This window comes from Elgaria multicarinata, chromosome 21 (genome assembly GCF_023053635.1).
Source record: "Elgaria multicarinata webbii isolate HBS135686 ecotype San Diego chromosome 21, rElgMul1.1.pri, whole genome shotgun sequence".
Classification (NCBI taxonomy): domain Eukaryota; kingdom Metazoa; phylum Chordata; class Lepidosauria; order Squamata; family Anguidae; genus Elgaria; species Elgaria multicarinata.
The window spans coordinates 2,176,293-2,241,637 of record NC_086191.1 but is presented as its reverse complement, the minus strand read 5'-3'; the positions used below and the strand labels follow the sequence as shown (position 1 = coordinate 2,241,637).

The 65,345-nt window shown below is 48.6% G+C and overlaps 1 protein-coding gene across 1 annotated transcript; it reads right to left on the bottom strand.

The window, feature by feature from the left end:
• Nucleotides 1–6,871: 6,871 nt before the first annotated feature.
• Nucleotides 6,872–64,585, bottom strand: NECTIN4 (nectin cell adhesion molecule 4). Its single transcript, XM_063146233.1, has 10 exons — nt 64,535–64,585; nt 63,216–63,338; nt 31,789–32,182; nt 22,880–23,170; nt 22,557–22,677; nt 14,117–14,268; nt 12,656–12,803; nt 11,369–11,447; nt 9,436–9,597; nt 6,872–7,505 (listed from the first exon to the last, which is right to left on the bottom strand). The coding sequence occupies exons 1-10, from the start codon at nt 64,583–64,585 to the stop codon at nt 7,230–7,232; spliced, it is 1,797 nt and encodes a 598-aa protein (XP_063002303.1). The 3' UTR covers nt 6,872–7,229.
• Between the last annotated feature and the right edge of the window lie 760 nt (nt 64,586–65,345).

Sequence of the window (65,345 nt, the reverse complement as noted above, 5' to 3'; positions counted from 1 at the left end):
TACATGGGATGTGCTGCACCACTCATGTAGGAAGAGGAGAAATCAGCAGGTATGGAAGAACCACAGAACACGGCTTTTGCAGAATCTTTTTGTGGGGGAGACTTCTAAGGATGAGGTACACACACCCCTCCAAAAATAGCCCAGTGAGGAATGAAGATGCTCAGTAGCCACCAAAAGCTACCCGTTTGGAAGATAGAAGAGCATACGGAATGGTGTCCTGGAGAAGGGCGTGGGTGTTGTTGTTTTAAGGGCTGTGCAGCACTTTGGGTCCGGCTCTAAATCCCGAGGTGAGGCAGGCCGATTTCACCCGCTTCGGTCTGAATCTGGATCAGACCAAAGTGGTCCAGATCAGGTCAGCACTGAGTCTAGCTGAAGTGGTCTGGATCAGGTCAGATTGGGTCTAAAGCGCTTCAGACTGCTCCGGGACGATGCTAAGCCACTGCCCCCACCTGCCCATGGGACTTACCTGACTTGTCTGGAAATGGCCCTTTACAGCCGCCGTAGTTTTCAACATTCGATCTGGGAAAAGACAGAGCCACCATCTTCCTTAAAAATGGTGGCAATCACAGAGGCCATATGGTGCCGGGTGCAAGCAAAAGAGTCAGGAAAGGCCCACAGGCGGGTGGGGTCAGCATCTCGCCAGGTTTGGGGGCAAGCGAGGAGAGTGAGTCTGATGGATTCCTGGTTGGCCTCACGCCCAGGAAACTGCAACATCTGACCCACTCCGGATGTCTGGATCTTGGTGTCACACATAAATCGGGCCGAGGCAGATCAGGACCAATTTAGAAGCTTTGAATCAGCCTCGGAGGCACAGCCCTAGTTTAAAAAACCACAACTAAATTTGTAGTGTAAACCTGGGATGCTTGCAGACAGCAGGTTCCTAGTGCTTCCAACCAGAAGACTTTGTGCAGCTTTTTCTCCCTAACAGATTTTCTTCAATAAGAAAGAAAACGGTAGAAAAGGTGGGGAAATACGGGTGGGTTGGGGGTGGAAGATGATGACGTCTGGATCCCCAGAACAATTCCGTGAATGAGACAAGAAGATGGCATGATTAAAAAAAAGAAGAGAAAGAAAGAAAGAAAACTCATCTGGAAGTATCCTTGGTTGTCACCCATATTTTACGTGGTCCCTACCATCCTTTGGAGAAAAGTGGAAGACTGGATGGATGGTTGGATACATAAGATTAGTCATAGAGAGTTTCAAAGAAATAGACAGACATATACAAAGGTACATATTAGGATCTCCCCTATTCTTTCTTTGTTCTTAAGCTTTTGATAAAGTTCACTCACATCTTCCTGGTTATTTGTGCAAGAAAGCCCCAGTTTAGGGGTGCAGACGGGGAGTTCCTCACCAAAATTAGCTTCTGACCTTTGTCCTGGCTCAAATTAAGACCTTCCTGTAGGAAAGAATTATGAGGAAGTGACATGTTATAAGGACATGGTCACCCAGACAGAGACCAGATGGGATACAAATCTACATCAACTGGAATAACCAACCTTTTCCAAATAAGTGCACTTAGTTATGTGAATGAGCAGTGACCCTTTGGTCCACCAGAGAAAACATCTGTTCATCCAGGTAGATCTGCAAGTAGATCATAAGCAAATGGAATTCCTTCGTTGTGGCATGGAGACAGGAAAGGAATTGTAATACCGTTCTGTCCTACAGAACTTTGGATGAGTCTCTGACCCCCATAAGTGATGCCAATGAACCATGGCTGGGCCTCTATTGCTAGTTTTGTGGTCTCGCATAATTATTTATTTATTTATTTATTTATTTATTTATTTATTTATTTATTTATTTATTTCATTTCTATACCGCCCAATAGCCGGAGCTCTCTGGGTGGTTCACAAAAATTAATAATCCTCAGCTTGCAGGATTGCCAAATCTCAGAGTCTGAATTTCCTGACATTTGGGGGGCTTAGCTTTAGGGGATGGAGAAAAACATCAGATCGAAGGGACAGAAGGTAGTGAGCTCTCCCATACGAGAGGCCTTCAAGAGGCTGCTGGACAGAGATGTTTGAAGGTGGATTCCTGCATTAAGCGGGGGGTTGGACTCGGTGGCCTTAGAGGCCCCTTCCAACTCTGCAATTCTAAGATTCTATGAATCAAGAGGACAGGCAGGCAATTTATCTTCTTAGGTTAAGGATCTTTGCTATTAGTTCCATCACATGTCTGTGAGGCTCTATTCTGACTCCTCACACTCCTCCCCTGACCCTATAAGTGCCATCTTCTGCCCCTATCTCAGGAGATCCCACCTACTCTGCCAGCTCCCAAACCTCACCGCTGTGCTGTGGGGCCCTGGGCCTCAGGAGATCCGTGGCTACTGTGCCAATTTCGAGTTCCCTTTTCAAGTAAGAGCTGCCTTTCAGGATATAAAAAATAGCTGCAACAAGTCACGAACAAGCAACACCGTACTGACACACAACATTTAAAAACTTATATAGCTAACGTTTGCAGGCCTCGGACCTTTGTGTGGGAACACCACAGGGACGGATTTGGTGGAGGTGTCGAAATTAAAAGCGGCCTAGAAATAATTTGAGATAGAAAGAGAGATGGGAGATGGTTAGGGCTTCCAGCCCTTCTAGTGGGGTTTGGGATTTGTGCCCATCCCGAAACAGCACAAGCAGAAGGCGAGGAGCCAGTGCCGCGACATGCCCAGTGGCTGGCTGGTGGGAAAGCTGAGGGTCCTGTGAATATAATACGGAACTGTGGGCCACAATTCCCTGACCGCAAAAAAGGGGAGCCATCAGAAAAATGGCAAGTCTTTCTAACCATCCTTTTAGTAGAAGGAAAGACACAATCTTGTCTTGCTTCAACACTAGCCTTTTTCTCTGGAATTGTCATCCTTGGTTCGCTCATTTTCTACGGGGAAATCACAGAACGTCAATTTTTTGTACCCTAGTGTTTCCTGCATTGTCCTCACGTGGTTTTCTCAGACCCAGTTTGTGCTAATTTGTTGGTACTGTGATCAATGAACACTCCAGACTGCCTACTGTGGACAGGCAAAGCACAATTGGGGCTTTTAAGTGCTGTTAAGGGCAATTGCTCCTTTAATCAAAACTCTCCTGTTTGGAGATACAGTCTGTTTTATTGCTTCCTGTTCAGCGTGGCTTTGGTCAGATTTATTACATTAATAGCCTGTCTTTCCTCCAAAGAGCTCAGGGTGGCACAAACGGTTCCCCTCCTCCGTTTTAACAGCTATATGAAGTAGGGTGACAGACACTGCCTGGCCCAGGGTCCCCCTGTCATCATCAGTACTGGACGGAGATTTGAACCCAGATCTTTCTGGTCCTGGTCTGACACTCCTACCCCCAAGCTTTTTGAGCTGGTGGGCACATTTGTAATTGGGGGTGTCACAGGCACTCTTACAAAATGGCTGTCACGGGGGCTTGTGCATTCACAAAATGGCTGCCACGGTGGGTGTGGCCAACCACAAAACACCTGTTTTCTAGACGGCAAACTGGTGAAGTTAAAAGAACAGTAACTTGTCCAAGAACATTACAAGGTAAAAAGTAGGGGCTGAGCTCAGCAGAATACTCAACCCCACGAAGAAAAATCAGGCAAAAACACACGACACAACAACTAAAAACCTCTAGGTCAAACACACACACACACACACATGAAACCTAGGCAAAACACACACTACACTAAAACAAATGAGGTGACCCACTTACCCCAAAACACCCCCTTACACACATACCTAGCTTATTTCCCCCCCCTCTTTTTCTGGGGGGTTCAAAACCAAGCGCCGGACTGCAGCCCCCCTCTATTATTTCTATTTTCTAAGAATGCCTCTAGGATTCATGTGGGTCAAGATGGCGCTGGAGCCATCTTGCAATATGCCAGCCTCTCAATTACACATTTTTAAAAAAATTAAATTAAAAAAATAAATAATAGAAGGGTCAGGGAGCCTGGCAAGCACTAAAGGAGGTGTCCATGTTAGGGGCACCAGGACTGCACCATTGTTCCCTGGGGTGGGGCAGGGGATTCATTGCCCCCAAGTCCTATTTGTGCGTTTCCTGGAAGCACTCTGGGGAAACAAGACGGTTGACTAGGTGGGCTGAACCAGCAGGGCTCTTGTGATATTCTTCCGCTATTATTAATTCGTTCTTTTATAGTGAAACAATCCCCTGACCATGCAGAACAGGAAGCAATGACACGGACAGAATCTGTAAGACGGAAGCTTTTAATTAACACTGCTGGGGACCCTTTAATAAACAGGGCCGTGTTTGAGAATGATGTTGGCCATGAGAAACTGCCTCTATTTTAATCCAACTTCCAGATAATCATGGGAACGCAACACTATGGGCTCTAGCCTGGGAGCAGTGGAGGCTGGTGACTCCAATGTCAGTGGGGTGGTGAATCCACTCTGAGTTTCAGTCAGAACTAAGAACTCTAAAGGAGCTATGCAAGGTGTAGAGGTTGGAGAGTTCCTTTAGAGTTGTGATGGGTTCTGACTGAAACCCAAAGTGGATTCACCACCCTTCTGACATCAGAGTCACCAGCCTCCACTGCATGCAAGGAACCCTAGTTGACTACCACCAGGGTGACCCTATGAAAAGGAGGACCAGGCTACTGTATCTTTAACAGTTGCACAGAAAAGGGAATTTCAGCAGGTGTCATTTGTATGCATGCAGCACCTGGTGAAATTCCCTCTTCATCACAACAGTTAAAGCTGCAGGAGCTATTCTGCAGCTATACTGTGACCATATTTAAAGGAGGGCAGGGCATCTGCAGCTTTAACTGTTGTGATGAAGAGGGAATTTCACCAGGTTCTCCATATATACAAATGACACCTGCTGAAATTCCCTTTTCAATACAATCGTTAAAGATACAGGAGCCCTGTCCTCCTTTTCATAGAGTCACCCTAACTACCACTTTATTCTCTGCACATGAACATCTTTGCTAGGGCAAGTCGGTCCTAATGAACCACTGGAATCAACTCATGCCTGAGGAACCAACCGCGTAACGGAGGCACCCTCGGCTTGGGTTTGCTACTGCAAAAACTCTCATAGACCTATCGCCTGAGTCACCTTGAAATCCTGTTTACTAACATAAAATGGCAAATCCTTTTTGCTAACAAAAAATGATTCCGAGGCAGTTTCTGCCAGTTCCATGTGCACAGAGTCAGAGATACATGAGATATTTGGGGTGGGTGGGTGTATTTTTGCATGGAGTGGTGACTGGCCCACTGCAAACTATGTTCGTCCCTGGTTTTAGGAGCGCCAGCTGACACATCCTCACCACTTACATTTTCCACGACTGTTCAAAGCACTTCACATACATTACTTCGTAATCCATATAACAACCCAGTAAGGCAGGTCAGTATTATTATCCTCACACTGCAGACGGAGAAGACTGAGGCTGAGAGAGGTGGAGGGGAGGTTGTCTTCTTAATACCATCTCGGGCAGATTCCCTCATCTGTCGTCCCGTCACTTAGTCATGCTGCTCTCCAGGGATGACTCCAGGGACCACTGGCTTTGTGTGAATGGGCCCAGCTCAGATCTGGCAGCCTTCATATCGCTTCACAGGCCAGCAAACACACAGCGCTTTCCCCCCAAGAAGCGATTCACACCTTTGGCTCGAGTCATTGCGTGATAAGAGATGCAACGGCCGTCTCACCACCACCACCCACCCGCCCTCGCAACGTCAGCTTCCGTGCAAAAAGAAGCCGGCTGACATATTCAGTAGCAACCCTTTGCAAGTAGGGCACTCCAGAGATGGACAACCTGAGAGACGAGAGGTACATTGCACAAAAATCCGAGCATTCTACGCACGTTACATGGCGGATATATAAAGGGCAGGGAGGCCGCGACGATTCCCTCTTCCCAGTCTTTCTACTCAAGATACAGGGCTAAATCATGAAATCTGCCCCCATCGCCCCGCGTTCCCCGTCCTTGCTGTATCACCGGGACGCAGATTCCTCCTGTGTGGTCTCCTCGCTTGAGAAATAGCCAGATTTCCTCGCGTGCAGCTGGTAGCAATGGCAGAAAGGTGGCTTTTAAGCCTGTACGGTCTGTGTGTGTGTGTGTGGAATTGTTGATGTGAACTTCAACTCCAGTGGGTCCGCGGAGGTGCAATCCACCCTTCGCAGTCCTGGCAGTGGGACTGAAATGGCTTCCCTCTGGGCTGGGCTGGGGGGGAGTTGGATTTGTCAACTTGGGCCCCTTTCGCAGACCAAACCGTCGGGCCTGTGTCGCGTCATTTCCTTTGGGGGGTGGGGGGTGGCGGCAAAACGTGTGTGCCATCGCAATCTCTTGCACACAGGGATCAGGACAACCATGAGGAAGGGCGACCCAGAGTGAGAGCCCAGCATCCTGCTCACAGGCGACTCCTACACACCAGACCCCTAGCGGCGTGGGGGCCCGGCCTGCCTCCCGCATCCAATCCGTGGCTCCGAGACCTATCATCCCTGGGGGCCTGTGGTTGCTCCATTGCTTCCAGGTCCCAAGAACACCCTCAATCGGGTCTCTCTCACACACCAGAACTTTCCTTTCCCTGTAAAGTTAATGATAATAATGAGGGGGGGGTGGACTTACAGGTCTTTGTCTTTGCCTGTTAGCTTCTGTAAGGCTTTTTGGCGTTTCTGTCCTTAACCACCGAGGGCTACAAACTTTAATTAATTAATTAATAATACTAATAATTTAAAAAGAAGAAGGAGGAGAAGAAGGAGAAGCAGCAGCAGCAAGAGTTCCATGGTTGTGTCCCTGAGCCAAGACAAACGGCCTTGCGACTCACGGGAGTCCCGCGCCAACGGCATCTTCAGAATCACGTGTCCTGAAGGCTCCGTCCACGGCCTCAAAAGATGTAAAAACGTAGAGACAAAAACCACACCCACGAAACACCGGCCAGGCCTTGCGATCGTCCCACCAAAGTCAGATCAAGGGCTTCCCCGTTCCAGGACAGGTTGTGGCGTTTCCCCAGGGATCCATCCCACTGAAGGACAAGCTGACTTCCTCCTCCGGTGGGCAGAGCAGGAGGAGACGCTCGTTCTCCTGCCCTTGGGCAAAGTTCGGAGGCTTTTCCGAGGAAGGAGGAAGGGGTGCTCGGGCCTCCCCGGGGAGATCCAAAGGCAACTGCGTTGCAGCCAGGCGGGCAAGTGGCTCAGAAGGACGCGGCCTCCGTCTCAAGGCCTGCTTGCTCCCTCCCCAAGAGGAAGCGCCAGCAGGCAACGGAGCAGAGGGTTCAGTGCTTTTTTGGGTCCTGGCCTTCCGTGGCGGGGGAAGCGTCACACCAGGTGTCCCCGGCCATTGATGTAAATGCCGTTGGTGGTGGGCTTGGCCCGGAGCGTGCCGTTCTCTTGGACGAAGTGGGTCATGGCCTGCTTGATGTTGTTCTCGCCGTCCCGCTGCTCCTCCTCCTCTTCCTTCTCCTTCTCCTCTTTCTCCTTCTCTGTCCGGTTCTCCTGGACCAGAGTCGGGGGTGGAGGCAGCAGCTCCGTCTGGGTCTCGATTTCCCGGACTGTCGACAAGGTGGAGTAGCTCCGTCCCTCCGCCTCCTCGCCCTGAGCAGGGAGAGAGAGAGAGAGACAAGGGGTGAGCCAGGCAGCATCTGGCAGAAATCTGGTGGTGCTCCGAGAGGGCCCCCCCTAAAAGGACCCCTGCAAGGGGCGCAGCAGGACAGGGGGTGGGGAGAGTCACGAGCCAAGGCCAAACAGGACAAAACTTAGGGGGATCAACACTACTGCTTTTAAAGCACTTTGAAAACGTTTTGAAAACTGTTTATGCAGTGTGTCCTGGGCCCAAACAGTTGTCAAAACTCTTATAAAGCGCTTTAAAGCAGTAGTGTAGATCCCCCCTAATTCATTTTTAGGGATGGATGGGAATTCTGTTTGGGGGTGGGTGAAATCTCAGCGGATTTCACAGGTTCAGCCCGGGCGGGTTTCATTCTGTTTCCTCCCTCTGGGGTCAACTTGATTGGTAGCAAAGCAATCCAATGCACGGATTCCATCGTGTTTTTTTCATGGTCGCTATTTGTGCAATTTGGATCTTTCTCCGAGCCTTTGAATTTGTGCAAATGGGATCGTAATTTTTTAAAGCAAGTTTTTAAAATGGCAGCCTTGCATACTTGTCCCTGATCGCAAGTCCACCTACTGCCTGTGGTTTTGCTCAGCAAAGAGCTTGTCCATTTCACCCTCCACTTGGGACTTCCTGAATGAAGGTTGGGGGAAGCAAGGAAGTGGAGAATGAAATGGACAAGTTCTTCTAGGGAATACTGCTCTGCTGGGCTAAATCAAGTCATGTTTGGAGCGGATGAAACTGACAAGGATATTTACAAGAGGGGAATAGGCCTTTGATGGACTACATAGCAGGCAGGTGATCTTGCCTGAACATGGCATAAGGTCAAATAGTGGGGGGGGGGGGGAGTAAAAACATTATGACCCAATTTGCGCGAATTTAAAGACTTGGGGGGGGGGGGAGAGATCCAAATTGTGCAAAACACCAGAGGCGCAAATCACAGGACCAGAAAAATGTGCAAATCATTTCCCAAATCAGGAAAAAATATTTAAAAGGTTGTCCCACAGAGGAGGGCCAGGATCTCTTCTCAATCCTCCCAGAGTGCAGGACACGGAATAACGGGCTCAAGTTAAAGGAAGCCAGATTCCAGCTGGACATCAGGAAAAATTTCCTGTTAGAGCAGCACGACAATGGAATCAGTTACCTAGGGAGGTTGTGGGCTCTCCCACACTAGAGGCCTTCAAGAGGCAGCTGGACAGTCATCTGTCAGGGATGCTTTAGGGTGGATTCCTGCATTGAGCAGGCAGTTGGGCTCAATGGCCTTGTAGGCCCCTTTCAACTCTGCGTTTCTAGGATTCTATGATTTATCAAAATGGAAACTCTGTGAACTCCTACCAGGCCTAAATGGAATGAAATCTTGAGCATCACACATCCCTAACTGAGATAGCCCAGGATATTCCAGCTGATACCTCTTAACGGGAGCCAGGTGGCCAGGAAAGAGCAGAAACTCACTAGGAATGTGAACCCCATCGGAGAGCCAGGGAGGAGGTAGAGACGGCCCACCTTCCCCCTCACAGCTAAGGGTGATTTAGGGTGTGTGTGTTTGTGTAAGTGGCATGCAATGTTCTCCAGCCTGGTGCCTGGGAGTTGTATCCAGGAGAGTCCTGGAGCTTCAGTCCAGCATACCTGGAGGGCACCAGGTTGGTGAGGGGGATTGTACAGGAACAAAAGAGGGGCATTTGAAATTGAGACAGACTGGGAGAGACACAGAGAAAACCATTTTACCTTTTCTTCGCTAAAGAATGTCTCCTTTTTTTTTTTTTTAACATTTGTGCGCGTGTGGACCGGTAAACGCTCATTCTCTTCTGCTTTTTCTTCTCTGCTAACTGCCTTTTTAGCATTAGGCAGAAATGCCAAGGAATACCCATCAGCCCGGAGGTCCCCCTGCTACCTCACCCCACTGAGCCGAGAACTCACCAGGATGGAGCAGAGGCTGGTTTCGCGCAGGCTGTCTGCCCGGAAACTGCCCTGCCGGCTCTCCCGGCACAAGCTGTCCGCTCGCAGGCTTTCCCGGCACAGGCTGTCGCCGCGGAAGCTGCCCTGCCGGCTCTCGGACCTCAGGGGAAGGTTTTCTTCAGTCTGAACAACAAAACAAGGAACGGGGAGAAGCGGAAGGGAAATCGGAACAAGGAGTTAAAACAGGCCGTTCTGCGTCAAGCTGCCTCCCGCCCCGCCCGGACACGGAGCCCCCCCCCCGGGCTCTCAGCCAAGCCTACCTCGCAGGGTTGGCGTGAGGATGAAATGAGGAGGAGAACCATGAGCACCCCCTTCAGCGCCTTGGCGGTAGATGAGGCAGGATACGAAGGTAATGAAATGCAGGACAATGGAACAGGCGGATTGCTAAGGCCTGGGGTCAAGAGCCTGTTTTGCAGGCTCCATTTCCGTAAAGCGCCGAGTGTCCGCTGGTGCAAAGTGAAGGTTATTTCTAAGCCTAATTGCTGGGAGGGGGCATTTTAGAGGGGTCACAGGCTGAGGAGGAAAGAGTGAATCCTCCCCTTCCCCTTGTGTTGCAATCCCCCCCCCCCCCCCCGATCAACTCCCAACATAACAATGGGCCTATTCAGGCAACACGCGAAGCCTCTTGCAGCAAATGGTGAGTGAGCATGTTTAAACCGTGGTTATGTAGCCACCGTGGTTAGGAATGGTTCAAGCGACACGCTGAGCCACAATGTTTAGCTCAACACGCTCAGCCACCCTGGCTTAGCGCGTCATCCGAACAGGGTCAGTGAGGTTTAGGAAAAACACATCAATTGGGAGGTTTGTTTTAAGTTTAATTGCCACGCAGGGGGCAGTTTGCAATTCGAGAAGAAAGGGTTCACCAGGGTGACCCTATGGAAAAGAGGACCGGGCTCCTGTAACTTTAACCGTTGTGTACAAAAGGGGATTTCAGCAGGTGTCGTTTGGATGCCCGCAGCACCTGGTGAAACTCCCTCTTCATCACAACAGTTAAAGCTGCAAGAGCCCTGCCTAGAGTGACCAGTCACAAAAGAGGGGATTTGGATGGGGAATTCGTTAGCTGACTTTGCCTTTAAATAAATCTTAGACTTTGCCTTTAAATAAATCTTAGTAACTATTTCTAAATTTGCATACACAGACATAAATGAGCATATATATCGGTGTGATGCAGCAGGCTTGTGCCCTGTGCATCTGGGCCTCAAACCCTCTGAGCGCCTGGCAGTGCCAATGTTCTGGTTACTCTGCACTGGGAATGGCTCTCCAGGAGAGGGTTTTCCCCACTGTCTGCAGCCTGATCCCTTTTTTAAATGGGAAACGCTGCCAAACTGAACTTGTGCCCTGCCTGCCAGCTGGGGATGATGGGAGTTGCAGTCCAACACATCTGGAGGGCACCAGGCTGCCGTAAGAGCAAAGCCCGATGCCTCTCATTTCCCAAATTCACAGCTGCTGGTTTGTATGTGTCCCCCCCACTTCCTCCCTCTAGGGGGCGCTCAAGGAATTCCCTGGCTCAGCTTGGCAGTAACTGCAGAGGAGGAGGAGGAGGAGGAGGAGAGGCAGATAAAGGGAAGAAGAAGGAGACCCTGGCAGTGCAATGGGGCCTCCATGTTCAGTGCCAGTCTACCTCCTAGTTAATATCTGATGCTGGAGGCAACACTAGGAAGGGGCCGCAGCCTTGAGGCCTTGTTTGTCCGTTGCTCAGGGCCCCTGGCTGCTGACCACTCCCGGCGGTGACAGAGTACTGGACTCTAGATGGCTGAATCCAGCAAGGCCGTTTTTATTTTCTCAACCTGATGGATAAGAGAGGGGGAGTCCTTTCCCCCTCCCCCGTCAGAAAACCCATTCCTCACCCTCTTGCTCTGCCCAGCCAGCCCCAAGTGCTCCCCTCAACCCTCACCTGGTTCCGGGTGTCCGTACTGTGGCTCGAATGCAGGCGCCGGATCGAGTTCTCCCGCGTCAGGGTCAGCTCCTCTTCGCTGCCAGGCACAAGGAGAAGGAGAAGGGCGGTGAGGACCTGCCCCAGGCCTAGCAGGAAGAGCCCGCTGGGCACCAGGGTGCAGGTGGCCAGGTCTCAGGTTTGGGCCGGTGGCGCTTGGCTTTGGGCTCTTTCGTAGTGCCTCCAAGGGGAAGCGGCCCAAAGACACGGGTGCGAATCCTTGGATCGCAGTCCGGTCCCCTGAGATTCCCCAGGTGGCCATGCCCCCTTTGCTGGCCCCTCCCCCTCAGTGGATTGGTTGCTTCGTGGCTTTTTTTGCATTTCTCCCACATCCTAAAATGTCAAAAGCTTTCTCCCAAGGCTTAGTTTCTGGCCATGAGAGCTTCACATTTAAAATAGGCAGGGTGTGTGTGTGTGTGTGTGTGTTGGCCATGCCCCCTTTTGCCTTTGGCCCCGCCCACTGGAACACGACCTCCCTTGAGCTTTTCTGAAATGGAATTCCGCTCTCAGGCCAAAAGAGATTTTGCACCCTTGGTCAAAAATAGGGTGACCCTACAGAAAAGAGGACTAGGCTCCTGTATCTGCATTGAAAAGGGAATTTCAGCAGGGCTCATTGGTAGGCATGCCAAACCTGGTGAAATTCCCTCTTCATCACAACCGTTAAAGCTGCAGGAGCCCTGCCCTCTTTTGTATCAGGTCATTCTAGGCAGGCTCCTGCAGCTTTAACGGTTGTGATGAAAAGGGAATTTCACCTGGTGCTGCATACATACCAATGACACCTACTGAAATTCCCTCTTCTATACAGCTTTTAAAAATACAGGAGCCATGTCCTCTTTTCCATAGGGTCACCCTATCTAAAATCTTAGGGCGAGAGGTGGGACAAAGGAAGAGGAAGCCATTTCTCGGCTTTATTGTTCCCTCTGCCCTCATCAGGCCTGTCTCATGAGGAGACGCACACAGCCAGATTCCTCCCCTTGAGTCACCACATGCCACCCTTTCCCACACCGCCGTGGCACCATAAGGCCACATCCATCCCACCACGCCTCGCCCTATGGCTCTCAGGGGTCTGAGCCTCACAAGATCAATGCAAGCGGGGGAGGATGACAAGAGGGGGGATCTGGGCGGTTCAGGCTCCGTCTTTGCACCCAAGGTGACCACAAGGATCACGTCAGGAAAGACGGCATGACAAGAAGACCGGAATAATCCTGCATCCACGTGAAGCCACGCAGCCCACCCACCACAGCTTACTATTTCTCCGTGATGCGCTTGGTTTTCCGCTTGTGGTAGCAGGTCATGAGGACGACGACCACGACGAGGAGGCCCAGCAGCACAACGGAAATGAGGCCTGCCCCGATCATGGAGACGGAGACCACGTCCACCTGCTTGGTGGGGTTCCCTGTGGGAGAGGCAGAGGGAAAGGAGGTGGGTGCCATGATGACAGGCCGCTTCATAGAATCATAGGATAGTAGAGTTGGAAGGGGTTCATAAGGCCATCGAGTCCAACCCCCTGCTCAATGCAGGAATCCACCCTAAAGTATCCCTGACAGAGGGTTGTCCAGCTGCCTCTTGAAGGCCTCTAGTGTGGGAGAGACCACCACCTCCCTAGGTAACTGGTTCCATTGTCGTACTGCTCTAACAGTCAGGAAGTTTTTCCTGATGTCCAGCCGGAATCTGGCTTCCTGTCATTTGAGCACTCAAATCGCTTCCCCTCCACCCTGCCCTCACGGTGTCAAAGCACCAGTTCCACTTAAGCACCGGTCTGAATTTATCCATTATTCCATTCAATTTATACCCCATTTTTCTACCGGGAAATGGCGCTCAAGGTGGCTAACAACTGTAAAAGCCGAAATGTAAAATGAAAACAGGATTAAAAGGAAGATAAAGCAAATGAAAAACACAACAATAAAAGGATAAAAACGGCACCGAACCCAACAGAACAGCTTAACTGCCGCAGGCCTGTGAGGATCAAAAATAGATTTGCCTGCCGGGAGGAGGACAGCAGAGGGGGAGTCCACCCAGCCTCCCTTGGCAGGGAGGAGTTTGGGGGCCAGGGAGCAGCCACCAAGAAGGCCCTCTCGCGTCTCCAGAGCAGATCATTATGTCATGATAGGAGAGTTGCAGATGGGGCGCCGCTCCTATGAAGATACGCTAAAGCATTTGGGGTCCTTTTCGGTCAGGGGAAAAAGACAAGAAAGGAGGCCATCTCCTAACCGATGCCAAGGCAGGAGAAGGCTGTACGTGAGCTTTCCAAAATGAACCTTTATGTGCCAGCAACAATGCAAAAAGGGGCTTCCTTGATTTTAACCATGCAGGATTGTCAAATAACGTGCGGTGCACAAGGCATGAAAGAAAAACAATGGATCAGGCACAGATTTGATTGATTGATTGATTGATTGATTGATTGATTGATTACATTTCTATACCGCCCAATAGCCGGAGCTCTCATAGATATGTCTCTATGCATCTTAAACAGTGTTCCACTCTCCACCCAGCCTGCTCCCCCCCCACCCCCACATGGGTTGGACTGGGAATTGTCGTCCAATACGTGGGGAGGGCACCGGGGTGGGGAATGGAGCCGTCTCCACTCAGAGCTTAGTAGGAGAATACAAACCTGAATCTGCTTCCATTTGGTTCACCCAAACAACAACATGGACAAGAGGTCTCACATACACACACACACACACACACACACACACACCGGAATTGTACCTTTTATGTTGACGGTGGCCTTGACCTCCTTGCTCGCAAAGCTGTTGGCCACGTGGCAAATGTAGACGCCGCTGTCCTCCAAGCCGAGGGGTTTCTGGAAGAGCAAGGTGTCTCCCCTGACCTTCACGCCGCTGGGGAGAGGATCGTCGAGCCTGGGCAGAAAGTAGACAAGGTGAGAAAGGAAAAGGAAGGCACGTGGGGGGCTCACGGGCTCTTCGGACACACCGGCACTGTCGCCAACGCCTGACTTAAATTATCACAGAATCATAGAATAGTAGAGTTGGAAGGGGCCTCTAAGGTCATCCAGTCCAACCCCCTGCTCAATGCAGGAATCCCCCATAAAGCATCCCTGACAGATGGCTGTCCAGCTGCCTCTAGTGCGGGAGAGCCCACCACCTCCCTAGGTAACCAGTTCCATTGTCGTACTGCTCTAACAGTCAGGAAGTTTTTCCTGATGTTTTGTCGTGCTGCTCTAACAGGAATTTTTTCCTGATGTCTAGCTGGAATGATACAGCTCTGGATCCATCACAGAGGGGCCTGGTGCTGTAATTTCCCGCAGAGGCACATGGACGCAACCCTACGCCGTCACTTGACCACAGCAGCACCAAGGGAGGGATTGCCTTCACTGAGCCTGTCCTGAACCCACTGACTATCCTTTCCACTGGATGACTTCAAGTTCTAGCATCATGGGCGAGGGAGAGAAATGTCTCTTGCCTCGACCCATTTCCTCCAGACACAGCCACTTGGACATTTTTTGAGTGGTGGGGGGAAACTTCACCTGCTATATTTCTGTCTGTGTAGGGTGACCATTTGGAAAGGAGGACAGGGCCCCTGTATCTTTAACAGTTGCACAAAAAAGGGAATTTCAGCAGGTATCGTTGGTATACTGCAGGAGCCCTGCCCTCTTTTGGATCTGGTCACTCTAATATAGCTCCTGCAGCTTTAACTGCTGTGATGAAAAGGGAATTTCACCAGGTGCTATGTGCTTACAAAGGACACCTGCTGAAATTCCCTTTTCTCTACAACTGTTAAAGATATAGGAGCCCAGTCCTCCTTTCCATAGGGTCACCCTATGTACCATTAGCCACCTCCCCCTTCCCTCCCCTCTATATCTGTGTCAAGCTGCTATTAAATGCACAGGAACAGCAGCAGGTCAAAAAGTGGGCAACCCGAACAGCAAACTGCCCGGCCAATGCTGCAGGAATCAAGAGTTGGGCTTGTAATTTCTCAGGCTTTGATCCAGCGACCAAAGGAGCAAAATTACCACAGGTTATAGGGGGTGGAAAAGATTTTGGGGGAAAGGGGGGTGTTTGCAGGAAACAGGACAGGCTGGAGGCAGCTGGAGAGTGAAGATGAACCCCTCACACAGTGCCAGCCAGACATTTTGGACTTCCCACTTCTTCCACTTCTAGGGATGTCTTGATACAATTTTGGTAGGGCGGGTTTCACTTGCTGACACCTAGGGGTGTCCATCGCTGGGAAATCGAGTTCTTTTTTGGATCAACAGAGTTCTGCGGCGTGGACGACTTGCTTTGCGCGCTGTTTCCCAAACATTTTGCACATTTTGGGGGGGCGGAGGGAAGGTTCTGCAGTTTGTGCACATTTCTGATGAATTTGTGCAAATTCTGCTAATTCGGCCCTAACTTGTGCAAATTTTGATCCCTGCTGAGCTTGGTTCACAGTGGGAATTGAAATGAAGGTGGGGTGGGGGGTGGGGAAAGCCCAGGAAAACCCGTCGAACCCCACCCACAAACAGAGTTCTCCAACCCACAACCCAGGACATCTGAAAGTTACAACTCTGAAGGGCAATGGATGCATCTTAGCGGGCACAAAAGTACATGATGCGCGTGCCTGAATGTGACAGTGCTTCTGTAGCGTTGGGAGAGGCTCGTTGTAAACAGCGGATGCGGGTGGCAGGAAATTACGTTTTTCTAGCTGATCTTGAACCCAGCCTTTCCTAAACTGGGGTCCTCCAGATGTGTTGGACTACAACTCCCACACATCTGGAGGACCCCAGCTGGGGAAAGGCTGCGGAGGAGGACGGTCTGTCATAGAGTGAGAGAAGAGAGTCTTCAGGGAGGTGTAACACATTGCGATCCTATGGGGCTTACTCCTGGGGAAGTGTGCGCCTGGGGTCGCAGCTCCAACTGAGGCAGGGCAGTAGTCCTTTGCATGGGAATTGGAGTGCTACAAGCGTGTCCCTATATGTCCATCGCTTTGGCCAGAGGGAGGGGCGTCACCCAGAAGCAGCTAAGCAGCTGAAAGCTTGGAGCTTGCTGGACAAGGTGAGAGATTGTGCTCCTCTCTCTCTCTCTCTCTCTCTCTCTCTCTCTCTCTCTCCCCCTCTCTCTCCTGCCCTTTCGGCTGCCTCCCAAGGACATGCCCAGGCTCGTGATGGAGTTGTAAGGAAGATGGGGAGAGGGGGAGAGAAGAGGAGGGCGGGGTCAGCCATGACATCATGAACAAAAAGGTGCTGAAATCAAAGGGATCCCTTCCCCTTTCCCACGGTGTGTTGCATAGCTGAACCGGTGCCGGGGCGTGTTCAGATACCGCCCCAAACTCTGCACCAATTCAGCCAGCGTCTGAGCTGCTTAGCAAGGGCAACAGAACCCCACCCCTCCTCTCTCTCTCTCTCTCACACACACACACACCATACACACAGGCACAATTTTATGGAGAAACACTTGTCCACTTGTTAAACCCCCCCCCCCAAAAAAAACCCCAGGGGGAAACTGTGCCGCACACACCTCCTGATACATAAATGGGAGAACCTCCTATCCATCAATGTACGTGCATCAACATTTCCAGATCATAAAACTTCTTATTTATGTAGCTGTTTTTCTTAGCTGCTCAAGAGACCTGCATTAGGCGGATATTTTGATTCCCATATTACAGCTGGAGAAACTGAGGCCCCTAACACCACCTTGTGCGCCCTCTTCAGAGGGAAGGATTGAGCTGGGAGTAGCCCAACTCAGGATGGATACTGTTAACAACTATAAACAAGCGTATTTCATATCTCTGCTGCATATATAATTTCCCTCTGCAAAAAAAAAGTACAAATGCTTGTATAAGCACACACACACACACATATCTTTGGCAGAGATTACAGGTACAACTTGCAAAACAATCAAGACATTAGAATTTGCAAGCATGCAACTCTGCATATAAGCGCACGATCACACACACACGCACACACACACGTATCATGAAAGAGCATGTTGCATGATGAAACTTACGCGCATAGCGCCGACACTGCCCCTGACACACTGCTTTAATGGGTCCACACATGTTTCAAGCCCTCCCCCCGCTCCCCGGTCACCCCAGGTAATGGTTACGAGTTTAAGGAGTGCAGTGCCACAGCCCACAAAAAGGGCAGAAAAAGCACAGGGTCAGGGGCAAAGAAGACATCGGCTTTCATTTTAAGGAAGAAGCCCATATTTGAAGCCCTCAAGGCTTCAAAGATGTGCTTGATGGAGTAAAGCCACCTGAAATCTCAAAAGGCAGAAAAAGGCTGGTGAACAGCCGGTAGACTTGCTATAGGGTGGAGCTTCGGTGCCCTAGGAACATAGGAACCTGCCTTAGACTGAGGGCGTGGTGTCTACAGTAAGGGAAAAACCTGCCGCCTTATCAGGGTTCCCCCCTCTTGAGTCTTTCCACATTCACTATAGGCACCTTTAGACGGCAACCAACAGCGACCACGTGGCTTGTCATTGAAAACTTCCCCTCTGGACAATGCTCCATAAAGTTGAATGAAACAGGGCCATCTAGTGGCTGAATTAATGCCATGATTATTTTAAATACTGCATTATTTCCATTTTTTTTTAAAAAAAGGAACACTGATTGGCAGCAGCAGTTGCTCGCCAGCCTTTCAGGCAGGATTCTTTCCCAGCCCCCTATCTGGAGACCCCGGGGCACAGTGCCCTACATATCAACGTAGGAAAACGCCTTATCCTAGATCCATTTAGCCTAGCATTGCCAACACTGACAGGCAGCCGTGGCTCTGCGGGGTTTCAGGCTTCCCAGGCCTACTTAGAGACACCGGGGATCGAAACTGAGGCCTTCTGCATGCAAAGCAGGGACCGTACCACTGCGCTATAGCTCCTCCCCTGCCGAGAGAACTCCATGCTCCTCCCCACCGGCAGAATGAATTATGCAAAACAATGCTGCACATTTCCTCATTATATCCAGGTGTTGCAGAATGCCGACCTTTTCAACACAGGCTTGTGCTATGTGAGCCAGGCCTGACCCTTCATTATTCTCTGGTGAATTGTAAGGGCCTGCTAGCAATTGGGGTTGTGCTCTCCATCCCTGCAAAACTGGCCTGGGGCAGAAGGAATTGACTCAAGGAGATGTTGGGGGGAGGGTGCTCTAGGATCCAGAACTGTCACTGGAGGCACAGGTGAACTCAGTGGCGAAGAGCACCTTTTATCAGCTTAGGCTGATATACCAGCTGCGCCCTTATCTGGACAGAGATAGCCTAGCTACAGTGATCCATGCTCTGATAACCTCTCGTTTGGATGACTGCAATGCGCTATACGTGGGGCTGCCTTTGAAAACGGTCCGGAAACTTCAACTGGTACAAAACAGGGCAGCACGGTTACTAACAGGGACTGGCCGGCGAGATCACATTACGCCAGTCCTTTTACAATTTCATTGGCTGCCAGTCCAGGTCCGATTCAATGTGCTGGTATTGACATTTAAAGCCCTAAACGGCTTGGGGCCAGGTTATCTGAAGGAACGCCTCCTCCCATATGTACCTGCCCGGACCCTAAGGTCATCCTCAGGGGTCCTTCTCCGTGAGCCCTTGCCAAGAGAAGTAAGGCAGGTGGCTACCAGGAGGAGGGCCTTCTCTGCTGTGGCACCCCAGCTGTGGAATGAGCTCCCTAAGGAGGTTCGCTTGGCACCTACGTTATATGCTTTTACACGCCAGGTGAAGACCTTTTTATTCTCCCAGCATTTTAACAGTCTATAAATAAATTTAAACATGGTGTTTTAAATCTGTAATTTTGCATTGCTGCTGTTTTTATCTAGTTGAGCTTTTATATTGTATTTTATATTATAGTTTTATACTGTTGTTTTATACTTTGAATGTTTTTAATTTTTGTGAACCGCCCAGAGAGCTCCGGCTATTAGGCGGTATAGAAATGTAATAAATAAATAAATAAATAATCCCCCCCCCCTTGAAAAGCTCTGTCAGCTCAGATGGTGTGCCTCTTAGCACACACAGAGAGCCTTTTCCCTAAGTGAAATAAGGGTTTGTTTCTCCCCCCCAAAAAAGGACCTAAGGACAAAGTGTCCCTGAGCACATGCAAAATGCCTTTCCCCTGCGGTTAGCAAATACCTTTCGAAAAACACACCAATGAATCAGATGCCTGGAGCAAGTGCCGTTCCTCAGGCAAAAAGCAGCTTTTAAAGACATTGGTGATCCAGGGCAGAGTTGCCTTAAGCATGTGCAAAGTACTTTCCCCCCCCCTCCAGGAGGAAGCAGCTTGAAATGCATCAGGGCTGAGTGCCACTCTCAGCATGCAGAGAGCCTCCCCCTAAAGGGTATAATCTTTTGGTTGGGGGGGAAATAAAGTCCTACAAAAAGCGGAAGCAACACCTGCATTGCCTCCTCGTCTCCTTCCAGGGAGGTGAAATTCTGAGCACACCAATAACCACCCGGCAGGTCGGCAAACGGGCCGCTGCGCACGGAGCTCCCTGCTCTTTGCACCTCGTCCTCCGATCTCGAAGAGGGCAGACAGACCTGGAGAGAACCTCATTCCTGCCTGCCACCCCCCCCCATCAATCATCCCCCCCCCCCCCGCCAGCCCTGCTGACTTGGCTGTTTTCCCCTGCTCACCACAAAAGGCCACAAGGTGCAGGTTTGGCCCGAGGCTGCTTCCCCGAAACCCACGGCAAGTCCCAACTGGTCCCTCCAAGCACAAAATGGCTTCAGAGACAGGCAGGAATTGCTGGGTGATGAATAAGTGTTTACGGAGGATCAGCCTTCTCTTTGAATGGGACCCGTGGGAGCTTTTGGAGGCAGCCAACCCAGATCAGGTGCACCGCGGGCTGGGAAGAGCGCGGGAGGTCTGGTGGGTGAGCGGCTGCCGCCCTGCATCCTTCTGTGAGGCAGGAAGCCCCCCAAGACTTGCGCTGCCTGGGTGCCCGGGGCTACGGGAGAGGGCAAGAGGGCCGTGGGCAGGAAACGTTGCTGGCTGCTTGCGGGATGCCGGGCGACGCGTCGCAGCGGGAGAGTGTCGGGCAGGCAGCCAAAGCCCACGCCGGGAAACGCCGAGCCGTCAAGAGATTCCTGTGGTGCAATCGGGGATTGGCATCCCATGAAACCGTGGTGCAGCAGAGGGGTCGCCCCTGGGGCAGGCGGAGGAAGAATGGGGGCCGGCTGCACTGTCAGCCAGCCCGGTTTGCCCCAAAGGCGCCGGCAGGAGGGCCGGATGAATTGCCCCTCTCCCCAGACAGAATCCCAACCGGGGCAACACTGTTCAAGGTTTTGCCTCCCTTCGCCCCATGGGGAGGAACAACCGGCCACACTCGGCTGGTTTTGCCATCTTCCCCCAGAAGACGAATCCCCGCTTAGAATCATAGAATCATAGAATAGCAGAGTTGGAAGGGGGCCTACAAGGCCATCGAGTCCAACCCCCTGCTCAATGCAGGAATCCACCCTAAAGCATCCCTGACAGAGGGTTGTCCTGCTGCCTCTTGAAGGCCTCTAGGGTGGGAGAGCCCACAACCTCCCTAGGTAACTTAGGAAGCAGCCTTAGGCCAGTTCAGACATCTCTCCAACTCATCGGGCACAGACATGGGTCTTTTCCATCACCTGGCCCTCCTTTGATGGGGAGATGCCAGGGATTGGACCCAGGGCCTTCTACTGGCAAAGCAGGAGCGCCACCTCTTAGCTAGGGTGACCCTATGGAAAGGAGGACCAGGCTCCTGTATCTTGAACAGTTGTATTGAAAAGGGAATTTCAGCAGGTGTCCTTGGTATACATGCAGCACCTGGTGAAATTCCCTCTTCATCACAACCGTTAAAGCTCCAGGAGCCCTTCCCTCTTTTATACCTGGTCACTCTACTATAGCTCCTGCAGCTTCAACTGTTGTGATGAAGAGGGAATTTCACCAGGTGCTGCATGCTTACAAAGGATACCTGCTGAAGTTCCCATTTCAGTACAACTGTTCAAGATACAGGAGCCCGGTCCTCCTTTCCATAGGGTCACCCTATGTACCATTTGCCACCTCCCCCTTCCCCTTGCTCTTCATCCTTGTTCTCCTAGGCCAGTGGTTTTTCAAGGGCAGGGCAGGGCCTGGCAGAGTTTCGGCTGGCGGATCTACATTGCAGTTCCCCAAACAGAGCCAAACCGTGGCTCAGGAAAGTGGACCTGGAATTGCAGAGCAAGAGTGCCTCTGAGCATATGTTCAGCTCAGGAATTTGTGCAGTGAACTGGAGCATGCAAACACATCCTTTCATACATAAACCTACACACACACACACACACACACACCAGCTTTCTTGATTAGCATCCGAATTAAGGAGGGAAAAGAGGCCTTTACATTTTGCAATTGTTAAAATACCAGGAGTTAGAAACTCTTGCTGATCTGCTACTGCAAATCACCCGGAGATCCACCAATAGATCTATCGATAGATTTGCCTTCCGCGCACTCCTGTTCTAGGGAACACAGTGCGGTTCTTCATCCCGAAATGGTGGAGAAACTCCCTGGAAGCCGTACGCCCCATGTGCCCCAATTTCTCCTGCTTAGCATCCGTGGTCCCTAGTTTCTGATCCCGCCCTGTCCCTGGTAAATCAGTGCCCCCGTTCTGTCTCGATTGGTGTGTTTGCAGAATGCCTTGTTAAAATGTTACGGCTGGGGGTTGCAAACTTTGTCCTTCTTCGGGATTCACTTACACACACACACACACACACACACACACACACACACACACACACACACACACGGTCCCTCCAGGATCTCTGGAAGCTAAATCTCAGAGTGGGGAACGGATACATCTTTTGTCTAGTGTGTTAGCTTTATTCCTAAAGCTTCAGAGGAAACATTCAAAGCAATGTTTTTGTGAACCGCCCAGAGAGTTTCGGCTATTGGGCGGTATAAAAATGTAATAAATAAAATAAATATCGTTTTGCCTGGAATGAAAAAGGAGGATATACATTCTATTGACTTTTTTGTTTTATTTTTTACTGTTCCACCCAGGGCTTCAGACATTGGTTTTACACGCACACACGCACGCACACACACACTTCGTCCCAAGGCTGAGCGATGGGATTCGAACCCGGGACTCCCTGGTCCCAGGCAGACCCTTGAACCATGACTCCAGGCTTCTCCTGGTGCTCCAGGCCCCTCCGCCTTTAGAAAGCGATGTCCCGCTTGGGTCTGCCCCACCAAGGCCTCCAGAGCACGCGAGAAAGAAATGCCAAAGGGCTCACCGAGTCCAGTTGTACGTTGGCGGCGGGTTCCCATCTCCAAGGCACTTGAGGGACGCCCCTTCCTTTCCTTCGGCCCAGTCGTCCTCTGCCTCGTGACCCAGGACTGAGGCATCTGATAGATCTGGGTGAGAGAGGGCATGTAAAGTCAGCCATTTTGTGTATCGCACAGCCCACGTAAACAGGGCCTTTGGTTCTTCTTGAACCTCCCCTGCGGAGGACACGTGGGCCACGGAATGGTAGCAAGCAGGCCGAGACAGGAACCCCACCCCCACCCCCGAAATAAAGTCCCAAGGGCCAAGCCGACACAGAGGGAGGGTACCTACATGCCACGTTGAGCGTGTGCGTGATCCTCTTTTTGTGCTGGAGCCCCGGGTGGGAGACGACGCAGGTCAGGGCCTTGCCGTGCATGCTCCGCCCGGGCACCACGTAGAATTCGCTGGTGACGGATGCCGAGCGGGGGTGCGAGGACTCCTGGCTCTTGGCTTCGCCACGCACCTCCGTCTCCCAGGTCACCGTGGGGATGGGGTTCCCCTCCGCGGTGCACGAGGCGGCCAGAGTTCGGCCCTGACCTTCCTCCAGTGGGGGGCCCAGGTTCAAGGTCGGCAATGGGGGCACTGCAGGAGAAGGAAATAACCCCAAACATGACTTAGCAGAGGGGAACGACACGTTTGGCAGAACTGTTGCTGGCCCCAGAGGTCCTGGCCAAGGACTGGCTCGTGATCAGGAGGAAGGGCGTGTTGTCCACCCACTGAAGGCCAGGTCAATGACAAATCCACCAACAGCTGCCCGCGTTCTTTGGATGCTTTATGACTATCCGTGATCATACTAAGTCAGGGTGTGCATCGGATTTGGACAGATTTGGGAGATGACCGAATCAAAGTGGGGCTCCTCCAAAGCAGTTCAGATCTGAATGCGAAGGTTTGGATTTAGAAGGACACAGACATCGCTACATTTCAACCCAAGCTCTCTATACAAAGAAAATGCCACGGTGAGGAGAGTTGAGGAGGGAAAGGGTGGGCTTTGGTGAGTGACAGCTCTGGCTTCTAATCACAGGGGGTCATTTTGTCTGGGCTCTCCCATCCCAGTGCTATGGGGCAGGGATGCTGAAGCAATATATCACAGGACTGCTCCGGTGTTCAGAGCTCTTTGCAAGTTTTCTCCCCTTGGAGCAAGTGATTTAAGAGGTTTGGTGGAGTCTGTGAGGCCCGGGAGGATGTAGCGTAGGGTGTTTGTTTGGAGGAAGCAGCAGCCAGGCACCTCTCCATCGTGCCTGGGTCCAGCTCCAGCTGAGAGCCCCCTCCCTGCTGCTGCCAACTGTCTCTGCAGAGGCAATCAGTGAGGGAGGAAGCAGCCGCCAGGCACCTCTCCATCGTGCCTGGGTCTAGCTCCAGCTGAGAGCCCCTTCCCTCCTGCTACCAACTGTCACTGCTGAACTTTGTAACTAAGATTGTAGTGCCTGAATTTGCTTTCCTTTCCCCCTCCTCCTACCTCCCAATCCCCTTTCCTTTTGTGCCATGTCTTTTAGACTGTAAGCCTGTGGGCAGGGACTGTCAAGAAATACTTTTGTAAGCCGCCGTGAGAGCCTTTTTTGGCTGAAAGGCGGCATAAAAATTGCTTAGATAAATAAATAAATAAATAAATAAATAAATAAATAAAATGCTGGATTTTCAGTCCTTCTGCCGCTGCTTCATTCACATCTGTCACCCACCCTGTCCTGTTGCACTTTCTATGACTTTGATGCCGACTGAACAGAAAAAAACACGTCTAAAGCCATCTCCCATCCCTAGTCCCTAACACCAATCCTCCTGAAACTTTGCAGGTTTCTTGCCTATTCAGCAATACAGAAGGCATCAGTTGGAATGGACAAAATAGAATAAAACTAATCAGCACACAACTGCTAAAATATTAAATGATATCAAAGAAGCTGGCGTGGTAAACAGACCTTTTATATGACTTATCATAAGTGAACAAACATTTGATATAATTTAGTGCACAACCCGCAAATTATTTTACAATAATACTAAGGCAACCAGGATGATCAGGGGTCTGGAAACCAAGCCCTATGAAGAGAGACTGAAAGAACTGGGCCTGTTTAGCCTGGAGAAGAGAAGATGGAGGGGAGACAGGATAGCACTCTTCAAATACTTGAAAGGTTGTCACACAGAGGAGGGCCAGGATCTCTTCTCGATCCTCCCAGAGTGCAGGACACGGAGTAACGGGCTCAAGTTAAAGGAAGCCAGATTCCAGCTGGACATCAGGAAAAACTTCCTGACTGTTAGAGCAGTACAGCAATGGCATCAGTTACCTAGGGAGGTTGTGGGCTCTCCCACACTACAGGCCTCCAAGAGGCAGCTGGACAACCATCTGTCAGGGATGCTTTAGGGTGGATTCCTGCATTGAGCAGGGGGTTGGACTGGATGGCCTTAGAGACCCCTTCCAACTCTGCTATTCTATGATTCTATAATCAAGCATAAGGAGTTAACGAAACTGAACGAATTGTGGTGTAGCGGCTAAAGTATTGGACTGGGAGTCAGGAGATCTGGGTTCTAGTCTCCACTCAGCCATGGAAACCCGCTGGGTGACTTTGGGCCAGTCCCAGACTCTCAGGCCAGCCTACCTCACAGGGTTGTTGTTGTGAGGTTAAAATGGAGAGGAGGAGGATTATGGATGCCGCCTTGGGTTCCTTGGTGGGATATAAATGTAATCAATCAATAAATAATAACCAAACTCAAATGGTTTGCAATAACAAAGTGATAACTGAATGGTTAAGCTACAGGCCTCCGGAACTGTTTGATCAGAGGCAGTTCAGCTGAACGCTCAAAAAGGAAAAAGGCTCCAGAAAATATTTAACATCTAAGAATAAGGTTTCCAGTGTCAGCTCCTGAGGAAGGATTATTTTTAATCCGAAATGTCGAGCATTCTGGACACAGACGAGAATTATTAAAGATTTTAAGCACTTTTATCGGCACTAGAGCTAAGTCTCTCAATCCGTGCCTGCACAGTGATGCCTTCTTACCCTACCAACTACACGTTAATCTTGTAAATCGCCCAGAGAGCTTCGGCTATGGGGCGGTATAGAAATGCAATAAATAAATAAATAAATAAATAATCAAGGAGCAGTAAAATAGAATGGCATAATTAATTTCCAAAACAAGGATGTTCCTTTTCATCATCATCATCATCATCATCATCATCATTATTTTTATTTTTATTATTGGCAACTATTATGAAAATGACATATAACATGGAGAGGCCCTAGCGAAAACAGAATCACCATGCAACCTTTCGGAAGGGTAGGTTAGGGTGACCAACTGTCAGGATTTCCCCGGATTTGTCCTGGTTTTTGTTCTTTCCATGGTGTCAGGGGGGATTTTCTATCATTTTCAATAATGTCCTGGAATGACACACCTTCCTCTTTAAGGCTGCCATTAGCATGGCAGGAGGGAATGACATGCTTTCTTGAGGCACATCATTCCCCCACCCCGAGCTCCAATTGAGGTCTTAAAGGGGAAAGTGGGTCATTCGTGGACATTATAGAAAAGGCCCCCATTGGCGTGGATGGTGGTAGTGCAGAATGAAATCCTTTCCCCTCCTCCACTCCAATCGGGTTCTTTAAGGTGGCGGGGGAATAACGTACTTTCTGCAGGATTCAGAAAGCTGTTTCCCCCCACACACACACACACTAGGTGTCCTCTTTTTTGGTTTCCCAAATATGGTCACCCTAGGGTAGGTGCACCATTTTTGCGTGGAAAGTGAGTCTTCACATTTTGGGGTTGGGTGGTGGAGTGTGTTTCACTTGCCCTAAACCCCCTTCAGCGATTTGTATGAAAATGGCATCTGTCAAAGGCAAGAACAGCTGATCAAGAATTCACTGCTCCTGAGGATTCACGGGTTTTTTTGGCTGGGGATCGAAGTCAACCCTTTTTTGGAGGACTAAAAAGCCTTTTTGAAATATGAGGAATAAACTCCACAAATCCTCCTCTTTCCCCAACCATAAGCAACATTAAGTTGTTGTGATATTCTGACTCTGATGAAGCAGTTGTGAAACAGGTAGGATTAAGACAATTCAAAGTATAAAACAACAGTATACTGTACTTTTGATCTGTTTAAATGCTGTACCTTAGTGCTGCATTTTAACGTTGTGTTTTTAATATTGTATTTTAATATTGTGAACTGCTGAGAGATTTTATACTGTATTATATTCAATGGTATACAAATGCCACAAATAAATAAATAAAAACCCAAATTGCAAAGGCTGCTCCTTCCCAAAACTCCCTGCACCTATTCCTATGGAACCTGGCAAGCCTGATTTCCTCAGAAGAGACAACTACCCCTGCAAATATCATCACGTTCTGGCAAGAAATAAAAAAAAGTTATTAGCAGTGCTGTTTTTTTTAAAAAATAAATCAAAATGAAAACGTGTTTGGCATAAACCTCTCCTTCCGCCAGCAGGCAGAAACATTTTTATTCAAGCAGGTCTTTTGGCATGTAAGCTTGGTCTGTTGGGTTGGGTGCTGTTTAATTGTTGTGCTTTTTAATTGTGCTTTTAATGTATTTGTTTTATGATTGTTTTAATTATGTTTTCATCTCAAATGTTGGCCTTTATTCTTGTGAGCTGCCTTGATTGCCTTTTCTTGGTAGAAAGGCAGAGTATAAAATAAATAAATAAATAAATAAATAAATAAATAAATAAATAAATGTCTATGTGCTAATTAATCTGAAATTTGGCAAGCAAAATTTCCTAAAAGACTACTATGCCTACAAATTTCATCCAATTCTGGGAAACAGAAAAAAAAGAAGTTATAGCCATTTGTTGATTTTCAATTATAGTCAAAGAGAGGCACAAAGATCTGGATTTCTGAATCAAGATTCAGACCTGAGTTGAAGCGGGCAGCCTCCAAATTGGTCCAAGCCAAATAGAGCTGATTCAGTGATAGAATCACTGAATCAGGAGCCAAACTAAATTTTGTGGCTCCTTAGGAGTGCACACTCCTAAGAGCAAGGCACTCGCTCACATGCTATCAGCAAGGAACACATAAGAACATAAGACAAAAGCCCATCAACCACAGTGTCTTGCTTCCCACATGAACCAGATACCTCCAGGAAGTCCACAAGTGGAGCCTGAAGACCACAGCCCACTCTTAGGTCTAGTAAACCTATGTGCACCAGTCGCTGGGGAACATGGGTGGGAGGGTGCTGTTGCACCTGTGTCCTGCTTGTGGGTTCCTGGTCAACAGCTGGTTGGCCACTGTGAGAACAGAATGCTGGACTAGATGGACCCTTGGTCTGATCCAGCCTCAGGGCTCTTCTAATATTTGTATGTTCTTTCTGTCCTCTCTCCTGCAATAGGTTCAATTTGGCTGCCATGGCTAACAGCCACCTGTAGGCCTCTCGTCCATGAAAACTGTAATTTTAAGGCTATCATGACCTCCAGCCCTCGGACCTTCCGGTGTGCGGTAGAGGACTCTGATGAGGATGAGGCACAGGCTTCTTCCTTAGGGGTAGGGCAGACAGTATCTTATTCAAAGTCTTCCTAGCCAGAGGACACAGGCCTCCCATCATCCTCTGGCTCAAAGAATGAGTCCCTGACAGAACCGCCATCTTCCCAGCCCCACAGAAGTCTAACACTGCAAAACCAGGTAGGGGCCCTTTAAACAATCCAGTCGGCTCTTTCAGGAGGGCTAGAGCTACCTATGCTACAGCTCTTGTTGACCTACATAAGGCTTCAGTTGGCTTTAGCACTCTGCTGAGACAACGTTTTCCTAATGTTGTCAGAGGGACTTCCGGTTAGCATGGCCCACTTGGAGCTATCGAAGGTCCTGTTTGCATGTGCCCTCCTGCTTAAGAGGGCTTCTGCCTTGATGTTACCTGTTGTACCTTGACCTGCTTCTCCTGACCTTGCCTAGAGTGACTTGATTCTGCTCCTCCAGATGCTATTACAGCCTTCCGTGCAAACCTCAGAGAACCAGAGAAGGGGCCAAAGGCCGAGAAAACAGCACATCTGTGGCTTGTTTGTGGCAAGAAAAATGGTGGAAGAGAGGGGGAGTTGCAAGTGGAAGACAACAACGTCTTGTAAAATCCCATGAACAGGGCAGAGTTTCTGAAGGCTAAAAGGCTCATCTGGAAATAACCCAGGTCTCTGATCCCGACCAAAACGTCAGGCCGTGTACTTGGGGTCTCTTAGAAGATGTCAGGCTACTTCCAGATGAGGTTTTTATTGTGCAATTGCCCTGCTTCATTCATGGAATGCTACCGTTTTTAAAAAAAATGTTAAGGGAGAAAAAATTATGGAAGAGCTGCACGCAGGCTTTGGATGGTTAGCGCCAGGAGCCGTCTGTCTGGATGCACCTCCGTGCACTAACCCTTCTAATTCTAATGTTTAAATTCCCCCCTTGTCCTGGCTTTTCCGGTACTGCTGTCTTTCATCCCCTCTCTGTGCACTTGTGAGTGGCGGGCTCCTGGCGTGACAAGTCAGAGGGCAGCATCCATTTTTCTTTCCGGACTGGACTGTTTTGCTTTTGCGGCAAGAAATAAAGGTGGGGAAAGCAGTGAGAAGACACGGGGGCGGGGCGTTAAGCAAGTGGAAGACGTCACTGTCTGGAGCCCAGTAAAATTCCATGATGCTTAGGGAGGGTCACCATGGGGCATCTGGGAGTCCCCTGCCTTGCAGAAGGCGGCATCTGAGGAGCAAAGGGTGCGTTCTGCAGCTTGTGCAAAATGCAGCGGCCAGATTGATTTCGGGAACCAGAAGGTTCGACCATATAACACCTGCTCTGGTCCGCTTGCACTGGCTGCCTGTATGTTTCCGAGCCCAATTCAAGGTGCTGGTTTTGACCTATAAAGCCTTACACGGCTTGGGACCACAATACCTGACGGAACGCCTCTCCCGACGTGAATATACCCGGTCACTACGTTCAACATCTAAGGTCCTCCTCTGGGTGCCTACTCCGAGAGAAGCTTGGAGTGTGGCAACGAGGGACAGGGCCTTTTCGGTGGTGGCCCCCAGACTGTGGAACGCTCTCCCTGACAAGGCTCGCCTGGCGCCAACGCTGCTATCTTTCCGGCGCCAGGTTAAGACTTTCCTCTTTGCCCAGGCACATCTTAATCACCCACATGTTTAGTTTTTTAACGGTTTTTAATGCTTTATGTGTGTATGTTCTGTGTTTTAGGATTTAAAATTTTGTATACTCGTTTTAATCTTAATTTTAGAATTTTTGTAAACCGCTCAGAGAGCCCTGGCTATGGGGGTGGTATAGAAGTGCAAGAAAGAAAGAAAGAAAGAAAGAAAGAAAGAAAGAAAGAAAGAAAGAAAGAAAGATCCGTCCCTGCAGATACTGGCAACGAAGACCAGAGAGACAATTATTTGGGGGTGGAGAGAGGGAGCTTAGCTCTTTTCCCGACGACCCTCTTTCTAGGGCAATCCCAATCATCCGGATTGGGGTTGCAGGAAGGCTGAAATGTTTGGAGCTTTTTAATTTAGAAAAACCTAAAATAAAATGCCGAAGCAAGAAGATACGCAATAAAAGCTTCTAGAACTGTCCGTGTTCCAATTACTGGGGTGGGGGAGGTAGACTCCACCTTTCGTGAAGGTCCCCTTCGCCACTGGGTTTAGAAGACAAGGGGGGGCAGCATAATATGGGTAAAAATTGGGGTTACGGTTTGTGGATTGAATTATCATAGAATCATAGAATCACAGAATAGCAGAGTTGGAAGGGGCCTACAAGGCCATCTGACTCTGATGAAGCAGTTGTGAAACAGGTAGGAAAAAACCGGAGGCCTGTACTTAACCATTCAGTTATCACTCTGTTATTGCATACCATTTGAGTTTGGTTATTATTTGTTTATTTATTTATTTATTTATTGCATTTATATCCCGCCAAGGAACCCAAGGCGGCGTCCATAATCCTTCTCCTCTCCATTTTAACCTCACAACAACAACCCTGTGAGGTAGGCTGGGCTGAGAGTCTGCGACTGGCCGAAAGTCACCCAGCGGGTTTCCATGGCTGAGTGGAGACTAGAACCCAGATCTCCTGACTCCCAGTCCAACACTTTAGCCGCTACACCATACTACACCACAATTCATTCAGTTTCGTTAACTCCTTATGCTTGATTATAGAATCATAGAATCATAGAATAGCAGAGTTGGAAGGGGCCTACAAGGCCATCGAGTCCAACCCCCTGCTCAATGCAGGAATCTACCCTAAAGCATCCCTGACAGGTGGTTGTCCAGCTGCCTCTTGAAGGCCTCTAGTGTGGGAGAGCCCACAACCTCCCTAGGTAACTGATGCCATTGCCGTACTGCTCTAACAGTCAGGAAGTTTTTCCTGATGTCCAGCTGGAATCTGGCTTCCTTTAACTTGAGCCCGTTATTCCATGTCCTGCACTCTGGGAGGATCGAGAAGAGATCCTGGCCCTCCTCTGTGTGACAGCCTTTTAAGTATTTGAAGAGTGCTCTCATGTCTCCCCTCAGTCTTTTCTTCTCCAGGCTAAACTGGAGAAGCTTCAGTCTCTCTTCATAGGGCTTTGTTTCCAGACCCCTGATCATCCTGGTTGCCCTCCTCTGAACACGCTCCAGCTTGTCTGCGTCCTTCTTGAATTGTGGAGTCCAGAACTGGACACAGTACTCTAGATGAGGCCTAACCAGGGCCGAATTAAGGGCTCCATTTCTCTCATAATTTGACCACCATGAATGGCATGGGAGAAGTGGATAGAAATAAGTTTCTCTCCTTCTCTCATAGTCCTAGAACTCAGGATCAAGCAGTGACATGCCTGGCAGAATAGTTAAAAAAAGGCGTCCTTCTTCACACAGTGCACCATTAGCTTATGGAACTCACTGCCACGTGATGTGGTGTTCGCCACATGTTTAGAAGGTTTAAAAAGGAAATTAGAGAAATCCATGGAGGAGGAGTGGAAATTCCAGGTTGAGAGGCAGCCTACCTCTCAGTATCAGAGGCTGGGGAGTAAGTTTGTGCATGGGGGTGTGGGGTGTACCACCCTTAAAGGCCTCCTAGAAATAATTTTAAATCAGTCAATAAAATTCTGGACTTCCTGGAGGAGACAAGAACACTAAGTTGGAGGCTTTATACCTGATATGCTAGCTTTCTATGTGCAGGGATTTTTTTTAAAAAAAAGAATACAGAGGAGCATTCACTCCACCCATAGCCTGAAGTGGTCCTGCTCAGATACAGATTTACCACCTCGGCGAGACCTACGGCTCAGTGTGAGGGCTCACCTAGGACCTTGAGGGTGAGGCTGGATTCAAAATTGCCCAGCGGGAAGGTGATGAGGTGGCATTCGTAGGTGCCCTCGTCGGCCTGCACAGCGTTCTTCAACACGATGGAGCCGTCGTTCAGGGACCCTTGCGACTGCCGCGACACTCGCCCTGCGTAGGGGTCCTGGACGTGGGTCCCGTGCTCCAAATTCAGCACCGCGAGCTCCGCGCCCTGCCCGTCGTCCCCGCGCTTCAGCCACGTCACCTGGAGCACCGTCCCGCCCTCCGCAGCCTGGTAGGAGCAGGGCAGGACCACATCTTTGCCAAGCACAGCAGTGACGCGGTTCCGCGGCTCCAGCCCCCTTGACCGCACACCTGGAAGAGACCAGAAAAGACGGTATGTTAAGTGCCGCTCCTTGACCACAGGTCCGTGGGAGGGGAGCCCAACAAGGACTTGTGAGACCAATCCACCACTTGGGGTACAACGGCACAGCTATCACTGCCTTTCCATTTGCCCCATCACACATTCTCCATTGCTCCCACCTGTCTTGGTGGGAGCTACTTTAAAACCCGTAGAACCTGTTGGCCCAGCCCATCATCCCCCCTGCCGCCGCCCCGTCTCCGTTTTGCACAGTTGGTTTCGGTCTGTGCCGACCCCCAGGTATCGTTCCTTGTGGGACTCAAATAGTCACCTTCAACTTTGGGCAGGAGTAGTGAACTGCGGACAGTCCTCCATTTCCTGTCCTTATTTGAGTAGGGTGGTTCATCTGACATTTGTTTTTCAATAGGCCAGGTTTCAATTTTTGGGTGGATTAAAAATGTCATGAATATTTTTTTAAAAAATGCACACCTACACCCCTGTGAATCAGCATGCCTGCTAATCGTTTTATGTTGTAGTCCTACATAGTTGTATGGAACTTCTTTTATTTATAGACCTCGCTGTTTTTTTAATGAACCAACTCTTTTATCCTCAGCTGGAGGGGAGATTTTGCTGAGGGCAGGAAATTATTTTCAATATGACACTGATCCCCGTGCACATCTGCGTGGTTCTTAACAGCTCATGCAGCGCTGCTGCACGTGTATCTCGCTGCAAAATTGGTAACATACGACCTTTCGGGCTCTGCTTTCTGATCCCACAATTGCAACAATTATTATTACTATTATTTATTTATTTATTTATTTATTTGTATAGCACCATCAGTGTACATGGTGCTGTACAAAGTAAAACAATAAAATAGCAAAACCCTGCCACATAGGCTTACATGCTAATAGAATCATAATAAAACAATAAGAAGGGGAAGCGAATGCACCAAACAGGCACAGGGAAGAGTAAAACTAACAGTATAAAAGTAAGATCAAAATCAAGTTCTAAAAGCTTTAGAAAAAAGAAACGTTTTTAGCTGAGCTTTAAAAACTGCAATTGAACTTGTAGTTCGCAAATGTTCTGGAAGAGCGTTCCAGGCGTAAGGGGCAGCGGAAGAAAATGGATGAAGACGAGCAAGGGAAGTAGAGACCCTTGGGCAGGTGAGAAACATGGCATCAGAGGAGCGAAGAGCACGAGCGGGGCAATAGTGTGAGATGAGAGAGGAGAGATAGGAAGGAGCTAGACTGTGAAAAGCTTTGTAGGTCAACAGGAGAAGTCTATATTGGATTCTGAGGTGAATTGGAAGCCAATGAAGAGATTTCAGAAGTGGAGTAACATGGTCAGAGCGACAAGCCAAGAAGATGATCTTAGCAGCAGAGCGGTGAACAGAAACCAACGAACTGATGTGAGAAGAAGGAAGGCCAGTGAGAAGAAGGTTGCAGTAGTCCAACCGAGAAATAACCAAGGGATGAACAAGAGTCTTGGCAGAAGAGGCAGACAGAAATGATCGAATCCTGGCAATATTATACAGGAAAAAACGACAGGATTTAGCTACTGCCTCAATATGAGGAATAAAGGAGAGCGAGGAGTCAAATATAAAGCCAAGACTACGAGCTTCCTTGACTAGAGTAAGTGTAACATCATTAACAGTAAGAGAGAATGAAAGATGGGGAGAAGGTTTAGGGGGGGAAACAAGCAATTCTGTCTTTGCCATATTAAGTTTCAAACCACAATGAAGCAACCAAGCTGAGATATCTGAAAGACATGCCGAGATACGATCGTGAACATCAGGAGAAAGTTCTGGAGATGAAAGATATAATGGACTTTGTGTTGCATTCCGTTGTGTGTGATAAGCAAGGCATATACTGCACGATATTCCTTTGCATGTGCCCACCGTGCAATGGGGAAATGGGTGCAGTCATCCCTTGGCAACGGGGGCGGACCAAGACACTTTGCTGCCTGAGCCAATGGACAAGAAAGCCCCCACCCCCACCCCGCTCCATGCACAAAAATGAACTGGACTGGCAAATGATTCCATCTTAACACGGATGATAAGACCACAGATGGCACACAGGTCTCCTCTCCAAAATTTTGCTGCCATCTCACAACATCTGCTGCCTGAGGCAATGGCTTCACTCTGCCTAACGGCAGGGACGGCCCTGCTCAACAACGAAAAGGCCTCCAGTTTAGACTAAACCCTCTTCCAGATAATGCTGTCTTTCCTTGCTGAATCTAGGAAATGATGCTCACCTATTTTTTGCCTTGGTTTTCAATTTATTCCCTGAAAAGCCAGCTCAGTCACTGTAGGCCTCCACCTGGGAGGACGTTTGGACTCATTTGATGTGATCCACGTTATGTTATGGCCAGAAGTCAGTGGTAGAGTGCACGCCTTGCATGCAAATGGTCTCAAGTCCTAGCCGTTCCTTTCAGAAGGTCTCAAGATCTTTTGTGGGAGATTTTGAGCGCTTCAACTAGTTCAAGTAGCCAGTGCCGATCTAGACGGGCCAATTTGTACGTCTTTGGTTCTTCATGGTAGTTCTTCCAACAGTTGATCTGTAGGATGCATGTTCAGTGTCACTAGAGATCCCACAGACTTGGACCAGGCTTCAATGGTTAGATTCAAGAAAATTATGGAGGCGGCTTCCTGGGTTTGGTTGTTAATAAGTAGACAGAGAAGAAATGGGAGCTGGCTTCCGTAGCCTACAGTTCACACATGAAAATGAGGATGTGCAAGATGCAACTCTTTAGTACTCATCCCAGGGATAAGCTGCCATTGTCTCCTCTCAACATTGAACACAAGGACATCAGAAGAGCCCTGATGCTGGATCAGACCGAGGGTCCCTCTAGTCCAGCACTCCGTTCACACAGTGGCCAACCAGCCATTGTCCAGGACATGCTGCAACAGCACCCTCCCACCCATGTTCCCCAGCAACTGGTGCACACAGGCTTACTGCCTTGAATACTGGAGGTAGCACACAACCATCAGGGCTAGTAGCCATGGCTAGCCTTCTCCTCCAGGAATTTATCCAACCCTCTTTTAAAGCCATCCAAATGGGTGGCCATCACTACATCCTGTGGTAGTGAGTTCCATGTGCTGTGTGAAGAAAGACTTCCTTTTATTTGCCCTGGATCTCCCACCAATCAGTTTCATGGGATGACCCTGGGTTCTAGTATTATGAGAGAGGGAGAAAAATGTCTCCCTGTCCGTATTCTCCACACCAGGCATAATTTTGTCCACCTCTATCCTGTCTCCCATCGGCCTCCTTATTTCCAAGCTGAACAATCCCAGTTGATGTAACCTTCCCTCATAGGGGAGATGCTCCAGCCTCTGCTGGAAGGCTTCGTCCACCTGACCCATCTTCCACTAATTTTAAAGGGGGTGGGGGGAAGGCGATTTAGATAAACCTATTCCTCAGCATCCTCCATATCCCTGAACAGAAAGATCTTCTAGGGTAGCATTCCTTTGCAGGAGATACACTGAGGACTTCTGGCAGCTTTGATCATAGAATCATAGAATAGCAGAGTTGGAAGGGGCCTACAAGGCCATCGAGTCCAACCCCCTGCTCAATGCAGGAATCCACCCTAAAGCATCCCTGGCAGGTGGCTGTCCAGCTGCCTCTTGAAGGCCTCTAGTGTGGGAGAGCCCACCCACCCCCAGGTAACTGATTCCATTGTTGTACTGCTTGATTGATTGATTGATTGATTGACGAATCCACACCCAGACCCACAAGGCAACACGGAACCATCCTGCAAAAGATCCCCAGAGAGAGGAGGGAACAGGATCAACGTCCCCAAATTCTGACGGGGGTCTTATTCAAAGACGGAGAGCTCCTCAACGATCTTCTAACCTCCGTGAATCGGCCGAGCCTTTCAGCAATTGGACTAACTCAGGAATTGGCCAGGAGCCATAATAATATGCTCGGGACACATAACTGTTCAAGTATGTCTCGGCCCGGGCTGGGTGCGAAGGGGGGGCGTGCAGGGCGCCCGACTGCATTTTTCCGGTACATCAAAAGAGCCTCTCTCGTTCCCTCTTCCAGCCCAGCTCTGGTCCTGCCTTTGGAGCAAGGTTGCACCGCTCCACGCGGCCCCTTTCCCAGCTGGAACTGCTGGCTGAGGTATGTTCTTGCCTCCGGGGAAGCGGACGGGCCAGAGAGTCTAGATAAACCTGCCTGCACAGATACCAGGCCTCTGCCACAGCTTGTGTGCGATCTGTCCCTCCCTCCGTCTGCCTGCAAACCTGCTGTCGCTGCCTTCCCTACGCAAGGAGGGGTGGTGTGCGCAGCGCTCCCTGCACAGCCGGGGCTGGAAGCGATTCTGAGGATTCATTTAAAGGCTCCATTTTTGGAAAGAAAATGGCAGCTTATCATTGCTGCTAGTGTTGTTGTTTTTAAACATTCGCTCTTATTTTAGGTGGTTGTTGACAGACCGGCTAAAATTTAAAACAGGATTCTTGTTGTTGATTTTAGCCCTGTAAGGGTAGTTGTTTTTAAAATTTGCCCGTGTTTTTTATTCAAATTGCACACGATTTTGTGTTGGTTTTACTGCTGCACAGATGCGTTGGAAGGCAGACAACATTCAAGTAAAATAAAATAAAATAAATGCCAGATTATACTTTATGTAGGAAGTCCATGGGGTCACTCCCAATTTCCCCCCTGTTTTTCTTTAACTTTACTATTTTGAGCTCTGAATTTGATTGGTGCAAAGATCGGGGCCATTTTCTTGATCAACCTTGCCCCCACCCCACCCCAGCTGCTTTTCTCTCTATGTGGGAGAAAGTATGTTGACCCAGCATCCAAATTAAATTATGGAACTCACTACCACAAGATGTAGTGATGGCCACCAATCTGGATGGCTTTAAAAGGGGGTTGGATCAATTCCTGGAGGAGAAGGCTATCAATGGCTACTAGCCCTGATGGTTGTGTGGTACCTCCAGTATCAAAAGCAATAAGCCCGTGTGCACCAGTTGCTGGGGAACATGGGTGGGAGGGTGCTGTTGCACCATGTCCTGCTTGTTCATCCCTGGCCAATGGCTGGTCGGCCCCTGTGTGAACGGAGTACTGGACTAGATGGACCCTTGGTCTGATCCACCATCAGGGCTCTTCTGATGTTCTGATGTTTTTAAGTGACCATACCCCACAAAACGGAAGTAGGGGTGGAATTGTAGAGGAACCCCAGTCAAACGTAATCTCTGGGAATATCCTTTCTAACCATTGGAAAACATCAAATACACTGCCTGTAGCCCCCAAATGTGGCTGCAAACCCTTCCAGACCCCCTCCATAGTGAAGGATCAAAGACGTATCGATTTCTCCCACAGGGCCTGTTTGCCATCTCAATCGCACCAGGGCTCAAGCCTAGGCTGGAGACGCAAGAGAGAATATTTTTTAAACTGTGCAGTCCTGACCATGTGCAGAGTGCGTTCTCTTCAGCATGGATGGAGCTCAACCAGCCAGTATACAAATGAGATAAAGGTGGGGGATGAAGCACTCCAAGGTCATAGGATGTGAGCGCCACATTTACGCTGGGGGAGGAAGAGGGAGAGGAATTCAGCTGCTCTTGACGGTGCTGATCTACTTAATGTGCATTTAATCAATTAGTTCATATACGCATCAAGTCTGTGAATAGACCTCCCATGTCCAAAATCAAATATTTGATTCCATACTATAATGGGAAAAGAAACTAAAACTAAAACAAGAAAGCCCAACTAGTTTGGGATGTTCTCTCTATGTCAGTTTGTCGAAATCTGCCTCTTAATGATGCTTCATGAAAATGCCCATTGGCCCTTTCCTTAATGACCAGCCACAGCTCACTGTACATTTTGCTTCTTTTAAAATCTATTTTAAAGTGATTTGTTTGTTTATTTATTTATTACATTTTTATACTGCCCAATAGCTGAAGCTCTCTGTTTTCATTTTATTTTATCTTGTATACCGCTCCAAAATTTTGAATGGGGAGCGGTATATAAATATTGTAAATAAATAAATAAAACACACCTTTTATTGCTAATTATTAATCTCATATATAGTGCAACTTTGTGCATATTTACTCATTTTATTTTATTTTATTTATTTATTTATTTATTTATTACATTTTTATACCGCCCAATAGCCGAAGCTCTCTGGGCGGTTCACAAAAATTAAAATCATCATAAAACAACCAACAAGTTAAAAATACAAATACAAAATACAATATAAAAAGCACAACCAGGATAAAAAGCACAACCAATATAAAAAGCACAACCAGGATTTCTAACTTCCCAGCCTTAAAAACACTTCGTTGCATTTATTTCTGAGTAAACCTTACAACAACCCTGCAAAGTAGGGTAGTATTATTACCACCAGGGGTTCTACACAGCAAGCAATAAATGCTACCATATAATTATCAGCCAACTCGCAGCCTTTTGACTGATTTAATTGATTGGTTGAGTACATTTCTATACCGCCCAATAGCTAAAGCTCTCTGGGTGGCGTATTACTGGGCGGCCTACTACTCATTACTATTGACCTAGTAGCTGCGTAAGCAGAAAACAGGGTTCAAGAGAATATTTTGGAGCTCAGCCTTTACCTCTGCTTTGTCGTTAGATTCTAGGCCAAGTTACTTTTCTTTTCACCTCTACTGTTTGCCTTCTGAATAATGGGTTGTGGCTGGCCATACCCCCGCGGCAGCCATTTTGTGACAGCACCCGTGACATTCTCTGAAAATTCCAAATGTGCTACAGTGACCATACGTCCGGTTTGGCCCAGACATGTCCGGAAATGGGGGGCAAACCAGGTCCGGGGGGAATCCTATTTTAGTCAAAATTGTCTGGGAAACGTACGCTGTAAGGCTCTCGCAGGCCTCCATCCGGGCCTCTGTTTGGTCGACGCAGTGACGTCACCCAAGGAGAGGCCCAGACGGAAGCCTGCAAGGGCCTTAAAGCGCTCATTTCCAAAACGCGGAAACGCGCACTTCAAGGCTCTCCCAGCCTTCCGGCTGGGCCTCTGCTTGGGCGACGTCACTGCGCCGACTAAGCAGACACCCAAACGGAAGCCTGCGAGGGCCTTGAAGCACGCACTTTAAGGCCCTTCCAGCCTTCTGCCGCCACCGCCACCACCACGTGCATCTGCCACCAGCCACCACCAGTAGCAGCAGCCACTAGCTGTCAATGAGGCCAGTTTTTTTTGTGGGGTGGGGTGTTTTTTTTGTGGGGTGGGTGTTTTGTTTTGCTTTTTGCTGTTTTTTACTGTTATGTCTTGTTGAAGTTGAAACAAGCTAAGAGGTGCTAGCCTTTAATCCATTTTGTCCCATGGCTAATGCTTGCAGGCTATTAGTAGTTTATACTCTTTCTGAACGCTTGTCCGTTGTACTAGATTTTGTGAAGTCAGACTTGTGACCAAGGCCATACTTGGGGGGGCATGCCCCCTTGGGGGCTGGGCATATTGGTGGGCACCCCCCCTTGGGGGAGGCCATTTTGTCCTCCTTTTTGGTTTCCAAAATATGGTCACCCTAAAATGTGCCCACTGAACTGAAAATATTGGGCAACCTTGATTCTAGCCCATTGCTTTCTGCTCTGACTGGTAGCAGGAAGGGAGGCCCTGAGAATGAACCATCTGCATGTCATGATGGTTCATTCCTAGTGACTTCATAGCCCACCTGCTGAGTACCCCCCTCCTCTGACTGGCAATGACTCCCCCAGGTCCCATAAGAACAAGCCCCGTTAGTGCAGGATCAGACCAAAAGCCCAGCTATCCAGATAGGATTTTACTTACTCTCAGTTTTCCATTGTTCCAGTCTTTGGTTTGGTTCATCCCAAACTTTGAGAATAATAGAAAAAGAACTATGCATGGATATGCCTGTACGTTTCCCCCCACGTTTCTCCCAATATGTGCATTTTTCTATGCATCTTTGCCTAATAGACACAATTTTTTTTGCAAGCAATTCTCCTAATAAAATGCATTTTTGAATGTTATTTTCACAAATAGCTGCACTTTTCCTTAATACGCAACTCTCTGTGTGTTTTTAAATGGAGAACTCCATTACAAAATTTGAAGAAGTGCGCATTTGGAAGGGTAGCAATCTCGGTTTGAAACCGTGAAATCAGGAAAGTTTGCATCCGAATGGGAACAGAACAAACTTCTGCCCCAATCCCTTCATGCAGATGTCTCAAGGCAGCCCCTCCTGAGCCCTCCTATTCAAGACAGGAAAATATTAAATCGGTGGGGGGGGCTGGCTCTGATGCCAGTCGGGCAGTGAATCCGCTCCAGGTTTCAGTCAGAGCCCCAAAGGAGCATTATTTTGTACACATTCCCCTCATATATGCATTTTGGTTCACTTTTTTAAAAAAATTGAAAACTCCAATGCAAAATTAGGAGAAATGTGAATTTTGGAGGATAACTGAGTTTCACTTCAAGAATTGGTCCAAAAGCGCAAAATCAAAATGCAAATTGAATGATTTCCCCCCTCCCGCCCTGTTCTCTCTCCCACACTTTCCCACCACAGAGAGAAAGATGGAAACTGATGGGCCTTCCAGACAAGGCTTTTAACAGCGCTATCGCTGTGCCTCATTCACAGAATTTTACAGGTGTGTGTGTGTGTGTGTGCATGTGTTCAGCCAAACAATGCTGTTCTCCACTTGTACCTTTCCCAGGTTTCCCACTGCAGAAAATCCGATAACAACAAAAGAAAGACAAAGGCCAGATCTACACCAAGCATGATATGGACGCTTTGAAAATGGTTTGAAAACTGTATATAGAGTGTGTCCTGGGCCCCAACAGTTGTCAATACTGTTATAAACTGTTTCAAAGCAGCACTGTAGATCCTGCCAAAACTGCTGCAAAATGCCTTCTGCTTGGTAGCGCCTGTAAGGAAGGGGTAAAATCATACTGGGAATGGCTGTTTTTAATATGTTAAATTATTTTATTGTTACGGTTTTAGGAGCGGAACAGATAAGCGGCCAGCTGCATGGGGGCGTTCTGGCACATCCTGGAACCGCTTGGGGCCAGGCCGACCGGCCTTGAGTGAGAATTAACATCTCTGGGGAAGGTGTGAAAGATCTTCGAAGGGAGGGGGGAAGGAGCGAGAAAGGTATCTATAAAGAATATTCTTTGAAAAGGGGTTTTGTCCTGAGCTGGCTGACATCATGGCTGGGTGATGTATGGTTTGCAACTTAGTTTTTAGTTTGCTTGGTTTGGGTTCTTATATATATACCTGCATGTTTTAATAGTTTTGGAATGCTAATCCTGTCTATCCTACCCTTATCCTGAATAAAATTGGGCTTAACCCTCCAAACTGGGAGCCGTGTGCGTTTGTTCTGGGGATCTGTGCAAAATCCAGTGGAAAGGCCAGCTTTGCTGGGGCGTGCTTCCTTTACAGCGCCCATCGGTGCTTTAAACTTTAAATTTGAGGAGCAAGCTGTAGGATGAGGCCCGTACAATACAATCTTGTTTGGCTCCATTAAGCATCTCACCTTGAGCACAGATTTTGTTAAACCCGTTCCATTTGTGCCTCACAGATTGTGAAGTGTCTTTCGTTCTGTCATCCACTCTCTGACTGAATCGGATTTCTTTTAGGGACGTACAAGCATTTCATTCCACTTTCAAATCCGAGTCCTGCGTATTCCGTGGACTGGTTCACACATCCAAGGAATACGCGCGAGTCAGAAAAGGCTGGTCGGCCGAGGAACCCGCAAGTCAAATCCATAGAAATCCAGAACCAGTTGAGTTCATCACAGACTTCTCTGACATCCCTATGAGTCACTCCCTGTTCTGGAGTCTCTAAGGTGAGGTTTACTTTACACATGCACCAGAAATGAGGTAAGAGTGAGGTGGCCAACATCTGCAATGGCGGACTTTTGAGGTGGATCGTGCCAGGTGGAGAGTCTCCCTTTGGGATAGTCCCACAAATAAAAGGACCCCTCGGCGAACAGAGGTCTAGCAATCTGTACTGTACTATTGCCAGGGCTGATTTTCTTCTTCTTTGGAACCTGCGGGAGCATTCAAAGGTGGCGTTCTGTGGTTGCATCACCCGGGAAGGGCTCAGTCAACTCTCCCGCCTCAGGTTTCTACTATACCATTGTGGTTCCTGCGTAGACCAGGCCGCAGGAGGAGGAAGCTAAAACGTCAAAGCCATGGGGTCCAGGACAGAGCCTTGGCAGCTCAACCCCGTGAGTCAAGCCCCATCTTGTTTTGTGGCCGAAGAGGACAAGGAGGCGCAGCAAGAGGCGACGGGGCTTTGAGCCAAAGAGCCGGCCTTCCTCTAAGCCCAAATGTCGCCTTGCCAAGAGCCACGTCACAAGCCTGATATGTGCTTGTTAGGCGGTGTCAGTAAGCGGTGTTTGCTTAGGATTCTGCATTCAGTCCGAAAAGAAAACGCTATTGTGAAGGAGAAAAGCTCCTTTTACCGCACGACGACATCCAAGACGGCGCACTGCTTCCTTTTCCTTCCCTTCTCATGGCACCTTTGTGAATCAGCCCTCACTCTCTCACACCCAGGGAACAGGCGCCGTGCCAAGAGATACCTGGGAGGTGCACAATATTCCACCATTACAAAGGCAGTGCAGAGCTCAAGACAGTGCGGGATGTGTGGGGCAGGAATCCAAATTCAGCCCACGCCGACTCAGTGGCCTGGCTTGGTCCAAGCCATCCTTTTGACAAGGCAGTGATGGGTCAATCCAGTGGTCCACATAGCCCAGGAGGATCTACTGGCCATGCTTCTCCAGGGTCTCCAGGAGGTTGGGATGTGAGAGGTGCTGGGATATGGGAGTTTTCCAGATGTGGGAGGTTTTGGGATGTGGGAGGTTCTGGCATATGGGAGTTTTCCAGATGTGGGAAGTTCTGGGACATGGGAGGTTCTGGGATGTGGGAGTTTTCCAGATGTGGGAGGTTCTGGGATGTGGGAGGTTCTGCAAGCCAAACATACGCTTGCCCACTGAGCTATGGACTCTCTACCATGTGACAGTGCCTACGAGAGACTGGACTGCTTCCTACATGTCCTGACTTCAAGATAAAACATTCCTGCAAGGGTGCCCACGTGCCCCAGTTCGCCTCTTGTTGGAGGGGTCTCCTATTTGAAGGAACATCCACATCCAGTTTAAAGAATCACAAGGAGGGAGAGCAGATCAGGGGCATCGAAGTTGCCCGCACATGGGCCACCTGGCCACAGTATACCCCCCCTAGGGTGAGATCTATTGCATTTTCATTTAAATTATAATCACTTTTTCTAAATGTGCATTATACATATAAATTGGCATACGCAAATCAAATGCAATTCCGTGTCTCGTCTTCCATCTTAGTGATGCATTTTGTCTTTTTCTGTCAATGCATAATTGGCTGCCTGAGGTCCTGCTCCCTCATCCCCGGATAGCCCGGGGCCAGGTGGCAACTTCATTCATTGAACCTAGATGCCGCTTTTCCTCGAAAGAACTCTAGCCAACATCCATAGCCCTCCCCACCCGCGCCCGCTTTCATCCACACAGCAACCCTTAGAACTGGAACCTGAATTCTCCCTGTGTCGTTGCATGGGGGAAGCTTTTCTTAGACATTACAAAAGAAATAAAACCCAGAGCAACAGCCATCTTGTTATTTTCACATAATTACATTGGATTAAACTAGAGTGCCTGTATGAAAAGGAGGACAGGGCTCCTGCATCTTTAACAGTTGCCATTTCTACTAGATACTCTATGATTAATTGTTTTTTTTAAATAGCTAACTGTACACTCAGTCCTTTTGTATGTAACTTTTGCTGAAACGGTCTATTGACTGCATTAAAATTGTTGTTGTCTAGAAAAAGGGAATTTCAGCAGGTGTCATTTGTATGCATGCGGCACCTGGTGAAATTCCCTCTTCCCCACAACAGTTGAAGCTGCAGGAGCCCTGCCCTCTTTTGTATCTGGTCACAGTAGGCAGGGCTCCTGCACATCAGGATTCCTGGACATCAGGAAAAACTTCCTGACTGTTAGAGCAGTATGACAATGGAATCAGTTACCTAAGGAGGTTGTGGGCTCTCCTACCCTAGAGGCCTTCAAGAGGCAGCTGGACAACCATCTGTCAGGGATGCTTTAGGGTGGATTCCTGCATTGAGCAGGGGTTTGGACTCGATGGCCTTGTAGGCCCCTTCCAACTCTGCTATTCTATGATTCTATGATTCTATGATCTTTAAATGTTGCAGAGTAGAGGGAATTTCACCTGGTTCTGCATGCATACAAATGACACCTGCTGAAATTCCCTTTCTATACGATTGTTAAATAAAAGATACAGGAGCCCTGTCCTCCTTTTCATAAGGTCACCTTAATTAAACAAGCTATTCCATCCCAGTGTATAATTTTACAATTACCTGTCTTCTCTAGGAAGCTCTAAGTCAGCTTTCCCCAGCCCTCCAGGTGTGCTGGAATATTTCTAAATGTGCATCTCCATGTATAATTTAGCATATGCAAATTGTATGCAGATCTGCATCCTCTCTTGTCCTCTCTTTTAATGATGTGTGTGTTGGACTGCACCACGCAACATGCCCAGGCTGCATGGCCAACGCAGACCAACCCCTGTGGAGGGCCACAGGTTGCAGAAAGTTCCTCTAAACACAGAGTCCTCTCTTCTCTTCTTCCTCCATTGTGCCCCCCCCCCCAGCCAAGCAGGTGAGGGGGTTGCCATAAATTACCGAAGCTTGCAATAGCCCTGCCCATCAAAGACTTGCTTCCAGGTGAGGCTATTATCCTGGAATTGTTCTTCCCCAAAGAGGGAATTTTACTAGGGGTCCAGTCGCTGTCATCTACCATTTGTAAATCTCCCGATTTGTTCTGACTTTTTTCTTACCAGCAAAAATCCATTAAGGAGGAAAAGATGAAATAATTGCACCAGGCATTTTAACTGGTAGTGCTACGAACCTCCCATCTGGAAGTACCCCAAATCTAGGGCCCTCTGTCAAATTGAGAAAGAGAGAGAGAGAGGTGAGGGGGGAGCGTTGTGGTGGTGATGTGGAAACTAGGGTGACCCTATGGAAAGGAGGACAGGGCTCCTGTATCTTTAACAGTTGTATTGAAAAGGGAATTTCAGCAGGTGTCATTTGTATATATGGAGAACCTGCTGAAACTTCCTCTTCATTACAACAGTTGAAGCTGCATGTGCCCTGCCCTCTTTTAAATCTGGTCACAGTATAGATGCAGTATAGCTCCTGCAGCTTTAACTGTTGTGATGAAGAGGAAATTTCACCAAGTGTGACATGCATACAAATGACACCTGCTGAAATTCCCTTTTCTATGCAACTGTTAAAGATACAGGAGCCCTGTCCTCCTTTTCGTATGGTCACCCTACTCCTGTATCTTTAACAGTTGTATATCAAAGGGAATTTCAGTAGGTGTCCTTTGTAAGCATGCAGCACCTGGTGAAATCCCCTCTTCATCACCACAGTTAAAGCTGCAGGAGCCCTGTCCTCTTTGGTCACTGTAGTATAGCTCCTGAAGCTTTAACTGTTGTGATGAAGAGGGATTTTCACCAGGTGCTGCAGACATACAAATGACACCCGATGAAATTCCCTTTTCAATACAACCGTTAAAGATGCAGGAGCCCTGTCCTGCTTCCCATAGGGTCATCCTGGTGGAAACATTTCCCAGGAATGACGAATTTTACAATAATTCCACAGTGCCAGGTGACATCTTTTGCTGATGAATTTCTAAAATTCCAGACAGAGCTACTTCTCTGGAAACCAGAAATGCCAGGTCTGTGTTATTTCCCACTCTTTCAACACACGCTTGTTCTGTGCGAAGCAGGGATCTCAATCCTGACTTGTGAGTCGTTGCATGAGAGTGGGCCCTGCCTGTTACTCCGGATGAAGGAACGCACCGCGCAAGGAGAGGGCGATGTCAGCTGCCCATGTTCCAATTTGTCTTTCTGGAGGAGAACAGGGTGCACGGCGGGTGTACCAGGAAGCGACGTGGGGCTGGGAGAGCCTCCCTGTTCCAGCCCGGACATGTCAGCACACCAGGAAAAATGTTTGACTGCACATCCGGTGAGTAAGAGGCCTTGTGCCACTGACCCAGAGGGCGGGAACCGCTCCCCTGCGCTGGCCTCATGCAATGGCTCGCTTTCCCAACATGATGTGCACCTAAACGAATGTTCCCCCCAAAGCTGGGAAACTATTATTTATTTATTATTGCATTTATATCCCACCTTTTTTTTCCTCCAAGGAACCCAAGGCAGCGTACATCCTCCTCCACTCCATTTTATCCTCACAACAACAGCCCTGTGGGGTAGGTTGGGCTGAGAGTCTGTGACTGGCCCAAAGTCACCCAGTGGGTTTCCATGGTTGAGTGGGGACTAGAACCCAGATCTCCCGATTCCCAGTCCAACACCTGATTGGTGGTTGTGGTAAAGGGGCGGAGCTAGGGGAAGGAGGCGTGGCCTTCTGGGGAACCGCCCAGAGAGCTCCGGCTATTGGGCGGTATAGAAATGTAATAAATAAATAACAAACCCTGATGGGGCAAATTTGTCCCCTGGGCCTGAGGTTTTGCACCCCTGAGATAAAGCCCAGTAGTCCACTGTCAACGTCCAGCCCTGCTGCTGCTCTTCCTCCTCCTCCTCCAGTCACTGCCTGTTCGCCTTCTCCCCTCCCTCTAAGTACGTGAGAGTGGCAGAAGCAAGGAGAAGGGGCAGTAGAGGAGGCAAGTCAGACAGAGGGACGTAGTGATCCACAACCTCCGTAGGAAAACTGATCCACTGTTCTACAGATTTTACCCTCAGGACGTTTCCCCTTATATTTCTTCTAAATCTAGGTAGTTGTAACTTATGCCCATTATTTCAGGACCTAATTTCTGTGGCCTTGGAAAATAGTTCTTGAGCACATGCTTCATGACAGCACCAGGTCACCTAAACCAATCAGATTTGGCTAAGTGATGGTGTCCAAAGCTCAATCAAATTATGGGCAAGGATCCCTATTCATAGAATCATAGAATCATAGCATAGCAGAGTTGGAAGGTGCTTCTAAGGCCATCAAGTCCAACCCCCTGCTCAATGCAGGAGTCCATCTTAAAGATGGTTGTCCTGCTGCCTCTTGAAGGCATCTAGTGTGGGAGAGACCACCACCTCCCTAGGTAACTGATTCCATTGTCGGACTGCTCTAACAGTCAGGACATTTTTCCTGATGTCCAGCCGGAATCTGGCTTCCTTTAACTTGAGCCCGTTATTCCGTGTCCTGCACTCTCGGAGGATCGAGAAGAGATCCTGGCCCTCCTCTGCATGACAACCTTTCAAGTATTTGAAGAGTGCTATCATGTCTCCCCTCGATCTTCTCTTCTCCAGGCTAAACATGCCCGGAAAACATGCCCTGGCTCCAGACTGGTGTGTCACATCATGTAAAAAAGAAAAGAAAAGAAAAGAAAAAATAAAAGAAAGGGATGGTGCTGATCAGCAGTATGGAGCATGGTTACTCAAGATCTTGAACGGATGCCCCCAAAAGAGACACAAATGGTGTGTAAGGTGGGGCCTACCCTGAAATCTTTCACACATGCCCCCAATCCCACTTTCAAGCCAATAAAGTTCACTCTGTAAAGCTCATTTGACTCAGCCCTAAATACGATTATCTGGGTAAGTCCTCAAACAATGTTATTGTTAATCCCACGGCTTGGTAGCCATTTAATAGATGGCTCAGCAAATTTCTGCTTGGCCTTAGACTCCGTTCATTACACCACTCCTTGAATCTGACTTTAAAATTGGATGTTGATGTTAAAAATATGAATGCATTTATACAATGCATTCAATGCACTTCATGTTCATTCTCCCAGTAACACCCCAAAGAGCCAGTGCTATTATTATTCCCTCCATAAGCAGAGACAAGAGGGGTTTGCAGAGATGAGATTCCATCCAGGAAATTCTTGATTCAGGGTTCAGTCCTATGAATGTTTAGTCATCAAAAACTTTCCTACAATTTCCAGCATTCTCCAGCGAGCCATCTTCCCATTTTGGAGAGCTCCTTTAGAGTTCTGACTGGTTCTCACAGAAACCCACTGGCATAGAGCCACCAGCCTCCACTGGGTTAGACTAGATGACCTCTAAGACCCCTTCCAACTCTATGATTCTATGAAACTGCTTTTCTTTATATATGTTGTCCTTGGATAATCTTATTCAATCTCATGGTCCCCAATATCATCCGTATGCTGATGATACACAATTATATCTTTCATCTCCGGATCTTTCTCCTGATGTTCACGATCGTATCTCAGCATGTCTTTCAGATATCTCAGCTTGGTTGCTCCATCGTGGTTTGAAACTTAATATGGCAAAGACTGAATTGCTTGTTTTTCCTCCTAAACCTTCTCCTCATCTCTCATTCTCTCTTACTGTCAATGATGTTACGCTTACTCCAGTCAAGGAAGCTCGTAGTCTTGGCTTTATATTTGACTCCTCGCTCTCCTTTATTCCTCATATTGAGGCAGGAGCTAAATCCTGTCGTTTTTTTCCTGTATAATATTGCCAGGATTCGATCCTTTTTGTCTGTCTCTTCTGCCAAGACTCTTGTTCATGCATTGGTTATTTCTCGGTTGGACTACTGCAACCTTCTTCTCTCTGGCCTTCCTTCTTCTCACATCAGTTCGTTGGTTTCTGTTCACCACTCTGCTGCTAAGATCATCTTCTTGGCTTGCCGTTCTGACCATGTTACTCCACTTCTGAAATCTCTTCATTGGCTTCCAGTTCGCCTCAGAATCCAATATAAACTTCTCCTGTTAACCTACAAAGCTTTTCATTGTCTAGCTCCTTCCTATCTTTCCTTTCTCATCTCACACTATTGCCCCATTCGTGCTCTTCGCTCCTCTGATGCTGTTTCTTACCTGCCCAAGGGTCTCTACTTCCCTTGCTCGGCTTTGTCCGTTTTCTTCCGCTGCCCCTTACGCCTGGAACGCTCTTCCAGAACATTTGCGAAAGGTTCCGCAAGCATCCCGACATTCACCTCCTCATTACTGTAAAGCAACCTTCTGGCTGGGGATTTTGGGTGCTGTAGTCCAACTCACATCTGTAGTCCAACTCACATCTGTAGTCCAACTCACATCCAACTCTCCCACCCTAGAGGCATTCAAGAGGCAGCTGGACAACCATCTGTCAGGGATGCTTTAGGGTGGATTCCTGCCTTGAGCAGGGGGTTGGACTCGATGGCCTTGTAGGCCCCTTCCAACTCTGCTATTCTATGATTCTATGGAGATGGGGGAAGGCTTTCATAAAGGCTTGGAATGCCAGAACGGTGCTTTGGTGAAAACAATTCTGATCAAGAAGCAAAGCAAACCGCAGCCTTACGTTCTGCTGAAGAACGCGCCCACCTCCCCAGTAAGCCAATCTGGCTGGAGGGTAAACTATTCTTCCCAGACTTGGAACACGCCACGATGACGTCTGGCTTTTGACATTCATGAATCTGAAACTTCGGCAAGCGTTGAAGGTGGAAAACAAATCTCCACGCATTAAACCAAGATGTTCAAATGCATTCCGATCAACAATATGATTAATTAAATGTCTGCACCAGGCACCCGAAAATGAAATTCGAAATGAGGTCACACATTGGCACAAACATCTCATTGGCATGCTGAACCCCTTTCAACATGCAAATACCCGTGGCAATTCATTCTGGTAAGACAGCCTAGCCTCACCTGAGCACAGGGCTTGAGGGAGACACCAATGCTCTGAACGTACACAACACCCTTGCATCAGCTCCCAATAAAGACAGCTGCAGATGCTGCCCAGGGACCCAGCCCAGGAGAGGGCCTCTCCAGGCATCCGTTGCGCTGCCTTCTGCCCTTGCAGGAATCCTTCTGGCACCAAACTTTGTGAAAACAACGCCCAGTGCAAAGTGCAGCTTATGGCCTTTAAAGCCCTAAATGGTTTGGAGCTAGAAACCGCCTCCTCCCCTAGGAGCCAAATATACGAGCCCTGCAGGATCATCAAAACAAAGGTTTGCTCCAGCGTTTGGTTTCCAGCCAGATCATATAATCCTAGAACAGCAGAGTTGGAAGGGGCCTCTAAGGCCATCGAGTCCAACCCCCTGTTCAATGCAGTATCCCTGATGGATGGCTGCCCATCTGCCTCCTGAAGGCCTCTAGTGTGGGAGAGCCCACCACCTCCCTAGGTCACTGGTTCCATTGTCGTACTGCTCTAACAGTCAGGAAGTTTTTCCTGAAGTTCAGCCAGAAACTGGCTTCCTGTCACTTGAGCCCCTTATTCCGTATCCTGCACTCTGGGAGGATTGAGAGGAGATCCTGGCCCTCCTCTGTGGTACAACCTTCCAAGGACCTGAAGAGTGCTATTCTATCTCCCCCTCAGCCTTCTCTCCTCCAGGCTAAACGGCCTCTGGAGACAGGCATTGCACTTAGCTGCCTTGACTTACCATCAATTGTTTCAGACTTTCCCAACCTGCTGCCCTCCAGACATGTTAAGCCAGGGTGCAAAACCTCAGGCCGATGGGCCAAATCCGCTATCTTGGGTTCCCCAACCGGCCCTCCATGTTTCACCGGAAGTCCACACCCCCTCAATCCTGGCCCCGCCCCTTTTCCTCAGACGTTTTCTGCAGGGCGGCTTGTGAAGCATGCAATGTATTTCATTAAACACCCTGAACAACCAAACAAGAAAGCATGGCTTCTCAAGATGGCTTGTTCGAGAAAAATAAGCCACACTGCACATGGTTAACCAGCCACCCTGCGGAAAATGGCCTGGGCTCGCACAACACGCTAACCCGCGATTCAATGAACAGCCCACACTCAACCACTGAGTGTGGGTTAGCATGACATGTGAACAGCTCCTATGGGTAATGTAGTCCAACACACCTGGAGGGCACCAGGTGTGGGAAGGTGTGTCTAATCCCTCCTTAAGCATCTAAGCCTGTGGCCGTCACCACATTTTGCAACGGCAAATTTCATAATTACGCCTTGTGTGACGTCCTCTCTTTTGTCTGTCTTCATAGAAGCAGAGTTGGAAGGGGCCTACAAGGCCATCGAGTCCAACCCCCTGCTCAATGCAGGAATCCACCCTAAAGCATCCCTGACAGATGGTTGTCTTGCCCTGGTATGATCCTAGCTGCTCACTCAGGTCCTCAAAGGCGGTCCAGCTCTGTGTGTAGGATCCTTCAGAGGCAGGGCCCATGTCATGGACTACTCTGTCCTGGGAAGTTCGTATAGCCCAATTCTTGTAGCCTCGCCTGCTATTTGGTCATGCTTTTCACCTGAATGTTAGCTGGCCAGGATCTCTTCTCGATCCTCCCAGAGTGCAGGACACGGAATAATGGGCTCAAGTTAAAGGAAGCCAGATTCCAGCTGGACATCAGGAAAAACTTCCTGACTGTTAGAGCAGTACGACAATGGAATCAGTGACCTAGGGAGGTTGTGGGCTCTCCCACACTAGAGGCCTTCAAGAGGCAGCTGGACAAGCATCTGTCGGGGATGCTTTAGGGTGGATTCCTGCATTGAGCAGGGGGTTGGGCTCGATGGCCTTGTGGGCCCCTTCCAACTCTGCTATTCTATGATTCTATGATTCTATGAGTCCCCCGCCCCTGAGTGCCACCTTCAAGGCAGGATCAGAACATGACCGCAAGGGAGGAGGGCCTTTTCTGTGGTGGGCCCCCGACTGTGGAATGAACTCCCCACTAAGGCCCGCCTGGTGTCATCACTGTCAGCTTTTCGGTGCCAGTTAAAGACCACCCTCTACTCCCAGGCATCTATGATGTGGCATCTATGTCTGCTGTTTTAGAACAGGTCTATTGGAGAGGGAAAGACATTATTTACCTTATTTTTAGCTGTTTACATTGAAGTTTATGTTATTTTTATACTGTTGTATTTTTTGTGTTTTATAAATCGTTCTAAATTGCCCAGAGAGCTTCAACTATGGGGTGGTATAGGAACTATTATTATTATTATTATTATTATTATTATTATTATTATTATTATTCCTGTCTCCTCCCAATGCTTTATGCCAACCACAGTTACGTTGTTTTTTCTGCACCTCTTTGAATTTGTTTATTCTACAGATATGTTGTTTGCTGTTTTCATTGTACTCATTTTTTGACGCGGAACTGCCTGGAAGGCACGGGCACGTATCTGGACAGAAAGTGGGGAAGAAACACACACATAAACAAACAAACAAACCAAACACGAAAACTGGAAGCGTGCCGGCGTTTCCGAGTACTAGACACCAGATCAAAACAGTCAGAAGAGAGATGTGCACCAGAGCTTATCGAAGTCCTGTGTTTTGGAATGAGCAAAGGATCTACAAGAACTTAGTTTCGGTCTGTAAAATATCAGAACTTGCCCAGTTTGCAACTCCAAATGCAAACACGATCGTATTTTTTTCCAGCAAAGCGCGCATAGTCCTCAGTTTGCAACTGCATTTGAAAAATGTTCGGAAACTACGCATTCTGAAAAATGCGCATTTTCACGCTTTAGTTAATAGAGGAAACAATGCATTTGTTCCTGCCTTCCCTCCTGCGAACGTCTCTCCACACTGTCAAAATTTTGGACTGCAGATTCCTTGGGGCAGGGACTTGTCTGTTTTCCTTCATACGCTCTGCAAGGTGCCACGCCCAGTATGTTACAGATGGTACAATAACAGCCACATCAAGAACAAGACTCTACGACAGCCGTAAAAGGCGACCACAGGAAGTCGCATCCCTGATGGATATCGTCAGCGTGCAAAGGATTGCATCACCTCGAACTCAGATCCTGGCAAGGGAGTTTCCAGAAATTCTCTCCAAAAACATCTGGATTTCAGTGCTTTTAAATGGGTCTGTCTGCTGCGAGAGGAGCCCTCCCTTGTGCGTGCAAGCAGGTGTTAAAATAACCTTTCCAGCCGGTTCTCCTCGACATCCCAACGCCTGGAGGGGTCTCCACCAAACACAAGTGAAAGGGGAGGGGGGGAAATCAAACGAAAAGTCACTCCTGAAACTCACCTCCAAGTAGGAGTACGTGAGAAAGGAAGACACCTAACCAGCCGAACCAGATTTCTCCAGGGTCATTTCTTCTGTAACCATTAATCCCACCTACCCCCCACCCACCCCCCGGCCAGCTGTGCTTCCTCCCTCCTGCCTTGCCAAACCTGCTTCCCGTGGGGAGACACCTCCAAGGAGATTGGAGTGTGTGTGCATGTGTATGTGCGTGCGAGGGGGAAGGCGGGGAGGCACATGAGGAACACTGCGCATGACTCACGCTCTCTGGGGCCCGGTGGAGAGCCGGATTGGGCCACGGCTTGCCAGGTTTTGCATTTTAAGGTGTTTCAGCTTCAGTTCAAGAAGGTTTCGTGGATGGAGAGCACAGAGTCCCGTTCCGATGGACTCTTGTCGCTTGAGAAAGCTGTGCGTTTGGTAAAACAAAGGGAACTGAAGACGGAGGGTGCTCCCTTTCTCGAGCGGAGACCCATGGGGGAAAATGAGCTGAAGATCAGGGGGCAAAGCAAACCCATCTGACCCCAGATACATCCAGCAGAAAGGGCTGGACCTCCCTTGAGGAAACACAGCAGTCTGGACACACCTTCCGGGCCGCTTTTGTCTTGGGAGATGAGAGGGTTTCGCTTCCGTTCATTTTGGAGTGGCGCTGCCCCCCCCCCCCTGGGGCCCATCTGCCAATGCAAGCACATTTTGCAGGCGAACTCCCCCACCCCCGCACCCACCCCAAACGTCCGATGCTCATGTGCTAAATGTGCACTTTTTAAAATGGGCATTTTTATGCTTGAGTCATGGGAGGAGTGCATATTTGGGGGGGCACTTTTTTTTAAAAAAAATGGCATATATTTTTCCTGTTCAGATGGGAGGCGGGCGTTGGAGGAGCTCACAGTCAGGAACAGAAAGAAAGTGGCCAGAGCTCTGAGGAGGAACTTGGAGAATTTCACCAAATGGGAGCCTGGCTGGTTGTCCGATCTCCACTTCGGACTCCAACCCCACGCATGCTGCCACTGCTTTGACCCATTAAGAAGTCTTAGAATCAGAGAATAGTAGAGTTGGAAGGGTCCTATGAGGCCATCGAGTCCAACCCCCTGCTCAATGCAGGAATCCACCCTAAAGCATCCCTGACAGATGGCTGTCCAGCTGCCTCTTGAAGGCCTCTAGTGTGGGAGAGCCCACAACCTCCCTAGGTCACTGGTTCCATTGTCGTACTGCTCTAACAGTCAGGAAATTTTTCCTGATGTCCAGCCAGAATCTGGCTTCCTGTCACTTGAGCCCCTTATTCCGTGTCCTGCACTCTGGGATGATTGAGTAGAGATCCAGGCCCTCTTCTGTGGGACAACCTTTTAAGTATTTGAAGAGTGTTATCATGTCTCCCTTCAGCCTTCTCTTCTCCAGGCTAAACATGCCCAGTTCTTTCAGTCTCTCTTCATAGGGCTTTGTTTCCAGACCCCTGATCATCCTCGTTGCCCTCCTCTGAACCCCCTCCATCTTGTCTGCATCCTTCCTGATCTGTGGTGCCTGCAATACTTAAAATGAGGTCTAACCAGTGCCCAGCTGGTGCAATCATTCTGGAATTTGATTTGTGTTTACATCAATTCATATCTATGAATTGGGGGGATAGGTGTTGCCAGGTCTGTTGAGGCTCAAACCTTGAGATGCAATGGGGGAGGGGCTGCAGGTAGGTGCCTGCCCCGTGAGGAGGTGGAGCATGATTTGTTGGGGTGGAGTTAGTGGACCAGGTAGGGGGACACTTGTTTGGAGAGGAGAAGAGAAGAGCTTGGCTCAGGACTGGAAGTTGGACTGATGGATACAGCAGGGGGGGTGTAGAACTGACAGCAGAAGTTCTTAAACCCTGCTAGAAATTGCTGGTGCTGCCTTGGTTCTGGTCCCTAACCCAGATATTTTGCCCCTTTCCCTGGAAAATAGGGAAGTGGATAAAACCTTGAACCTTCAAGCCTGATGCTGGACTACTTGAAGCACGTGCTGACTAGCACCCCCATTTGCAACCTGTGTGCAAACTGCACTGCAATTGCAAGAGTATAACCCTCCTCCATCCGTCTACCTACCTACCTACCTACCTACCCATCTTATAAATGAATATGGCTGCATCAGGCTTTTTACTCGAGATCTACCGGACCAATTTTGCTCATTTTTCTTTTAAACTGAAGCTTGAGCTGTGTGGATGTGCAGAAAATTGTGAACATTCGAAAAAGTTCAAAGCTTGGTCTTAGTCAAAGAGTATCTTCTGAGTCCTGGCCAGGAGCCTGAGGCATCCGGGGAACTACAGCTGCCACATAACTCCGTGCCACGCAGGGAGAATGACACAAAGACGGGGAGGGAGGGAGGAGTTTGGGCTTTACGAGTTGAGACTCTTCTCAGGGAGGCCATATTGACAGCAGGGTTGGTAGTGGAGGTGGGGGATGAACAGTCTGAGGCAGTGGCGGAGGATCATAGAATCATAGAATAGCAGAATTGGAAGAGGCCTACAAGGCCATCGAGTCCAACCCCCTGCTCAATGCAGGAATCTACCCTAAAGCCTCCCTGACAGATGCCTGTCCAGCTGCCTCTTGAAGGCCTCTAGTGTGGGAGAGCCCACCACCTCCCTAGGTCACTGGTTCCATTGTCATACTGCTCTAACTGTCAGGAAGTTTTTCCTGATGTCCAGTTGGAATCTGGCTTCCTTTAATTTGAGCCCGTTATTCCAAGAATTGGCCCTAGGAAAACCCAGGTTTTAAAATGTGGGGGAAGAGGGAAGCAGGTGAGCATGAGGCCTGAGAGGGGAAAGCGAATGTCGTTCACTGGCAACAGGTGTGAGGAAGCAAGGGCCAAAAGTCCTCCGTTGCGTTGAAGGAAAGTCACCTCCATACAGCTTCTGAAGGGAAGACATAGCGGGAGTCAAGGAACAGCATGTTTCGCCCTCAGGCTGTTAGCCCTCATGGCAACACAGTTTGTAAGAATGTCCATTGATGGTTGAACATTCATTTTCTTAACTTGAAAAAGTGCTGGGTGGCCTGTTCCTATAGCAACGTGTTGGCAATCTGAAACCTCCCCTTTTAAAAATTGTGTATGTTGTTAAAGATGTGATCACCCCGCTCTTCAGCACAAAAGTGCCACATCTCTAGATCTCCAGAGAACAACCACGATGAGAGCTCCGTCGCAATAAACCAAGCCATTGGTCCACTGGTGCTCTGGATTGGCGACAGCTCCCTAAAGTAGGCCGGTGGACTACAACTCTCATCATCCCCAGTCAGCATGGCCACACTGATCCTTCTAGCAGAGAGGAAAATTCCCCAGCACAGTGGCCTGAAATAATCCAGGTGTTGAATATGGCCTTCCGCGTGCAAAGCTGGACTTCTGAGCTTGCTCAGCACGGTAATTCCCGCATTGCCAGAGTGTAATGGAGCAGCTGAGAGTCTGGGCTCCTTATCAGGAAGTCCCCAGTTGGACTCTCACCTTGGCCACGATCCCACTTTCTCAGCCTCATGCCCCCATCTGCAAGGTAGGGGCAACAGCATTGACCTCCCTTGCAAGATTGTTGTAAGGAGTACAATATAAAGCAGGTCATGTGTTCCGAAGCACTCAGAACCACTATATAAAGGATGGTGATGATTGTATCCTGCCCTCAGTGGAGGCTGGTGGCTCTGATATTAGTGGGGTGGTGAATCTGCTCCAGGTTTCCATCAGAACCACTCAGAAGTTCTGACTGGTTCTGATGGAAACCCAGAGCAGATTCACCACCCCTCTGATATCAGAGCCACCAGCCTCCCGTATCTGCTTCCAGCCAATGCTCATGGTGGCTGAGAATTAAGGATGTGTTGTGGTTCAACACATCTTGAGGGCACTAGGTTGGCAAAGACCGTTGGTAGGGTGACCAACTGTCAGGATTTCCCTGGATTTGTCCGGGTTTTTGTTCTATCCTGGGTATCCAGGGCGGGGGGGTTCTGTAATTTTCTATAATGTCCAGGAATTACACACTTTCCCTTTTAAGGCTGCTATTAGCATGGCAAGGGGGGGGTTGATGTGCTTTCCAGAGGCAAGTCATTCCCCCCCCCCCACTGCTCCAATTGGGGCCTTAAAGGGGAAAGCGTGTCATTCCCAGACATTATAGAAAAGGTTCCAATTGGAGCGGTGGAGGGTGAGCAGGTATGACACGCTCTCCCCCTTAAGGCCCCAATTGGAGCAGAGGAGGGGAAACATGATTTGGGGGGCCTCCAGAAAGTGCATCATTCCCTCCCCTCATGCTAACAGCAGATGCCATTAGCATAGCAGGGGGAACGAGGTGCTTCCGGAGGCCCCAAAAAGCGTGTTTTCCTGATGCCCCCACTGGGTATCCTCTTTTTTGGTTTCCCAAATGTGGTCACTCTAGCGCTGTGCAGTTATCATAATACCAATTGGAGTCTAACGCTACGGTAGTAGCTCAGCTGCTGTCACTTTCATGGCCCCGAAAAATGTATCCCCTGTACAAATATCCAAATAGCTTTCAGAGCTAAAAGCAAAACACCCTGACCTGAAGGGAAATGCCCATGGACACGCAACAGCCACCCCTTCCTCATGTGCACGTTACCCTTCGGAGCGCAAGTGTTCCATGCCCTTAAAGAAATTGGCAACAGGGCAGGAAGATTTTGCGGGACGCTTCAACTCGCGCTGTTTGCTCAGCGGCTTTGTGTCGACAGAATGCATGACCACACCGGCTTAGTCAGAGGAGACCGGCCCAGCAGGTAGAGGGCTGGTTGCACAGCTGGTGAGGGATCTCAAGCATGTGTGCGCACGCGCACTGTACGCCGCTTGCTTCCTGTTTGGCATTGGGGGGGAGAGGGCCTGCCCTCTTTGCCTGCAGGGGAACAACCATGCATGGTGCCCCCATCCCACATGCACGCATGTATCCAATCCCGCAAGAAGGTGTGTGCATCCTTCCAGATAAAGTGAGAGGATGCAGGGACTCAGAGGAGGCGTTTGCAACAAGCCCTTTGCTTTGCCGCTCCTCCTCAATCCGGTTGTTCCTCCGTGCAGAGCCTGAAAGTGAATCGGGAGGACGGCAAGGCTTTACCGGACGGGGAGCTCCGCCCGGAGCCAAGGGTGTACCCGGACCGCAACGAGGAACTCGGCTTCAGGATTAGGTTGTTGTTGCTGCCGCTGCCCTTCAAACCCCAAATCGCTGGGCTGTGTCACTTACTTGGAAGCCTGAAGGGCTGTTGCTGCAGCGACAAGGGCTGCAAACAGAACAACAGAACCCACAGCCCTGCTGTCACCGGTGCAGGATTTGAAACCGGAAAGCCAGGATGCTGTTGTCCAACTCCTGGGGCAAAGCCACAGTCCCACAAGGCAGCACAGCATTATCTTCCTCCCTCCCTCTCAGAAGCCCTTACTATAACAATACACTTACACACTTGCATGCAAGTTCTTTCAACAGGCCCGTACAACTGGACAACCATTTGTCAGTGATGCTTTAGGGTGGATTCCTGCATTGAGCAGGGGGTTGTACTCGATGGCCTTGTAGGCCCCTTCCAACTCTGCTTTTCTATGATTCTATGATTCTACTTATTGAAACAAGAGGAGCACCCTAGGTGCCACTGAGACTTAGGCCCCTGTTTTTGATGCCTCTCCCTAGTGAAGCATTGCCTATATTTTGCAGCTGGTTTTGCCTTTGGCAGAATGCCTCTGGGTTGTTTTTAGTGGCCCTTGTTAGCACGGCCGTTCAGCCTTCTCTCCAGGAACTGTGAAAGTTCCATCTTTGAATGGAAGGGGGAATGCATCTAGTGTGCTTCCATGTGCACATGGCATGTCAATGTGCAAGGCACCGAAAGAGAAAAGACATCAGAAGCAAATCGGAAAGTACAGGAAGGATAAGAGTTGAAAGCAACGCCTGGACTCCTTCTGCCCGATAAAATTCTTTGATTGAGGCAAAGTGATGGCATGATAAAAACCACATCTGGCAGCACCTCCATAGAATCATAGAATAATAGTAGAGTTGGAAGGGGCATCTAAGGCCATCAGGTCCAACCCCCTGCTCAATGCAGGAATCCACCTTCAAGCATCCCTGACAGAGGGCTGTCCAGGTGCCTCTAGTGCAGGAGAGCCCACAACCTCCCTAAGTCATTGGTTCCACTGTCATACTGCTCTAACAGTCAGGAAGTTTTTCTGATGTCCAGCCGGAATTTGGCTTCCTGTCACTTGCTGGATCAGACCAAGAGTTCATTTACTCCAGCATTCTGTTCACACACTGGTCAATTAGCTGCTTTGGGAAAACTACAAGCAGGACATGAGTGCAGCAGCATCCTCCCACCCATGTTCCCCAGCAACTGGTGCACATGGGCCTACTGGATACTGTAGGCAGCATAGAGCCATCAAGATTAGTAGCAAAGTACTGCCTTTAAGCTCATAGCTTTTGACAACATGGGAAAGGTCAGGCTTGCAATGCTTAAGAGATTTCTTAATTGCAGGGCACCTGAATAAATAAATAATGAGGCCAAAAATTTTAAAACATATGCAGATTCTGAGGTTTTCGGGGTGGTTTGAATTTTGTTTCAAAATGCCTCCTTGCACGGTTGGCAGATCTCAAATATTTGGAAATATTCATTTTGGCTCTTGTTAAGAGCTCGAGGACATTTCATCTCTCTGCAGCAGTCGGAATCAAGGGTTATCCGCCTAATACAAGTGCCCTAACACAGGTGTGAGGATTCCAGAGCTCTCCAGCGACCTGGACAGTATCTCTGGAGGAAGCTGGGTCCACACCGCATGCAAGAAACCAGCTCCCTTTGCCAAAGCGAAGGTGGTATCTATGCACAACCGTGTGTCCATGTGTCAATATGAGAAACACTTCAGACTCCAGAAAGCTGGTGATGGAGACATTTCTTTGATGTCTGACATGGGTCAGAAGAAGAACAAGGAAGTTCACGGACTTTGCATTCCAAAGTTCCCAACGTACAAATTGCCGGGTTAAGTTGTTTACAAAAAGTTAAGATATAATACATTAATGCATAACTAGTGGCAGGTTTTGAATGAATTAAGTCATAGGAATCAAAACAATTCCATATGCAAGTTTTGTTCAGCAAAACATCTCAGAGGCTTTTGGCTAATGATGCAAATGATGATACTGAATGACAAATATGTTTATCCAAAGATTGTTATGTGGTTTGCTCCGAAGGCATGGGTCTGCTTGCACCTGAACCTGCTGAGAATTCTGATACCTTTATTCAGGGATATATAAACAAACCAACAAACCTCAAGAGTCCAAAATGACTCTTTAAAAAACCAAGTGAAATGCTGTTTTTGAAGCTAACGTAAACTTCTATCTCCCAGGGAGTTATGAGCCATATGACAGTAGGATTTCTCCGCTGTGGCACCGCATTTTTGGAATGAGCTCCCCAGAGAGGTCCGCCTGGCGCCTACACTGTACTCCTTTCATCGCCAGCTGAAGACCTTTTTATTCACTCAGTATTTTAACACTTAATTTTAACTTAAATTTAAATTTTACTGTTTGTATTTTAATCTTATATCAATTTTGCTGCGTGGTTTTATCCTGGTTGCGCTTTTTGTGCTGTATTTTGTATTTGTGCTTTTAACCTGTTGGTTGTTTTATCATGGTTTTAATTTTTGTGAACCGCCCAGAGAGCTTCGGATATTGGGCGGTATAAAAATGTAATAAATAAATAAATAGGTGCAATCCTAACATATTTACTGCTGAATTCAGCAGAATTGATGTCTGGATAAACATGCACGAGATTGCATGAAAAAAAATTAAAAAATAAACTAACAGGAGGGTGCAATGCTTGCAACAGTATATGTATACAAATGTCATGATTTCAGCCAATTTCAAAAGGAAGGTCTGGGCTCCTCCGCTGACAGTTTCTCCCCTTCACTTAAATCTCACTTGGATCACCCAGACGTGAGTGATCCAAGTCCTCCTTTCTGCTGATGGTGCATCTTGTCTGGCTTGGATGGCTCTTGCAGTGGACAGATGGCCTGAGCAATTTACCCACCAGGAGCACAAAACATGAAAGAATTGCTTTCTCTGTCTTTTCATTACTTGGTCTCCCTCTAGCTTTTTCTCTGACCATGTGGTTTGTTTTCCCTTCATAAAATCATAGAATAGCAGAGTTGGAAGGGGCCTACAAGGCCATCAAGTCCAACTCCCTGCTCAATGCAGGAATCCACCCCAAAGCATCCCTGACAGATGGTTGTCCAGCTGCCTCTTGAAGGCCTCTAGTGTGGGAGAGCCCACAACCTCACCAGGCAACTCATTCCATTCTTGTACTGCTCTAACAGTCAGGAAGTTTTTCCTGATGTCCAGCCGGAATCTGGCTTCCTTTAACTTGAGCCCGTTATTCCATGTCCTGCACTCTGGGATGACCGAGAACAGATCCTGGCCCTCCTCTGTGGGACAACCTTTTAAGTATTTGAAGAGTGCTCTCATGTCTCCCCTCAATCTTCTCTTCTCCAGGCTAAACATGCCCAGTTCTTTCAGTCTCTCCTCATAGGGCTTTGTTTCCAGACCCCTGATCATCCTCAGAACTTTGGTATAACCTTAGCTAAGTCTCTTCCTTCAGCCTTAAAGAAATAGTCAGACGTTCTAAAAGCAACAACAACAGGTACCATCAGGGCTTGGAGAGGAGATACGGTCTTCCTCTCTGCACATTTATTATTCCTTGCACACTGAGGGTGCTTCCAGGCAGTGGAGGCTGGTGGCTCTGATGTCAGTGGAGCGTCTAATCCACTCCGTTTTTCAGAACTTTAAAGGAGGTCCCCAAGGTGCAGAGTGTAAATATATAAACATCCCAAATAATAATAATATATATATATATATATATATATATATATATATATATATCTTAGGATGGGGAAGAAATTTGTTTGGTTCGCATGTTAGTGTGAACTTCTCACCTACTTTCACACTTTCCAACAAATACACGGACCGAAACTCAATTCTCCTTCAAAATTTGCAACTCTCCCAATTTCGCAGTTGAGTTCTCCAAACAAAAGACATGTACACAAATACATAAGTTAGGGGAAAGTGCACACAAACATGAGTATCTTCGTGAAAATGGACCCTGCTTTTCCCTGGGAGATGGAGGCATTGACCCATGGTGGGATGTCTTCTGCACACCAAGCCAGAAGAAGAAACCCCCTTGATGTGTACCAATGTTCTTTTTCATGCGAGGAAGGCAGAGGGCTGGTGGAGGATGCCAGGGCTCAGTTTCTATGCTAGACATGAAGGAAGGGGCTCCGCCTTCTACATGTCTATAGAGTGTGCTGGGATGTTGGTGAAGGCACAGATTCCTCTCTTCCTTTGCTGCTAATCCCATGGTGTTTCTATACCAGACATAGAATCATAGAATCATAGACTAGTAGAGTTGGAAGGGGGCTCTAAGGCCATCGAGTCCAACCCCCTGCTCAATGCAGGAATCCACCCTAAAGCATCCCTGGCAGATGGTTGTCCAGCTGCCTCTTGAAGGCCTCCAGTGTGGGAGAGCCCAAAACCTCCCTAGGTCACTGGTTCCATTGTCGTACTGCTCTAACAGTCAGGAAGTTTTTCCTGATGTCGAACCGGAATCTGGCTTCCTTTAACTTGAGCCCATGCAGGACATGAAGCCATGTCAAGCCTAACCTACCTCACAGGGCTGTTGTGAGGAGAGAAACGGAGAGGAGGAGGCCAACATAAGCTGCTTTGGATCCCTTATAAGAGGGGAAAAGGCGGCATATAAATGTCACGATAAATAAATAAATAAATAAATAAACCCATTTTCAAAAATGCCTTCCATTAGGAAAATTCATTGCGAAAATGTGCCACCGAGGCAAAATGGCAAATAAAAATGCATACAATTTTTCAAGCGAACTTACCCCCAAAAAATTCTTGAAGTTTGGGATGAACCCAATTTAAAGACAGGAAAATGAGAAGCTGAGATGGACAGATACCTATTTCGAATAAACAACTGTCCTATGGTTGTGTGTGATAAATTGAAACGAACAGCCCAGCTGTCACCCTCCTTTGCACTCCTCTCTCTCTCTCTTTCTCACACTCACACACACACACACAGGCACCCCTGTCTCTGTCTCACATACCTGCCTGGCCCCTCTCGTGCCTACACACAGACATGCACAGCACGGCTGTCTCCGTCTCGCGCACACGCCCAGTTTCAGCCACTCGGCAGTTTTCGAGCTTTCTGACAGATTCATAACAAATTGCCCAAGAGCAGGCGGCACCAGCCAAACCGGATCGTTGTCCCCGCAGGGAAGGGGCGAGGGCTTTGGGAATGCATGGAGGAGGCGGCAACAGGGCAGGGAGCCCAGCTGGGTTGGGACGGTGCCGTCTCTGCGCGGAGAGTGCAGCTCAGCCTGCAGGAGAGCAAGAGTGGAGAGAAACGGGGGGAGGTGGCGACGTCCCGCCCACCCAGTGTCACACGCAAGCTGCAATTAACTTGTGGAACTCCTTGCCACAAGATGTGGCAATGGGACCACTGGCTTAGATGCTTTGAGGTTCTTCTTTCCTTTGAAAAAGAAGGATTGGGAGGATGGGCAACCTTCACGCTTGCAGGGTTGACTTTGCTTTTTTGCTAGAACAGCCTTCCCCAACCTGGTGCCCTCCAGGTGTGTTGGACTGCAACTCCCATCATGCCCAGCCACCACAGAACTTCAAGGTCTACCAACCACAGCTGGATGCAAAATGGTGGCGCAGGGGGAGAGCTAGTGACCTGCTACACCCCCATGAGTGCCCTACACCCAAATAACCTGCACGTCTAAGTCCATCGTTGAAATACTGAGGATCAGAGATTCTGACACAACTTTCTAAAACTGCACAATGTTTTTGCCAGTCAAAGGCAACCAACTGGACTTCAGAGACATAGGACAGGTGAAGGGCATGAAGGCATCAGAGAGGGCCTTCTCTGGGGTGGCCCCAAACCTCTGGAACAAACTCCCACTGGAGGTCCGCCATGCGCCATCCTTGCAGGCTTTTAAGAAGCAGGCATTTTATTTTTACCATGGCCTTCCCATGATGTTATTGGTGCTATTTATTTATTTATTACATTTTGATACCACCCAATAGCTGAAGCTCTCTGGGCGGTTCACAAAAATTAAAGCCATGAAGAGCATAATAAAACAACCAACCATCTAAAAACACAAATACAAACAACAATATAAAAAGCACAACCAGGATAAAACCACACAGCAGAAATTGATGTAGGTTAAAATATGGAATTAAAGCAGCAGAGTTTAAATTTAAGTTAAATTAGGTGTTAAAATACTGAGAAAATAAAAAGGTCTTCAGCTGCTATTGTTGTTCCTGCTGGTTTTATTGTTGGTTTTATTGTTTTAATTGCTATTTTATTGTGAATATGTTTTTATTGCTTTTAATATTTTCTGTATTTTATAGTTGTAAGCCGCCTGCTGCGGGCCTTTGCCCTGAAAGATGGCCAAGAAATGTTTTAAATAAATAAATAAATAAAATAATCCATTAGCATACGGCCAGCGGTCACAGGATTTGCTTTGGCTGGAACAGTTAAGGAACAGCAAGTTGGATTGGCTCTCTTTACTTTCAGTCCCATCTCGCAGCTGGGGAGCACTGAGATGTAGAACTCGCCCATGGATCAGAGCAAAGAGGTGTGCCCAGGCGGTAGGCGCCGTTTCGGAGTTGCTACCTTTAAGCGTTTGGAAGTCAGAAACCTTTGCTGAGCCCAAGCAGCAAGTCCAAATCTGCATTCCGCCTGTGCCGTTTTCGGTCCCCTTGGACAGCTGAGTGGAGTTGAGACAGACCCACAGCTGAGCATGGCAAGGAACAAAGGGACCAGGGCATCAAAGCAATGCACAGTTTCAGCTATTCAGAGCAGAATCCTTTCAGCCTGCCAAGGTTCCATTTAGCTGTCCTGGCTCACAGCTGTCGACACACCTCTCTTCCTCCCTGAATCTATCTAATCCGGTTTAAGGACATCAGAAGAGCCCTGAGGCTGGATCAGACCAAGGGTCATTCTAGTCCAGCACTCTGTTCACACAGTGGCCAAGCAGCTACCTGTTTGATGTTAGGGTGACCATATGAAAAGGAGGACGGGGCTCCTGTATCTTTAACAGTTGTATAGAAAAGGAAATTTCAGCAGGTGTCATTTGGATATATGGAGAACCTGGTGAAATTTCCTCTTCATCACAACAGCTGCAGGTGTCCTGCCCTCTTTTAAATCTGGTCACTCTAGTATAGCGCCTGCAGCTTTAACTGTTGTGACGAAGAGGGGATTTCACCAGGTTCTCCATATATACAAAGGACACCTGCTGAAATTCCCTTTTCTATGCAACTGTTAAAGATACAGAAGCCCGGTCCTCCTTTTCATAGGGTCACCCTAGATTAGCATGGCT

What these genes read in the sequence shown, in the direction of transcription:
- NECTIN4 (XM_063146233.1), bottom strand. Translation starts at nt 64,585, where the DNA reads ATGGGCGAGTTCTACATCTCAGTGCTCCCCAGCTGCGAGATGGGACTG. An exon ending in GCTGCGAGATGGGACTGAAA is followed by an intron (nt 63,339 to 64,534) that starts GTAAAGAGAGCC and finishes GCTCTCCTGCAG; the next exon opens with GCTGAGCTGCACTCTCCGCG. An exon ending in CCTCACCCTCAAGGTCCTAG is followed by an intron (nt 23,171 to 31,788) that starts GTGAGCCCTCAC and finishes CTTCTCCTGCAG; the next exon opens with TGCCCCCATTGCCGACCTTG.